This window comes from Tiliqua scincoides, chromosome 4 (assembly GCF_035046505.1).
Source record: "Tiliqua scincoides isolate rTilSci1 chromosome 4, rTilSci1.hap2, whole genome shotgun sequence".
NCBI lineage: Eukaryota > Metazoa > Chordata > Lepidosauria > Squamata > Scincidae > Tiliqua > Tiliqua scincoides.
In genome coordinates, this window is record NC_089824.1 from 163885245 (window position 1) to 163955189 (window position 69945).

Consider the following 69945-nt stretch of genomic DNA (forward strand, 5'->3'; position numbering starts at 1 on the left):
GATGCAAGTCTCCCAGTTGTCTTAACAGCAAAATCAACTTTGCTTTGTTAGGTTCTGTGATCTGTTGCAATCTGAGCTGACTATGATTCTTCTCTGCTGCACAGATGAATCTGGAACTGAGCACAGTTAACAGTTTAACTCTGGGTGCATATTGTTTGCAGGAACTGAAAATGATGAATGAGCAAAAACAGCCCCACCACCATCACCACCACAGCAGCCCATGTAGTGCAGTCTTAGAATAGCCTTTGGCTCAAGCACATTGAAAGATACAGAGAAATTCACACACTCTGATGTTACACAGTCTATCCCTCTATTATAGTTCTAGCATAAGACATACAAAAGATACACACACAAAGAGGCACACTAGTGTTTCTATGGTGAGCCATGATCATTAGATGGAAAATCTAGTCCTGGAGGAAGAATGGGGGTGGTCCTCCTCCTTGCTCACCTTGCATTAGTTAGTTGGAGAGGCTGCTCCTGAACAGGAGGGGGATCAACAAAGCCAGTGCGAGGAGGGACAGAAAAGGGTGGACTGGTGGGGGCAGGGTGGAAAGGGCGCTGGGATGGAGGAAAGTCTGCAGGGGGTGCTGTGCAACTGGATACCTGAAACACAAGGGGATTAAACAGATGACATGGAAAGAAGGCAGAGAATGTTGCAGCTATGCTAGAAAAAGGAAGACCTCAGTCTCCAAGCCATCTTCATGATGTGGATTTGTCCAGTGCCATTTCTACAACCTATTTTGCTTCCAGTCAATAACTTTAATAGCTTCTCATAGTATTAGCTCATAGTCTCTCCTTACATAAGAAGCATTCAATGAGCTGAGACCATCTCTATCATGGAGAATTATTCTGGGGCTATATAACATAGAGCATTTGATATCACAAAAACTTGTGATTTCCAAAACTTGTGATCTCCAAGTTCTCTTGCACAAGAACTATTGATAGAAATGGGGGTGCTTTCTTCACAATTCTCATTAAACCTCATTGGGGACAATTCAAGTTCCTAGTGAATTGTGCCCTGTGTCACACAGACTGAGTCATGGAGCCAGATTCTACATAGTCTCTAGGGATTTGACACTAAGCATGACATGTTGACCTAGATATTTACGTTGGTTCCTGCATTCCCAGGAAGCTAACTCACCCCTGTCTTATAGCCTGCCCCTAGGACTTCTGCACCAACAAAAAACACACACTTAAGGTAGGATATACCATGATGGTACTCCACCCAATACAGCATCACAGGTACAATCACATGCATAAATACTTAAGACTGAGATGGGTGGGCCAGGTCCCCTTCTCACTGACTACACAGCAGCAGCATCCAGAAGTGGCTGAAACCTTCCAATCTTTCCATCTCAAAGACTGGTTCTACTAACACGTTATTCTCCAAATCTGTAACCAGTTGGAGTACTGCTTGTATTACTTCTAAAATAACTCTCCTACTCAACATACAGGAAAAGGTAAGAGCTGCTACCATGACAGACACTCTGCTTTCTCAACGCTCCTTACCAACAAGGCTCAGAGCAGTTCCTCAAGAGGAGCCCACCCTCAGTCCATTCTAAGTAAAGCCAAGAGGATAAGAGAGAAGGGGGAAATGGCAGCTACATGGAGTCCTACTCACTGTGGGAGCATATTTGTACAGTGGGGCATTGCCAGGATGGATCTCAGCCATTGACTGCATGTCAGCATCTCTTGCATTCACCAATCGCAAGTAAAGCTCTGCTTTGCCAGCCTATGAGATGAAACAAGATTTGGTCTGGTTAGAATGAAAACAAAAGCAAAAATAATTGGAGAGATTGGGCTACTGTATCTTGGTTTGACCTAGGGGCTCTGAGAACCAGCCATTGTCTAGGGATGTTGGTACCGAAGGAATGAGATCTTGGAATTTATGGACATATAGTCACGACCAAATAGGTGCAATGGAAAAAGATGCAGCTCAGTATTAGCGCCAGAATTAACGGTTTACCATGAGCTGCCTGAGAACCCTATTGGGACACCCTCTTCATGGTGGAGAGGGCACAACAAGCTGGGAAAGGGGCTGCTCAGGCTTTCAGGGAGTCTGCTCTGATCCTTGTTGAAGGCTCTCACCTGGGGTACACCATTCAACTGTTCTGCAGTAAGTCCTGGCTTCATAGGAAGCACCCGGACAGGGACTTTCCAGCGCCCACTCATCACTTGATGCAGATGATCAAAGATGTTGATCTTGGTCCAGCCCCTAGGGACCAAGTTCTGAATTTCCAGTCCATAAGCATCAAAGCCTCCAGAAGCTTGAAGTTCAGTGACCAGGCTGATGGAGGTTGAAGGGAGGACTCTGAAAGGAAATTATAAACACAAGAAATATACACAAACTTTATTTTTTTTTCTCTGCAAACCCTGTTCCAGGTTCCTTTTCATATGTGCTTTATAGTATGCTGGGGAACAAACTACTATTCTTTTAATGACACTCTGCCCCAAACCAAATATGCAGCTATCCCATGGGAAAATACTCCCATGAGTCACATCTGTGAATTTGAACTCATGTGGGATTTGTGATCACACATTCATTACAATCCAGGGTTTTCTCTGTGACACAAGATGCATCGGTCCCTCCTCCCATGCTGCCAACCTCAAATGGTGTAGCCTTACTTCATAAGGAAGGTAACTATTGGTCATTATTTATAGCAGAAAAGTGGTATATTCAATTTTAAAATAAAAACAAATGAAACATGTCAGCTGGAAATGGCTATCCAAATATCAACTGCTGGGGAGGAGAGAAGAAGCATTATGGCAATAGCCACTGAAACTGACCTTGGGACCGGCTGCCTGGCTGCTAAGATGGCACAACAACCTTTTCGTCCATCCATCACATACTGTGGGGACTGGCCCATATCAGAAGAGACAATAGGAAGTGCGGTGGGCTTGCCCAACTCTTGTCCATTACGATACAGGCCAGAAACTAGGCGTATCTGATAGAATGTTAGATCCAGGCCCAAAAGGAAATCGTAGAATATCACAAAACCAGACCTGCAGAGAGAACAGAATTTGTTGCAATTGTGTAGTAGCTGGTGCTGCCACTTTCTCAGGATCCTCTAGCATCTAAAAGACCCATATTTGGCTTGTTCCAAATCAATCACTATGTACTTGAAAAGAATGGCAATCAGATGGGAAAGGCAGAACATTTCCCCTTTACAATAGCAGCTGACTGATAGAACAAATAATTTAATGTGAGGTCCACCAGTTACTCTCTCTGGAAGGAGCATCCTATGTCCCATAGGGTAAGAGAGTATAAATAATCAAGGTAACATACGCTGGATCATATGGAGCTGGTCCCAGGGCATCAGCAGGATCAAGGAAGTACTGGCTTACAGTTGTGGCAGGTGGTCCCAAGGGTTCCTATGACAGAAAGTTGGCAGGCAGTCTTCAAATTCCCAAAGATTGAAAAAATACCAACATCAATCTCAAAAAAAGTAATAGGACTTTCTGCCTCTAGGAAATCATCAGTCCCTTAACAACATAACTCCAATAATTAGCCATTAGCCCCTGAGAAGTGGCCAATGTATTTGTTACTAACAGAGCAAGAACCTTTACGTGCCTCTTTCACCAGTATGCAACCAGCCCCATAAATTGCATAGCAAACATTTTTTTCCCAGTCCTCTCAAGGCCTGTGTGAGAGAGTAGGGATTTTCATTGTGTACTTGGTTGTCTCCTAAAGCTGAACTGTCCAAGATAACTTAAATCTTGCCCCATTTTGAAACACGAGAGTAGGGCACCATATGAGATATGACCTATTCCCATAACCATGATAGCATGTGGTAGGCGCAGAAAAATCTCACATATGCTGCCTCCCTTCCTCTAGCCTGCTGGTCATGTGCATATCCTGTGGGGATATGAATGTGGGACATTTAGCTTTTGGGACAATACTGAGCATTTGCCATGGCATGCCAGAAGCTGAGCACACTGTGTGCACAGAACCAGCCAGCCACTGATTTCCAAGTTCAACAGCCAGGAGAATCTGAACATAACAGATAGGTGTTGGGCTACTTAAATGTTCTGCAATGATAGGAAAGATGCATGGAGGATTTTCCTATGTATCATAACTTTGAGCAATGACTATGACTCAGCTCTGTTCCTAAAGGCTGAAGAATGGAGCATTTACGGGAGTGGAGCCTCCAATAGAGTAGTCCAAAAGGGATACAAGACCTCAGCCTTGCACCAGTTCTTGTTAGATCAAGTTAACAACTTAGTGGTGTATTAAGTCCTATGACTTCAGTCCATCCTGCTACCCTGATTGACTACAACTAAGGGCATAATCCTAAGCCCTTATGTCACTGCTTTCCAGCACTGACATAAGGGCAATGCAGCTCTGAGGTAAGGGAACAAACATTCCCTGACTTTGAGGAGGCCTCCGTGAGTGACACCCAACTGCAGGATGTAGCACAGGTCCCATTGGTACTGCTATGTCGGTGCTGGAAAGCACTGACAAAAGGGGTTAGGATTGCACCCTAAATCTCCCATCCTTAGGAACCTCCTCATGGGCTCCAGCTTATGTTCAGAACAGGACACAGTGGCTAGCATAAGCAAAAGAATGCATGCAAACAAACCCTTAGCTGAATGGAAAGCTGAGGCATGTTGGGTTCTTCAGGCTTCCTAAGCAGAGCCAGTTATCATAGCAAGATGATGGCATGCAGGCTTGAAGGTAGGGACAGAGTTGCACTACTGCTGTTCTCTCTATGCAGGCCCTTCCTGTTTCTTTAAAATACCTACTAGAGTTAATACAGGTATGGGGAATCCAGCTAGTTGGGATGACACCTCCAAAATCTGGTATGACATCTCCAAAACTTTTATATAAGCGAATGCTATTTTTTCAGCTCCCTCTTGTGCTACCTGCATTTGCTCTCATATCTTTGGACTTACACAGATGAATTTCCTTTTGAGTTAATCCCAGAAAAAAAGAGCACTTACCATGTTGCTAGCTGGAAAGGTGGGATCAGGAAGCCCAAGGAGATGGGGAGGGGGAGGTGGGAGAGGTGGAGCTATAGGTGGTGGCATAATGGGTGATGCACCCCTCCTGGGTTGTTGAGGATTCATCCTCTCAGTGTTGTACCTCAGTTTCCTAATCTCAGCATGCAGCTGGGCCATCTCGGTCATATGAACTCTCTGTAGCTCAGCCAGCTCCTTGTCCAAAGACCCTGGTAAACAGTAAGAACAGAGAGGAGACCATTATCATGCACCATACCCAGTTACAGAGAAGGGCAAAGATAGATTACAATACAAGAAACTTGCCAATGCTAAAACTGGTGTGTGCGTGTGCGTGTGTGTGTGTGTGTGTGTAGAGATGAAACCTTACAAAGTAAAACAAGAACCAGAAATGTATTCCATTGGTGCCTCCATTTCATTCAATTACTGGCTTGGCTTTGAGAAGATAGGGTTGGGGCCCTACCATCCTCCATTTTTCTTCTGTCCCTCAGGATCTTCAACTTGAATATCTCATCTTCTAGTCGCTGATTTTCCATCTCAAGAGTCAAGAGTTCAGCATCCAAACCCTGTTTATGCGTGCTGGGGCTACCTTTGTGTTCTGCATTGACAGAAATGAGAGCCAGTCAGCAACAAGGAAGACTTGGGCAGATGGAAGAGGAGGGGAGTACAATATTTACCAGTGTTTCTGGGTTTACATAACAAGCAAAGAGTCTGGTGGCATCTTAAAGATGTACCAATATATTGTTGCATACGCTTTTATAGACAATATCCTACTTAAGATTAGAACCCACCTGTGCCCTGAACCCCGAACAGAGGTAACCTCAGAGGAGGAGGATGACACCACTGCAAACTGGTACCAAGCACAGTCCGGTATCAAGGGGAATCAATATCATCTGAGGGTTAATTCCAGACTGTCACCCTTCAGGACACCACCCTGGGAAGGCTGTAGTACAGGGAAGCTCCTTTCCCCCATATTGAACTTCCAACCCAACTCTGGATCCTCCACTGTCACCCCCAGGACCTCAGGAGCAGAGGTGACAACAGATCCATTTCAAAACCAGCTTCTCTCAGCCCTACTCAGAAGGATGGGACTAGCAATAATACCTGGTATAGATCAAAGACCTGCTGAGGCTTCAAGAAGGGGCAAGGTCCACTATAACACTGCTTACTTATAAAACTGTTGGTGCTGCAGCTCAATGAAGCCAGCTCCTTCATCAAGCTGCAACACCAACTCCTAGTGCAACACCAGCTCAACGAAGGCAGCTCCTAGTTTGGGAAGGTTAGTTCCCACCGAGCATGTCCTGCTGGACAGTGCTGTTGCTGATTCTGGCTTCCTCATGAGAATCTGCTCCTGCTCAGTGCCCATACTAGGTTGCTGGCAGTTCTGGGCCAAAGCCCTGCTTTCGGGGGCCTCATGGTGTATCCCTGATGGTCCACTGGCTGCTATCACTGCCATCAGTACTGAGGATTCAGGGGCTGGCCTGGTCTGAGGAGTATCAGCCAGTGTCCAGCCTGGTTGATTTTTCATGTCACCTGCTACTCATTCCTGGAGAATCAGTCACCTGCTCTACCGGTTAGGTGGGACATCTCAGCAGTTGGATTTCTATAGCCTTTCCTAGTTCTCCTTGGGGATGCATTGTGACATAGTCCGGTAACAGTAAGGTCATGTTGAAAAAGCATAAGTGCTGGACCTAAAGATCCAAGAGACAGCCCTGCTCTCCTTGTCTATGACATTCTATCCAACTTTAGGCAGAAGTAGGCAGAAAAGCATAGCTTACTCTTTTTTTTGCCCTTGTATTCAGGCCTTGCTCCAACTGCTTCCAGTGCTGTGGCCTCCACCTGCAGCTCATACATCTGATTGATGATGCTGTGGTCACTGCCGCCACCACTCAGATAAGCCAGATATAGAGCCCTGCAAGGAAACACGACTGTATCATCAAGCTCCAGACAGTTAGTGTTGCTACTATGTGTCCTGGCAAAGTGCTTGTGCCTTTATTAGCTGCACCATGAGAAGAAATGCAGGACGTGCAACTTTTCCTCACATAGAATTGAAATCATACGTACAAGAAGCTGTACAGTACTTGCTGAATTTCCATCTCCTCATCCAGTGAAAAGCGACTGCTTCCTATCTCAGAACCATCTCTTGCCTAAACAACCCACCCAGAGTCACAAGTGCTGTTTCCCAAAATGCACCTGAGAAGAGAGTTTCACAGGCAGCACAAAATGAAAGGTGGAGTAAGAGCGCAATCCTAACCCCTTATGTCAGTGCTTTTCAGCACTGGCATAGCAGCGCCAATGGGACATGTGCTGCATCCTGCAGTTGGGTGTCACTCACAGAGGCCTCCTCAAAGTCAGAGAATGTTTGTTCCCTTACCTCAGAGCTGCATTGCCCTTATGTCAGTGCTGGAAAGCACTGACATAAGGGGTTAAGATTGTGCCCATAGTCCCATATTAATGATCTCTGATTGCAAAAGCTATTGTCCCTTTAGGCTCACAAGCCCACTCACTGTATCTCTGAAGAAAGGGGTCCAACGGCTGCAGGAAATGGCATAGATTTGAAAGAGACCTTCTCTTCCGTCTTATTCCCAACACTGTCTGTTTTCATGTTGACAGGAGGTTCTGGTTTGCTTCTAAAAAGAAACCAAAGCAATAAGTATAGGAAAGGATATAAGGGCCACCTTATTTTCTTCACTCAGTTGGTGAAGATGCTTGCTCTTCACCCTCAATCCTAGTTTATGGATGTTTGGGTGAATCTTCTTGGTACGATTCTTGACCTCAATGGTTCATAAGAACATAAGAAGAGCCCTGCTGGATCAGACCAAAGGTCTATTCCAGCTTCCTGTATCTCACAGCGGTCCACCAAATGCCTCAGGGAGCACACAAGACAACAAGATACCTGAATCCTGTTGCAACTCCTTTGCATCTGGTATTGTGAGGTAGCCCACTTCTAAGACCAGGAGGCTGCACTTAGTCATCATGACTTGTAACCTGTGATGGCCTTTTCCTCTATAATTCTGTCCAATCACTTTTTAAAGACATCTAGGCCAGGTGCTATCGTCACATCCTGTGGCAAGGAGTTTCACAGTGTGCATCCTCGCATACTAGAAGTGCCAATGGTTGTCTTCCCTTGAAGCCTTACCTTTCTGTGGCTGCCTGTAGAAGTTCCACTTGCTCCTTCAAGGCATCCAAAGCTAGTTGGTTCTTTCTCTCTTGGCCATTCAGGTCTATAAGTAGCTGCTCAATGTGAGATGTAGCAGAATTGCCCCGTTTTAACTCTGACAGATGCCTGTGGATTTCTAGATAAATTCAAAATTGGTATCTTGCCTAAATCAGTTGATATTCCCAAATGTCCTCTGCATCGCAAACCTGGTCATAATGTAGGTGCCCCATCTCCCACTCTGCCATCCTGTATCAGAGCTCTGATCCACCTGACTGGGGAACCTATACTTTTGCTAGAGTAGTATTTTCTTATTGTCCTGTTCTCACAAACTGCAGATCAAACACCTATGCCTGGCTGTACACCTTCAGATGCAGGTGATGGTGCACATGGTGATGGCAAAATATTTCTGACACACACGGTCAGAGGCTAGGCTAGAACTCTAATCCCTGCTCATGTTATATGTGCAGACAGGGACTTGTGGAGCAGGGCAGAGTATGAAGGTGCATTGAATCATATGAATCCTCACCTGCAGTCTAAAGTGATACAGCTCAGACACAGGTTTACTTTGTCAGCTGCTGCTTCTGAGAATTAGGCCTCAGTCTCCACCTAATGCATGAGAGTTGCTGGGCTAGCTCCAAAACACAAAAAGCACAGCTGGCTATTGGTAGTACATTTGAGTAGATTCTTTCCACCTCCTTCCCTCCTGTAGTACTTGTGGAATGTTGCCCCCTATGTGCCAGTTCCTTACTCTTCTTGGTGAGGAGTGGAGGCTATTTTGCTCTCCAGTTCAGGCTGCTTAACCTGAAGTAGGAGCATCTATAGGAGGGTGAGGAGGGTGACAATCCAATTCAGGTATCATTTCCTCTTACCATTCTTTTGCTGTTCCAGATACTGGTTCCTGGCCTGGATATCAGCCAATTGGCGCTCATGTGCCTCCACCATTTGCTGCTGGCGCTGCCAGTATTCCTGCTGGTGGACAATTCTGTGGCTGTTGTCATCCTAGGGGGCAGCAAAAGACAAGAAGTTCAAGGTCGTCCTGGAACATGTGATTGAACCATTCAGTGCTAAGTTCCTCTGAAACATGGTACGTGCTTGATTATTTGGAGGCTGAAATCTCCCCAACTATACAATATGGGAGTGCTGATTATCTAACAATTTTCTCCAAACTTTGCTGAGGCTACTTCCCTGCAGCAATGAACACATGGGAGGGCTAGGAGGAAGACAGTACAATTTAATGTTGACATTATTTTATGAAGATAATCAGAGTGACTGACGAGACAGCCATTTTGAACATTCCATTTTGACAAAACAGTGGAGGATGCTAGTTGGTAACTATAGAAGGGATATCTATTTTTTGAAAGCAATATGGGGAAAGGGGTGGAGGTGAGAGAGACAATAGGTGTAATTGTGGGATTGGAAGAGAGAGAGAGAGAGAGAGAGAGAGCATGAAGAGAACAGAAAGTCAAAATACTGGAAGGAAGAGGGAACCAAGGAAAGGGGCATAGCCAAAATGGCAGGGAATGAAGATTATGTGGAGTGCTGGGCAGCAGGATTAAGAACAGACATTAGAATGGTAAGAGTGCAAGTGGAAGAAATTCCAGAAGATCATTACAATAATTAATATGGGGAACTGTAAATCCATGCTTTGATTTGTCCTTCAAGACCCAAAATCTTTTCATAGAATGGTATGCATTTTTAAAGTTCTCAAACACTCTTTTACCTCTACCTGAGAGGTCCTGAATGTTGGAAGTGTGTCCTCCAGAGACATCCTGAGTTTGTGGAACTATGAAAGAAAAAAGGGGTTCCTTTAGTAACACACACATCTGTGGCTGCTGGCTGTGGTTGCCAACTTTTTTCTGGGGAAACGTTCTCCAAATTACTGCAGAAAAGCTTCATGTTTTCCATATGTACAACCATTTTTGGGGGATAGGAGTTCCCAAGCCACGACAACCAGTTGACTTTTCTAGCATGATTACTGTTTTGTCTCTTGACTCAATCTATATTTTCAGTGTTTTCCAAGAGGCAATAAGCTGCAGTTTCAGCTGTGTTGGGAGTTGTGTCAAAGCACTCACAAGACTGATAACCCTAGAAGTCAGGTTGTGATGGCTTCATTGTATCACCACCAGCACAAAATGGTCATGCAAATTCACTCCACACATGCTAATTTATTTATTACACCATGCCATTGGAAATGCTTCTGGTAATTTCACAATTTGTTCAGAAATAATCTTAGCCAGAATCATACTAATGGAGCATTCACAACTTTTTCAGACCTTCTTAAGGATGGCTATTGCTATCAGTATAGAAAGAAAATAGACTTAACTCAGTTTTAACGTCATTATTTAAAATGTCCCACTGATCCCAGCAAAATTTAACTGCAGGGTAATCTGATCAGGCATGGGATAAATAAGTATCAGTGAGGTGAGCATCCTGGGATGAGGATTTTACCTGTGATGGAGGACTGAAATTACTGTTTATCAGCTCAATATTTGTGTGTGTAGTGACCAAAATAAGTCACCATACATGATAAAAAAGATCTCAGAGTGGTTGTTTGACTAAATGATATGGCTCATAATTGTAGTTCTAGTGACTTGCTCAATGGGACACAGGAAGTCTACGATGGAGCAAAGATCAAAATTTAATATCTAAGATTCCATACAAACTACTGTACTTGTTTTGTATCAGGTACTTGACTTGTACAAGATGATCTGTATTAAAGAAATGTGTGTGTTTTCTTCTTGACACCCAGAAGCCAAAAATATATAATATTTTTAAAAAGTTAGACCACAGTTTCATCTAGATGGCTGTGGTTTATGAGCTGAAGAGGGGTATTAGAATGCTTCCCCCTTTTTTCCCACAGTACCTCTTCTGTTAGTTTCTTCAGGACCTGGCTGTCTGAAATACTTCCTGTATGGTCCAAGCTTCTGAGGGGGTGGGCTTGTTGCTCGTGTACTCCATCTTGCCAGTGTCTTAAGTGATGTCTCTTTGCTCTTTTTTCTTGTAGTTGATGATACTATTTCACATAAACCACAAGCCAGGAGAGAAAATAAATCAATGCAGCAGAGGTAAGTGGCAGGAAACTATATTGTGACTGAGATATGAACTCAAGGAACTCAAGGAACACACTCTAAAAATGAAGTCCTTCAGGAGAGCAGCTGTGCAGTCTGCTAAACATTCCTATGCAGGTTCAGTGCCGGACTATTTAGTGCCCTAGGCAATGCCAAATGCATCTCCCCCCTCAAATTGCCAACTTTAGTTTTTTTTTAAATATTTTGAAAACGGATCTGTATAAAACAGTGCTCCTCAAATGTCGGTACTGTAACCCTCTGAAGTCTGTGCCCTAGGGTGACTGCCTAGTTGATCTAATGATAGCACTGGCCCTGCCCCATGTCTCAAAGGAACAATTTTGTGAGGGGGAATTGTGGAACCTCAGCCACTCCCACAATTACTAATATTAACTGACACTTAAGTAGACAATAGAATTACTCAGACTGGGACTACTCTGATTTAGGGCCTTCCCCAAAAATGCTTTTTAATGCAATAATTGTGTAGTTATTACTCATTGTGTCAGATCCATATGTTTTTCTCTCAAGGCTTCCCAGAACTTAAACTGCCATATAATTTATTTGTGAATGAAAAATAGGACATGTACTCTGCTCTCTCTCTTTCTCTGCCTTAACTGCAGTGGGATTACTGAGTGAAATGTAATTGTGCAAATGGACAGAAAAGGATGGTGTTGAATGGCCATAACATCACTGGTTATGAACAATACATCTGGCCCCTCTCTCATGCCCACACTATTTTAAGACTCTAACCATCTTCATTTATTTTACTTCTTTAGAGATCTCAGCATTCCCTTGCTCCACAACCACTCAAGTACAGGGTCACTCTTACAACTGTCTGAAAACACAAACAGGGAGGGCAAAGCAGCCTTTTCCCTCAGCAAAGTTTCATCATATCCCAACTTTTTGAAGGTCATGACTCATTAGCTGTTTCTGCAGTGTGATAGGTATACCTGAGTTCAGTTTTAGTATATAAATTACTAATAATAACACACAGTTATCTGTTAGTAATTACACACACGTTAGTAATAAGATACTAATTTAGTATCTTACCTCTTATTCGTTATGTGTATAAATACATGGTACTTTTCCTTCTGTGTGAGAAAGGGATATATTTCTGATGCAAGCATTCCCCTGGCTCCTACAGTGAAGTTGTAAGCATATTTACTCAGAAGTAAGCTCCACTGTGTTCCATAGGGTCGACTCCCATAAGTGCATTGAGGAATCCAGCCTTTCTTCTTCATGTACAGTAAGTGAAAGGTTGTGGGAAGGTGTGTAGAAATATTGCTTACTGTTTAAGCATTAGAGGCTGACTTCCTGTATCTATGAATGAGTCTTCTACCCTAGAACCAATGGGTTCAAACTGCAAGAGATGAGATTTGGATTAGATATCAGGAAAAAAATTCCTGATAGTAAGGGCTGTTCGGCAGTGGAACAGATGGCCGACTCCCTCAACAGAGATATTCAAGCAGAGGCTCGACAAGCACCTGTTGGAGATGCTGTAAGAGAATTTCCTGCCTAAGGCAGGGGGTTGGACTAGATGACCTATTAGGCCCCTTCCAACTCTATGATTCTGATTATTTCATCTACCAAAAAAGTCAATAAAATTGAGCGGCATTATTTTCTCTCTCCTATCTTTAGCACCTATGCTGCTAGCCTGCCACCCCCCCAGTAGGGAAGCTGTGGGCAGGGCCGGCCCCAGACCTCCTGGTGCCTGAAGTGGCATGCTGAATGCTGCCCCCTTACCTGCTGATTTGCCAGCCTCTGCTCCTCCTACTCTCCAGTGCTCCAGCACTCTCCTGCCCTCCACACTTTCTCTTCCTCTTCCTTTTCCAATCCAAGGAGCAGGAGGGGGACCAACTAAGGTAAGTAGGCAGACAGAGATGGGTGCCCCCCACTAATCTGCTACCTGATGTGATTGCTTCAGTTGGCCTCATGGATGGGCCGACCCTGGCTGTGGACAAGTATACTACTCAACTAGTTAGTCCAACAAAGACTGTTTGTTTTACCGTACTGTCCGGTGTCTCTGTTCTCTTAGGCTCCTTCCCCTGACCCGGTGCTTGTCTATTGTGGTGTCTGACATCAGCTGCAGTTGTTTCTCTTCCGATGCAGAATTTTTCCACATGTTTCTCTAGCAGCCGCCTGGAGCGGAACCCCATCTTGCAGGTGGGACAATGGAAAACCACCAGATCTGTCATCCTCAGGAACAGCTGGTGTCTAAACAGAATGCCATACACCTGGAGTGTGCTGGCCTCTTATTTCCCCTTACTGGAAAGGCTAAACTGGCATTTGGAGTTTCCAGTTGCTATGCTGGTAGCTGGGGGGCGGTGCCAGCTCACCAGAACAACAGAGCAAAATATCCTAGCAAGGCTGAGGTTGGTCACCATGGCTGTGGCTACTGTTTCTGTTTGCCGTCACCTGGACTGGGAGACAAGCAATATCGAGGGCTAGTAAGGGAGATGTTTTTGGCTGTTAAGGAAAACTGACCTGTGTGAAGAGAAGTTCTCCTCTTTGGGAGTTCTATCTCTGAAAATGGGAAGAAACCTCACAGTGATATCAGCAAATATTGAAGAGCTATTATTGAATAATAGCAGAGCAGCCTTAAAACACAACCCTGTGCATTATAAGTCCCAAATGGGGCTTACTCTCAGGAAAGTGTTTATAGGATTGCAGCTTTAGTATCTGTGAAACAGAGGCTGATCCTGTGTTCTACAACAGTACCAGCTGCAGCCTTGCTCCAAGTCACTTGTGGAGAGGAACACTGTCTGTGTGTGTCCATGTACCTACATAGGCACACAGAGAACACCAAAAAGGGTGTGTGTGTGTGTGTGTGTGTGTGTGTGTGTGTGTGTGTGTGTGTGTGTGTGTGTGTGTGTGTGTTTTCTTTGCTTGGATAAAAGAACAGTCGAAGAATGTTCACAACCACCAACACAACACTCAGCTACCTGGTTGTCAGTGTTTTGCTACTGATATCACCACAATCTTTACAGTAACAATTAATTTAAATGTTTCTTTGCTTCAGTTCTCTGATGAAGAGAAACCAAGGGGAGTCCTTGGTTTCTTCTGAGATAAAAATAATCTGAGTGACAAATCTAGGCACCACAGAGAAGAAGACAAAACGTTTTGCTTCCAGATGAGCCTGCTTCCCCTCCACCTCCTTCAGGCTCTGCAAGCCAACAGGGGCATGTATTCAGTTGCAGCTTTCTCCCCTGCTGAACTGCAGCTCCCAGGGGGCAGTTAGGAAGCGCAGCAAGTGGGGAGGGAAAAACACCTGGGAAGCCTGTTGGCTCACTTGGAAAAGCCAACCCAGGAATCTCCTCCTGTCACTTGTCCCCAGCTGGGCTCTACCCAGGAGTGTGAGTCTACAATGCTATACACACTTTCCTGGGAGTAGATCCCACTGAACATGGTGGGGCTTACTTCTGAGTAGACACAGAAGTACCGTGCATAGGACTGTGCATAGAAGTACATGCATACGACTGTAAAGTAAGGTGTCAGCCACAATCTCCCAATCCATTGCTGGAGCACGAGGCTGATTTTTATTTCCATTTGCTGCACCCATTTTGGTGCAAGGAAAAAGCATCTGCAGTTGAACCTCTACTGAATGCAGCGAAGACATCCCACGTTCCCTTAGCTGCAGTGCAGGAAGCACGTCCATTCATTCGGCGGCCGCGCGGTCCCTCCCCCCGCCCAACTAGAAGGGGCGTGGTCCAAAGCGGGAAGAGTTGGGGAGCTCATTTACATTTCCTTGTAACCATGATGCATTGCGCAGAAACACTATTTTTAAGCAAATTCTCCCTTTGTTTTCTCGCGGAGTATAAAATTTGTCGGCTTGAAATCGCTCAAAGTGTCAACACATGCACTAGGCTATTGGAAAAGCAAAACTGTACAGGCGGGTCTGGGAGTCACCATAATCTCGGCAGCGGGCGCTGATGGTCCAGTAATCCTGGCTGGGAGTAGTTTTCTCATACTCTGGTTTCTCTTCAGATCGTATAAATCTTTCGCCTTTTACTAAAGATTTCCGTGGAGAGGAACATTTATGAGTTTACAACTAATTTTTTGAGGCCTCTCTTCGGTGGGGCTACAATTCAGTGTTAAAAATAGAGTGATAGTATCTATTAATGCTTGGGATAAGTACCAAACTGCTGTGTAGTTGTGTGGTGCGGTTGATTTACCCTTGGTTTAAAGCCATGTTTTCCCAGAGCTGCACCTAAGCAACAGAGATCTAGTGTATAAACGTGTGAGCTGAGGAAAAAATGGGTGAAACGTGGGACTAACCTCCTCGTGTCTGCCCATGCCCTACAAAGACTCCCTATATGTTGTCAGAGTGCACCCCCAGGGACAGATGGGTTTTAATAAAGATGCAGTAATTTTGGAAGCTAATTTTAAAAGGTCATAAACCATTTACTGAAGATTTCAAGAGTCTGGAAGCAAAACCAAGCATCCACAGCTGCATTACCATGCTAGGAGGTAAATGGCAGTGATACCAGTATGCCCAGCTCACAATATGGAAATATCCCAAGATGCCCAGTTCACCCATAAGGCTCTTCTCTGACCAAAAGCCAGCATCTAAAAATCTCTCTCAGAGAACAAGCTAGCTGTGGTATGTTCACAAGGGTAAGACAGAAAGTCATAAACAAGGGCCATAAACAAATAAAAGGGATGCATAGAGTACCAGATCCTTTGTAACGGATATCTCTGTAAACAAATTGCTGATGCGTATCGAATTGCCCTCCTGAACATCCTGAGGATCAAGATGTTGATCTGATAACCAAGCCAAATGTTTGTGGAACTGGTGGTCTGTTATTTTTCTCATGCTTACCATGGATGTGTTTTGCTCTCTTTGTGTGCTCTTGTACCCCCCTCCCCTACCTAGACCATCCTATAAAACCAGCATCATTGTAATTGTTCACGGTCTCTCCACGTGTGTGTGTTTGTGGAAAGCCCTGTTTGCAAACGAGTAAAACGTTAGAAGTCCTTTGAATTCTCCTGTCGCCTGTTTGTTTGCCTCTCCAAAAATCCAAAGAACCGTGTGTGTGTTCATTCGGGAACAGCAGAATCCTGTTTAGCCCTGCCCAGGCTGCTATCTCACCTCCTCTGATCTCGGAAGCTAAGCAGGGTCAGGCCTGGTTAGTACTTGGATGGGAGACCGCCTGGGCATACCAGGTGCTGTAGGCTTATACCATAGTCTTTCGAGACTGAAGGTTGCCAACCATTCAGACCTCAGAAGAGAATCCTTCACATTTCCAAGGCGAGCTGAACATCTGTGGTTGCCTAAAATAGTATTTTATGCTGCTGTGTGTGGTGCTATATTTTTAAGCAAAAGTTTATTAATTGTGATTACATTGTTTAATGAGAATGCTCCAAAAATAATGATGATGATAATAATTAATTAATAAATAAATAATAAATAAATAATAAATAATAGGGTTTGAAAAAATGCAGTGGTACATTTCATTTGACTTGGATTTGCAAGATCCACCTTCAGTTTCTCACTCAGCCATGAAATTCACCTTAGGTCCATTCTTCCAGCAGCCTAACCTACTTCATAGGGTTGGTTTAAGAACTGAATAGTGATGCAGACATTATGTTGGCTACATAGAGATAGAAAGCTTAGCACAACACACCTGTTTTCTGAAAAGGACTTCTTGTTTCTTGGGGGGGGGGCAGCAACAGTGTTTTTCCAGTTGCAAAAGTGAGCATTGCTCCTATAAGACAATGAAGGAAGGATGTTTTACTCTTGTAGTGAAGTGTCTCTGTGATTGTAGTGGCTAGCATACTCAGGCACAAAAGAAATCAGCATAGGCAGGAATTCATGCTTTTTCCAAATTCAGGTGTTTGTTTTTTTAATGAAAAGTGTGGTTTTTATTTTTAGTTTTTAAACAATTTTAAAATTGTCTTGCCAATGCCAGTATCCTCCACATACTGTAGATGGAGCAGGAAACAGTAGCTGAGAATTAACAGCTCTGCAAAGTCATCCAGTGTTGTTTTATTCATGTTACAAAGGGAGGGGGGAGAGCAATGTACTGCAGGGTGACCCTGTATTGTTCTAGAGTCCCTCAGTAATTTGTGTTTTGCTTTGTTTAAAGAGTTTTGCAATTGGACTGAGGAGCTGTGAAGCTGATCTTAGTGGTAATGCAAGAGATGGTTAACATTACCTAGCAAGTAATTTTGGCCATCAGAATCTCCCACCCCACCTATGGGAGTTCTGTTTTTTTCTCCTACAAGTGGGAAAGGAACTGGGGTAAGGATTAGAAAGAAAGTGTTCATCACCCCTCCTCCAGTGTTAGTGGTCGAATCCACTTTGCAGCTCCCTCACAGAGATGAATGGGAAAAGTGTAAAAGTTCACTTCATTTCCTTTAAAACAAAAACAGAAGCTTTATTTGAACCATTGCAGTTGTTAAATAAGGGCTAGCAAGAGAAATTATTAATCTCACCCCATCTGGTTAATTTATGTAATCGGCTAGTTTGAATTTCAGGCCAACCTCCCATACAAATACCTCTCAGACTGGACAAAGGGTTAACCAATCAGACTCCCCTTCCTGTCTGTATCTAGCTCTTCAGTTACATGTGGAAGCCTTGTGCTCTTCAGCCTTGTGGAAGCCACTGCACACTACTTTTGTCCTGAGCAAAGTGTCACTTGACCATTCCAAACACACAGTCTGTAATTAGGTGATATGTGTAGTTTTAGTTTTCTCATTCCAGCGATGTGGAGAGGGGGAATTTGCTGCATGGGTAACAGTCTATCCTCCATACCCACTTTATCCAGGCCTCGCGCACTGGAACTTGGTCATGTTGTGAGAATGGGTGATGGTCGGATCCCAAAGGATCTCCTCTATGGAGAACTTGTGCAGGGAAAGCACCCTACGGGTAGACCACAGCTGCGCTACAAGGATATCTGCAAGAGGGATCTGAAAGCCTTAGGAATGAACCTCAACAGATAGGAAACCTTGGCCTCTGAGTGTTCTGCTTGGAGGCAGGCTGTGCAGCATGGCCTTTCCCAGTTTGAAGAGACACTTGGCCAACAGTCTGAGGCTAAGAGACAAAGAAGGAAGGCCCATAGCCAGGGAGACAGACCAGGGACAGACTGCACTTGCTCCCAGTGTGGAAGGGATTGTCACTCTTGAATTGGCCTTTTCAGCCACACTAGATGCTGTTCCAGAACCACCTTTCAGAGCGCGATACCATAGTCTTTCGAGACTGAAGGTTGCCAACACCTGAATAGTATTATATGTACTTTTATCATATGCTGCCTGATTTGCAGTGGTCTGCATGGTGTATCTGAAAGTCTGACAAATTAGGATTAGACAGGAAAAGAGATGAGGCAGGCATTGGAACACAGATAACAGTATTCTTGTATCCAGAGAGGCAAGCATACTCTGGGTGAGACATGAATATTACATTGTAATAGTAATAAGGAGGGTAGTTTGGGGGACTGTGTAAAAACTGTAATGGAATAAACTGGAACAAGCCATTAATAAATGAAAAGGACACAAAATGAAAGGGGCACAGCTCAGAGTGGACGCAGTAAAATGAGACAACAATATTTTAGACCTGTAACCATTCCAATAGCATGCTTTTATTAACCCTTGCCCAGCTAGAATCCATTCAGAACAGCACGGAACATGCCAGCACAGACATTTTCTAACAGTATCACACAAAACACCATAGTATACAGCAGTGTTTCTCAACTAGTGGTATGGATACCACCAGTGGTACTTGAGGTAGTATCTGGTGGTACTTGTGGGACCCTTGGACACCTGCTGCCCACCAGTGAGGCTAGTAACATGACACAACAAACTGCAGTAGGAGGCCTGGCTTGGCAGGGAGAGCTCCAAAGCATGCTTTCCTGCACTTGAAAAAGCCCTCCCGTTCACCCTAAGCCTCTTACTGGTGTTTGTTGCATCGAATCTGGCCTCCCAAGCCACAATAACTGGGGATGATGTCACTGCCAGTTACTTCCAGTGGTACTTCGAATAGGTGGGCCATGTGAGGTGGTACAGCAGAGGACAAATGCTGAGAAACACTGGTATACAGTACATTAGAGGCACATGAGAACAATGCTTTAGAAACGACCACCCTTGCAAATTTGTGTTCACTGCTTCTCAGCCAAAACCTGTTTTTAGCATATAGTTTTAAATGGCTGATCTTCAGGTACCAAGGAAAGGAAGAATCATATATAATAATATATTAGATGACAGTGATAAAATGAGACCCCAAATGACTGCAAATTCCATGTTCAGATCCAGGCAATGAATAGTTTTCAGAAAAAGGGACAGGATCACCAACTTCCAAAATGTGCAGAGCAACCAAATCACAGGGTCCACTGAACTAATTTTTTTTAAACTTTTCTCCCTTTATTAGTGAATAGTGAAAATAACAATAATGATGAAGACAATTGGAACTGATATAGTAAGTCACCCCCCCCCCAAATTCCAGATTCTGGTACCCATTCTGAGTTGTAAATAGCTTTCCGGAAAAACAGGCCAGAACACCCACATCCATTGGACTAAAGTAGGGGTGCCCAAACCTCGGCCCGGGGGCCACTTGCAGCCCTCACGGGCTCCCAATTCAGGCCACCAGGAGCCCCAGTCTGCAATGAGTCTCTGGCCCTCTGGTGACTTGCTGGAGCCCATGCTGGCCCAATGCAGCTGCTCTCAGTGTGAGGATGACTGTTAGACCTCTCATCTGAGCTGTGGGATAAGGGCTCCCTCCATTACTAGCTGTTTCACATCTGTAATGGAGCAGTGGCAGTGAAGGAAAGGCTGGCCTTGCTTTGTAAAAGGCCTTTTATAGGCCTTGAGCTACTGCAAGACCTTCATTCATTCATATAAGTTCCATCTCTAATAAATTCATTTATGTAAATTTATTCAAATTTGAAATGTAAATTAATTCTTTTTTTTTTTCTGACCTCTTACAAGTGTCATTCCATAGGGGACTGGCAGCCCAATCCTATGCATGTCTACTCAAAGTAAGTCTCATTAAAGTCAATGGGGCTTACTCTCAGGAAAGAGTGGATAGGATTGGGCTGTATGGCTGCAATCCTATCCATGCTTACCTGGGTGTAAGCCTCATTGACAATAATGGGACTTACTTCTGAGTAGACACGCCTAGGCTTCGGCTCTTAGACTGCAACCTATCCACACTTTCCTGGGAGTAAGCCCCATTGGCTATACTGGGACTTACTTCTGAGTAGACATGCTCAGGATTGGGCTCTATGACTCCTAGCATGCAGAAGAAAACAAAAGGATGATAGGGGGAGGGAGCAGGGCACACTGTGAAATGTAGTTCTGCGAGTGTGAACGCTCGCGGGCCAATCGTAGTTTCCCGGCAAGCTTTGCGGCGCGCCTCGTTCAAAAAGGCGGCGGTTAGTTCCGTGTTCTTTGCCGATACGTTCCCTGAGGAGAGAAGAGCAGCGTCTCTGCTCGCCCTCGGGAGTCAGCCATGTCCGGAGCCGTGGACACGAGCGCCTACAGGTGCCTTCACCCGGGGCTATCGATTAATATCCAGCGTAGCAACGGTAAGCGGGAGCCGGGGGAAGAAGAATCGCGATCTGCCTTGAAGTGACTTCTTTCTCTTCCCGTAGTGGGCATGTTTGGGCTCTGGAGAGGGCTTCGTGGCGTGGAGTGCGCAGGCGCAAAGGGTCTTGTTGCCTTCCCTTGTGGGGGATGGAAGTTCTTAGAACCCTGATGGTTTACATGGAAGGGGGGCTGAGCCTCTTTCTCTCTCCCCCCCCCCGTCTTCTACTGGGGATTCTGAAGGAGGGAAGCCTCAGGCCTTAGTGTGTGGAGCCTCCTTGTTGCTGGAACCCCTGCTAGCTGCTGCTTCTCCAGTCCTTCATTCAAGGGACGGGCAGTGGGGGGGGGCAGGGGGGGGGCAGGGGAGGCAAGTGCCTCCCCACTGCAGTCCTTCGAAAAGCACCAACGCTGTGTGAGGCACCCACACGGAGGCAGGTGAGGCAGAGCCTCCCCAATGGAGTCCATTGAAAAGCGCTGCTGCCCTGGGAGGCACCCATAACCCACGTGGAGGAAGGTGAGGCAGTGCCTCCACACAGGAGTCCTTTGAAAAGCACCACTGCCATGTGAGGCACGAAAGCACCCACAACCCATGTGGAGGCAGGTGAGGCAGAGCCTCCCCACGAGTCCTTTGAAAAGCACAGCTGCCATGTGATGCACCCACAACCCATGTGCACAGTGTGAAATAAAATTCTCCTGCAATTCCTTTCTCTGAAATAAAATAAAACTATTGCTCCTTATACATGTATGCATATAATTAATAGCAATGACAAAGGGAAAAGGTCTATATATATAAATATATGTATATTTGTGTGTGTGTGTGTATATATATAGAGAGAGAGAGAGAGAAAGAGAGCTTATAAGGTGGTATATATTCTTTACTCCCTCCTTTTTATCTCACAACAACCATGTGAAATAGATTAGGCTGAGAGTGCAACCTAGTGAATTATAGCTAAAGTGTAACTAACTCCAATTCTGGAGATCTTGAGCTCTCATCACTAAGCGTTTCCCATCATTTGTTGCAAAGCATTACTTGAGCACCCCCATTTTTAGTATGTATGTTGGCTTGCAGAATGTACTCTTCAAAGCAGTGTGGTACTAATGGAATCATCATATGCACACAATTAAATTTAACACTCAATGAAGTTAGCGAGAAAAGAAAGGGGGGAGAGAGAATCTTGCAGAAAGTTGTACCCCTTAGCACTATTGATCAGAAAAAGAAAGGAAGCAGATATCTATCTACAGCTATCATTAATGCTTTGTTCTTGGTTGGGGCAAAATGTCAGAGAAGAGCTTGCATCTCTGCTGGAAATACTTCTAATAAATATTTCCAATGAGTTACGGCTGTGGTTCCTGAAATTTGAGCTGTAGCTCCTTGGGGAGCTGTGGAAACTAGCCAGGGGAGTCTTGAAGTCCTTGCATAAAACCACTGCCCTATACAATGTATAGAACTGAAGTCCTAATGGGGAGCTGTGGCCAATGGCCTAGTAGGTCAAGGGAGGTGCCAATCAAAAAAGTTTGAGAACTACAGAGTTAAGGTATGTCTTCTATTGATTTTTTTCTAAAACAGCCTTATTAAACACAAATATCCTTTTATTCAGGTGCAATCCATGGTGCCACTATCAAGACTGTGAATATGGAAAAAATGAGTGTATCTGTAGAATGGACTGAAGATAACAGTATTAAAGGGAAAGAGGTGAGAACTGGAAATATGTCATTGTCGCCTGTCATTGGAGTCAAGTAACGAAGTGGGACTACACATTGCATTTACCATGGCTCAAATAAAGGCCATGACACATTGATGGAGGGTATTTAACCCTCAATTTTGAAGTGTTTAAATACTCTCTACCTCTGTGCTGTGGCCCTGTGTAGCTGCTACATGACAATAGAAGAGAAACCCAGATTGCACCTGCATGTGGTAAATGTAATGTGTAGTTTGGCTCAGAGACCTAAAGTGTAAACCATTTAAGCTGGATTCCTTCAATTTTGGGTTAAAAATCCCCCCATCAGTGCTAATGTCAGAATGATTGGGGCTCTAGGATAGAGTTCTGCTTTGGACCACCCCCCCCCAGTACTTCTTTGCTCACCCCCTGATGCCATGGGGGCACTATCACTTAACACTGACTTTAAGGGTTCAGTGGTCAGCTCAGCCAGATGCACTCTTTGATGTGTGTGGGCTGTTGGCTAGTGCCCCATCTCATCTGTCTCCTATAGTATATAACACCCTAAGAGCAAAAGGAGTCAGTTTTCAATGCGTTTAAAATCGCTAAAAGTTGGTTTGTCAAAAGTAATTTTCACCTCATTTGTTAGGTTTTTTCCTTCATCATTCGTCCTCTTAGCAGGAATTCCATCCAAACAACAAACTGGAGGACAAGTGTATGTGTCTTACTAGAATTGCTTGTCTCATCACTGAATCACTGTAGTCTGCTACTATGTTTGTACATTTTAAAACATAAAGGAGGTGTGCATCCTCAGGAACTCTTTGTGCTAAACAGTGTTGAACAAGGGCATATACTCTGGTTTGCTTGAGAACATAAGTATCTGATCTTGCTGAAATCCAGGTCCACCTAGTCCAGTGTTCTTTGCAAGAATACGTGTAGATAGTAGACACTAGGAGATCCCCTGGAAATTGACCGACTTTCTCCCAATGGATTGTGGTTGACTGCCAACCTGTGTAGGCGGTACTTAGTGTAGAGGAGGCCTTAAAAGCACTGGCTTGGGAATTTTGATAATTTAGGCTGCATACTTGCAAGCAAGTCATAATGAACTCAGTTCATTATGGAACTCAGTGGAACTTAATCTCCATGTAAACATGGCTAGATGGGCTGCATATCATACAATAAAATAACATGTATTATGAACCAACTGGATTCAGAGCTGTTCATTACTTTCTTGCAATGCAGCAAGCATGAAAAAAACTAAAGAGTACTGTTGTGTTTAAAATTAGTAATGGGCAATTTGTTTCTCGTGGTACAATTTGTGAAGTAGGAATCGAACAGTTGACCTGGAGTCAAAGTATGTACTTACTACTTACTCTGTGGGTGTCTCTGCAGTTCAAGAAAATGATTGTTAGAATGTTGCAGCATTAGCAATAGGATTATGATGTCACTCTAAAGTCAAGGAGGTGGACAGAGGGGCATCCTTTGTTCACTCTCCCTCTGAACATGTTCAAAACTGAGGGGGAGAAATTTACTGCAGAGGCTAATTGGTTCTGAATTGGATATTGAACACTTCACTTTTTGGAGTATTGGTCTTTTATTGAGTTTATTTCAGTAAGTAGTAGTTACTGAGCAAATACTTGGGGCTGTCCTACAGCAGAAATCGGGGAATGACTGGGATGTGCTAAGATTAGCTTCTAGAAGATTAAAGCATTTGTGGCAAATGGGCTTTGCTACATGCCTCCATTGGAACTATATGCAGCTTGAATGAGCTCTTTAACGAGTCTTTAATAAGCTCCTTCAATATCTGCTCAGGGGAGCAATTGGTGTACTTCTCATGCTTTAACTATCATGCCATACAAATCTTTGATTTGGACAGCTGGCTATCTATTTGAGTTAGATGCTTAGGTATATGTTATGTTTTCCACTCAGTTTTATTTTTTCCTTTGAAGATTGACTTTGATGATGTGGTAGCAATAAATCCAGAGTTGTTTACAACCCCAGTAGTTGATGGGAAAGAGAGCCTTCCTGTTCGGGAGAATGTAACCACACAGGTAGGTGATTCTGTAGTTATTTCTCCTGTTTTTGTCAGAGCACCGAAATTTCCAAACTTGAATTTTAATTCAATTTCAAATTTAAGATGTTTACTCAGAAACGCATTGCTATGTAATACTTGCCTCTTAACCTCTGAGACCTTTAATGTTTGTACTATTAATACATATTAATCCTTTGTGTCATTTACTTTAGGAAACTTTAATCTATATTCAATATACAGCCACAAGTAATAAAATCAACAGGACCTATGCGTCTAGGTTAATGTCATATGAACGTATTAAATACCAGGATTTAGAGAGGGCACTTATGTCTTGCCCATCTTGTGTCTGAACTTGCTCAATAGCTGTGGTAGATTTACTATATAGTAAATAGTTCCAGGTTATAACTGACCTCAAACCAAAACCTTTAAATTTTAATCCCACCAAAAATTCTCTAGCAACAAAACAGTCTGTGTCAAGCTAATTTCATTGGTTCCTGTTCATGATGAGGCAATAACTTTTCAGTGTACTGTGCAAGCCTAAAAATATTTCTTTAGAAGTAAATCCTATTGAGTTCAGTGGCAGCTTACTCCTTGGTAAATGTATTTAGGATTGTAATCTTCTCTGTAATAACCATAATTAAGGCTGCAATCCTAGTCCCACACTTTCCTGGGGGTAGCCCCTTTGAACACAGTGGGGCTTCTGATTAGACATGAATAGGATTTTTGCGCTTCAGCTTCAGCATTTCTGCTAACAGAGGTTTTAAAATCTTGCAGTCCACACCGATGTCAACAGGATAGCTTAATAGAAAATTCTTATATTTTAGGATTAAGATAACTTTTGCTTCTGACCTTATTATATGAATGACCTTTCTGTGTGGAATCAATGAAAATAAATCCATTTTAGGGGCTAATAATTCTTTTAAGGGGTGGAGGGAGAGAACACAATCACCTTTCATGCACCCCTGTTGTGATAAGTGCCTATGAGATACTTGGTTTTAATTTAAATAGGATTTAATTTTTCAAGGACCAAATGTCTTGATGTAGGACTCACTAATCCGTTTAATTTTTCATAGTTGCTAAGGAATTCCTTGATTTTAATTGCATGACTAGGCTTATAATTTGATTTGAAGGCTAGCAACCTGTCTAATGATTGACTTGGTATGTTTATTCTTTGCCATCCCAAGCCACCTTCTAGCTCTCTTCCCCCAATGCTCTGTATTCTAAACTCAGCACTTGTCTGTCTTGCTCCTTCCCGTTTTCTACAAAAACCTTGACCTCAGAGTCAATACAGTGGTGCCTCGCATAACGAAATTAATCCGTTCCACGAGTCCTTTCGTTATGCGAGTTTTTCATTTTGCGAAGCGCGTTTTCCCATAGGAATGCATTGAAATTTAATTAATGCGTTCCTATGGGCAAGAAAAGTCAGAACAAAGTCAAATTTGGTTTACAAAGTATTTATTAAGTGCTCTTTAAAGGCATACATACTGTACAGAGGATTTCAAAAACGGGGGGGGGGGATGCTGAGTGGGGAGCTTGAAGGCTGTAATCCTGTGCACACTTTCCTGGGAGTAAGCACAATGGGACTTACTTCTGAGGAGACACGCACAGGATTGTGCTCTAAGCTGGGGAGGACACAGCAGCTGCACTCAATTGCTTGCTTTTGCCGTGATCATGGGGGAACGTGAAGGAAATTGGTCAGTGAGAGGGTGAATGAGCGATGGGGGGATGCTGAGTGGGGAGTTTGAAGGCTGTAATCCTGTGCACACTTTCCTGGGAGCAAGCGGACATGAAGATCTGCCCCTTACTAGGGTGGATGGGATCATAAAGGGACATGAAGATCCGCCCCTTACTAGGGTGGACGGGATCATAAAGGTACATGAAGATCCGCCCCTTACTAGGGTGGACAGGATCATAAAGGGACATGAAGATCCGCCCCTTACTTGGGTGGACGGGATCATAAAGGGACATGAAGATCCCCCCCTTAAGACAAACCAGGACAATAAAAAAAAAATCGTTATGCGAAGCATAAGTCATAAAAATTCGTTATGCGAGTTAGCAAACTTCCCACACCGCTTTTGTTCTGTGGGTTTTTTGCTGCGCGGGGCATTCGTTATGCGAGGTACCACTGTACTTATGAACATTCTATGTAGTTTTAAAATGCCTCTGAAAAGGTAATAGTATCTGCTGTCATGGAACTTTTGTGAGAAGAAGAAAAAATCTAGTTCCTCTATCACTTCTATGCTTTGCAGCCAAATATTATTCAGATTCTTTAGGCCTTTCTGATTTTGTATCTCTTCCAAGGTGATGAAGGCACAATCTGTACACAGGGATGGCCCCCCTATATCTGCAGATTTCGTATCTGTGGTTTCACTTATCTGTGGGCTGGATATCCATACCCTCTCCGGAGGCAAAGGGAGCTCTGCTCTCCTCGCCTCCTAAGGGTCTTCTGAGTCTCGCAGAGGCCATGTGCATCTGCCTGCGGCCCTACCAGGCTCAGATTGACTGTAACAAGGGGAAAAAGTCACTTCCAGTATTGTTGAAAAAACTGGAAGCAAAGTTCTTTCCCTTTCCAGAAGTGAAGTTTTGAGCTGGCAGAGGCAGCAGGGGGATATGTGTGGCCTCTGTGGGGCTCAGAAGACCCTCCAGAGGGGAACAGAGCTCACCTCCAGAGGATTGGTGAGGTGTCTGTGGAGTCACATATCTGCAGGGGTTCCAGAACAGAACCCTGTGGTTACAGAAGCATGCCTGTAGATTGTAGTACCAAATCAATTTTAGTTATGCTAAGTGAAAGTTTGGATGAAATGAAATCAAAGTACAATCAAGTGTGATATCCCAGAGTAGAAGATGTTATCCTTTCATTTTGAATTCTTATCTTGCCAGACACCTATATTTCCACTTTTAATAGGCTTATAACCAGGAACAAATTGGAGATAAAATGACTTTGGTAGGCATGCATGGTTAGCCTTTAACACTGAAATCCAATTTATTTTTTTAAACATTGACTGAAATCTTCTGCCATAATCAACACTTTCCACCTGTTTATTGTATTTCCAAGTTCATAAAAGTAATTCTGATCCTTATTTGGGAACATAAATGCAATTTAATATAACACATTTCAGCTTTCTGTTTTAAGACTATACACCGCCCCTCTGTGTTCTAACTATCCATAACTGTTGAAGTAACTATGATTGAAACAGCTCTATGAATATTGTGAATTTTTGTATTGCAAATGAAAGATCTCATCAACATTCTTCTTAAACTTCAGAGACAAAATCGCAGGACAACGCTCTCAAAAATTCCTGCTCCAAAAGAAGGTAAAAACTACTAATGGCTATTAATATTGCAATTAGTTTTGTATCTAAAAAATCAGTTTCCCTGTTGCTGTTGATTTGGAGGCAATAATGCCCCAAGTCTAGAAGGTGGTAATGATTACCAAGTCTTATGGTAATCATAAGGCATGAAAGTTGAGACATCCTATGCAGTCTGCTTCCCCTGTGTATATAAGTCACATTTTTTTTAGAAATTCTATCTGGATGTTTTGGATAGTAGTATTAATATTTATACATTGCTTTTTCACAAAGTGGTATACAGAGACTCGGATAACTAAATGTCTCTCTTTCCCAAAAGGGCTCAGAATCCAAAAAGATGCAGAAGAAACACTAGCAAATTGTCACTAGAAAAGAGACCTTGCTGGTGTAAATAGGGATGGAAATAAAAATAAAAATATATAAATATATAAAAAGGAGCATCACTTGAATAAGTGCCTCTTTGCCTAGTTAGCAGGGTGGCTTAATATAAGCTTATCCTGTTTTGGCCTCTCCCCTACCCCCCAGTCAGTCTTCTGAGATAGGTGTCTTATGTGGCATCATGTGTGCTGTGTGTTATATATACTAACATAGAGGCTCATTGTTACTTGGAAGACATAGTAATGGCATTTTCAGGAGTTGGTCTGCATTCATGAGGGCTAAAAGACTCAAAAGCTTGGTTCTCTGCTTCAGAACAAATCTTTGTTTGTATGATGGGCAATGCTAATACCCCTGCTAATTGGGTAAGAGGCACTTTTTCAAGTGGGTGCTCCTTTTTTTAGCAGGGGGAGAGTAACTGGCCCACCTCACCCCAGCACTGTCTGTTCTAGTGGCTGTCTGCTAGTATTCCTTTGCATCTTTTTAGATTATGAGCCCTTTTGGGTCAGGGAGCCATTTAGTTATTTGATTTTTCTCTGTAAACCGCTTTGTGAACTTTTAGTTGAAAAGCGGTATATAAATACTGTTAATAATAATAATAAATATTATTATTATTATTATTTATTTGACCTCCACATCAGGTTAGTAAAAATCATTATCTGTTCAGTTTATAGGGTTTATAGGAAGAAAAGTATTGGAGTTGTTGGTTGCACATGAGGTGACATAACTGTCTAACAATCTCATAAAATGTTGGCATCTTGTTGCAAATGTCTCCCACCAAGTTAAAATTATAAGCAATACTCACCCCCCCCCCCCCGGTTTTGCAGGAAAGTAGGAGTCCCACTTTCAAGCAAGAATTGAATAGTGGGCAAGATTGAATTGGTAGGCTGCTAACATTATTAAAGTTCTTAGAACTGAGTGAGAGCAAGCTCTGGTTGAATAAATCTGTCAAGACCAGGACTTAAGCAAAACAAGCCCTAAGAGATTGTTCATTTCTTGCGCTGGTTTGTTTTGTCAAGATCTGAAAGTGATGGTGTATATTTGGTAACATCTCAAAGGGAAATTATATTTAGGGTCATCATTGCTCATTTAGTTTATTTTATAATTTTAGCCCAATCCTCCAGTTTAATATCATTGCATACAAACAGACTGGTTTTAGAAAGGAGCACAATAGACCACTGCTCTGTTTTTTGACAATGATAACTTAATATTCGTGATAATTCTGCAAGGTAAAAAGGTCAATCAGAATTTATTGTGGTTCAGATTGCAACAGTCCTTAGTTGAGATCCAGTATTTTAGTACAGATGTAAATAGAAATATGAGCATGGAAATTTTAAGTAACTGAAAAAAAAGTCAATTATGGGGAGGTGTTTCCTAAGTTTGGTTCCTTTTTGAGCTTGAAAGTCCGCATTCAGGTATACAAGGAGTAGCTTACTATTTGTCTCAGTTTTAAATTATAACTGCCAGTTCTCTAGATTCAATATCTGGGATGTTAATGTAGGATTTTTACTGTCTTGGCATTTCGAACTGTCCTCTTTGTACTTAGCAGGTTGCTGTTTAGTATTATCAGTTAGATGTCAGTTATGTTTCTGAATCTCAAAAGATGCTTGCCATTTTCATGTCTTATTTGTACACCCCCAGCAGATACATTCCTGTTTGTATTAACAGCTAGGGTGCCTGATGTAAACGATACGGTAAAAGTTCAGATGTGATCAATTTTGTGATCACTTTTGTTGTTGCTGCACAAAAACTGATGTGGGTTTTTGGCAAGCAAAAGTGAGTTGTCACAGGGATTTGTTGATCTCATGACTATGCCAAATGTGTTTATTGGACTGCCAGTGTGCTAAAACTGTTTTTAATTGTCTGAACAGCTGACTGAATAATAAGCGGGTGTGTGTAGGAACTGAAATATTTTGCAGGAAATATTTTCTCTTTGCTACCTGTTGAGTTACCCATTGGCATAACTTTCCCCTTTATCCTTAGGGTTGCGCTTCCAAGCTAGCAAGATGTCTGTCATAGCAGAAATGCAGAATAACCCTCTAGAAAATGAGATGGAGGTTGAATCTTCTGCTTCTATTCCAACACGAAGTCATTCTGCTCTTTCTGGTGAGTTAAGTCCAGCAAAATATTACTCTTCACCTGTATTGTGCAAGTCGCAATAGGGTAAGGCTAGCTTGCTCTTCTGGATACAAAAGATCTTGTAAATGTGCATTTTTGAAAGGGATCTTAAATGTCTGGGAGCTGGACTGTCTCTTCAATAGTGTACCTAATTATCTAGCTACAAATGTGGATTTTCAAATACTTCTCAACCATCTTCTAGCCTAGTGATTTTCAACCAGTATGCCATGGCACATTGGTGTGTGGTAAATGGTCTGTGGATGTGCTGTGGGAGTTTGGGGGAGAGTTATATATTAGTAGGGCTGTTGGGGGATGTGAGCCCCTGGCCAGCAGTGCAGTGTGTCCTGTCTGATAGTAAAAATACTGATGATGTGACTTGACAATTTTAGCACCTTCACAGTGTGCCATGAAGAGGCTGAAAATAGCTGTCCTAGTCTGTTGGTCTAGAACAGTGGTTCCCAAACTGGTGGGTTGTGACCCATCAGACTGGGAGGCACTGGCCTATGCCTCTTTAAGGGTGGGGGGAAGGTAGCAATATGATCCCCAGCAGGGGGATTTGCTTACAGGCAGGAGGGCAGGAGGTCTGGTCTAGAGGGTAGAGCCTCCTGTTGCCTGAAGATAACAGCTGAAGGTCGCCAGTTCGAGGCCACCGGCACTGTGAACGGCGAGACCTTGAAGCAGCTGACAAGCCCAGCCGAGTTTTTCCATTTGCTCTTTGGCCGCCCTTCAAGTGAGATATGAAGGATTGTCAGCTTGTGTGGGAGGAAACTGGAGGCCAGAATGTGATACCAGGTCATAAAAGGATACATCTGAAATGTTGTAGTTCTTGAAAGACAGAACCTTCTTCAATTGTAAAAATCCCTATAGGATTTAGTATAGCCTGCCTGTGTAAACCGCCTTGAAATAAAGTCTGAGGAGAAATCTGAAGACCATGAAAGGCGGTATCTAAATACCTGTATTATTATTATTATTACCTCCTACAAGCAGCACCTGCATTCGGGAGGGGGTCCTATACCACTGTAGGGCTCCCCAAGTCTCAAACTGAAAAAGTGATCCGAACCCACTTCTTGGCTTACAGTTGAAAACCAGAAGTGGGTTCTGATCACTTTTCAGTTTCTGAGGCTTGGGGAGCCCTGTAGAGGCATCTGCAGGGCTCCCTGCAACCCTCCCCCAGATGCAGGTGCTGCTTGTAGGAGGTAGGCAAAACCCCTTCTGTTTCCAACAGTGGTGTAATCTTAGGGATTATGTCACTGCCTTAGCTCTGCCCCGCACCTACTTAGGTGGCTCCCAACTCCCTTGCAGGAGTTCGGGAACCACTGGGCTAGAAGATAGTTGAAAACTATGTTTGAAAATCCAGATTTTTAGCTTTCTTTATTTGTGTCGGAAGCACCTACAGAGATGTTATTTTATACATATAAAATAACAATATACATAAAGTTAAAACTAGATATCATCCGTCCAATACGGGCCACTTCAACAGCATTCCCTCTTGCCAACATAAAATCTTCCTCTGTACATATTGAAGGGCACTGTATACACTGTAACATATGTAAGGTGGTTTGTTCTTCACATTCAGAGTGTCTTCTATGAGGAAACCTCATTTCCTCAAATTATCCTTTGATCTTCCTATCCCAGCATGCAATCTGTTTAAAGATTTCCATACAGGCAAGGGTTGTTCTTGGCCAGGCAGCAGACCAGCATATGTTTGTGCCCATATGTTTGTGCCTGCTCTGGGCCAGGATATCTTAGAGACCGCCTACTCCCGTACAATCCAGCTTGCCCTCTCAGGTCATCAGAGAAGGCCTTTCTACAAGTGCCGCCACCCAAGGAGGTCCGGGGGGCCGGCTGCAAGAAATAGGGCCTTCTCGGTAGTGGCACCAACATTATGGAACTCCCTTCCCCTTGACTTGAGAATGGCTCCCTCACTTGAGAGTTTCCGGCGAGGCCTGAAGACACTGCTGTTTACACAAGCCTTCTGATTCTTTGGCCTTTTAAACATTTTTTACACATTTTGTAGTTTTTACAGGCCTGATTCCTCTGTAACTTGCTCTTTTGCACTCTTTTTATTCTGTCTTTTAATCTGACTACTGTTTTTTAAGGTCACTGTTAATGTGTTTTTAATGTTTTTATCTGCTATTTGTCTTTGTTTTTAAATGTGTTTTTTATGTTAGCCGCCCTGGGTCCCTTTAGGGAGAAGGGCGGGATATAAATAAAGTTTATTATTATTATTATTATTATTCACTCAGCAGCTCATTACTTGCTTTCCATAATTCCAGAGCAGTCTGTGGTGACTGGTTGTGGGGGGGGGGGGGCACAGTCCAAAGGAAAGTATTCCTTGATCTCAATCAACTGCAGGAGTTGATGGCCATATAGCAGATGTGTTTCTAAGGTTGTCGCTTTAACCCACTGTTTCTGCACCACACTTCCCCCCCCCCCACAAAATTTAGGAGGGGGAAAGCCTGCTAGATAATGCACCTTTTGTACTGTGGTTGGCTTTGGTCACAGGATGTCTAATCTTGCTATTTCATTTAAAGCCACATCCATCTGTTCTGCATGTTTTGCTCTATAATAGACAGGCGGCATATTCTCCATCAAGTACCATAATGGTAATATGGAAGTTCTTAATATATGTGGTTGGGCACCCATCTTGTGTCCGTTATTTTCCTCAAAATATAATTTCTAGTGAAAACTTACTATTTGGTGTTAAAACAATGTTTCTTAAAAGCAAGTGTATGATCCAATGTTACTCTCAAATATGTGGCAGTAGTACAATATTCTAGGCTAGTTCCATTTCACCTTACCTGCAATGTTCTTGATGCCTCTTGGTTTTTTCAAATGGCAAACACAGAGTTGTGTCCTTAAACAATTTGATTTTAATTTATTATTCCTATAGTATATATTCAATAGATTCAAAGCCTTGGTCAGTCTTTCCTCAACAGCCTCAAAAGTTGCGCTCTATGTAGTGATTGCCAGATCATTAGTATATACATTAAATAGCATAGGGGCTAATACGCTGCCCTGTGGCAGTCCATTTCTTTGGATTCTCCATTGGCTGTGTTGTCTCTGAAAATCTACAAAAAAATCTATAACTTTTGTGGATTTAAAATTCTTTGTAAGATAGGTTTTCTTCAGCAGTGCAGCTTGATTAACCATATTGTAGGCTGCAGTAAGAATCACTCCTTTAATTTCTTTTTATTCAAAGCCATCCTCTCTTGTGTTAAATTAAGGATTTTAGCTACACAGGTTTTACCAGGTCTAAAACCTGCTTGTTGCGGTATAAGCAGGAGCTCTACTGTCTCTCCCAGTTGGTTCAGGTTTAAACACTCATATCTTATAGAGATGGCTAGGAAGAGAGATGAGCCTATAGCTTTTTGGATCCTCTGGTGGCTTGCCTGGTTTACATATGGCTGTCACAAGGTCCTTCCTCTGTATCTTGGGTATTTGAATGGTACTTAAACATCTATTATAAAAGCTAAGTGTCCATTCTTTTGTTTTAGGTCCAAAATGTTTAATCTGCTTGACTCGAATCTCATCAATGCCAGCTGCTTTACCAGTCTCATACCTACCTATTGCCTCTTTGAGCTCTTCCATAGTAAAGAGGCTTGTCAAATTGCTCGTCTTCTAACTATTAGTTCAGTTGCTATGGGGAAAACGTCATACTGCCCATGCAGCAGCAATTATTGCTACAAATGAAAGATCCCTAGTACCAGATCCTCTACACTGAATCTTGCACTTGAGACCCCATAATATTTGACTAGCGTCAGCAGCCAGTCAAAAGTTGGGATCACTACTAACCCTTGCTCCATCACTGGGTGGTAGAACACCATGCCTTACCTACCTATGGTGCCCAGTGCAGCTTCAGGGGCAAGTCCTTATTCTACTTGCATTCCAAATTGGCAGGGGAGCTTGAATTGGCATGCACTGAGCCTGGAAGAGGCTTAGAAAACCACAAACCAAGCAGCCCAAACCTATATGTGCTACCCAATGGCAGCATACATCCTGCAGTATTGGGTGTATTCAGGCTGGGATGAGGATCAAAGGAGATGGCAGATAAACAAGGATGACAGCTTTAACTACCAGAGTGTTTGCAAGATAAGAGTTGAGGGGGTTACAAGCTGAATTTTAGAGGGCCAGCAAGTCAAGATACTGTGCTGCCTAAATAGGGAAGTAATTTTTACACCCCCATACTTAAATTGGAGGTATTAGCAATTATTGAGGGGTCTGCCCAACCCAGCCCTTGTAACAATAGGATTGGGCTGAAAGCTTTATAAGGCACAACTCAAGGCTGTGGGATCCAAGAACTTCTACTGGAATATAAAAAGGCATTCAAAATTACAATTGTGAACCTGTGCTGTAGCATACGAGCTGACATAGCTGCTTATCTGTATATTACTTGCTGCTAATCAATTTTCCTGTCATATTAGTAGGTGTGGAATAGGCAGTTACCCTGATGAAACATAATAAAAATGGCATAAGTGTGTTGGTCTGGACTTATCCCTGTACTTCCTGGGTAAATCCTATCGTGAAGGCCCTTTTGGGCATTGATGAAGCACAACAAACATTTTGCTACTTCTGATGTTGTCTCTGTACTGCTTTTAACCAATGGCTTCCTCTCTGTATAGTTGCACGAGCTCGTTCAAGACTTGACAGATGTAACACACAACCAAATGGCAATGAAATGACAGAAGAACTTCCACAGTCTCTCAGAATTGTTACTTCTGCAAGTCAAGGTAAAAAAAAACACACAGCTTTGCCATATGATTCCTTAGATCCATGGACAAATCCCTCAACTTTTTGTAGCAGTAAACTGTCTTGTGATGTGTATGCCATGTTAATTGTAGAAGCAGTAATAAAAAATCTGGCAGTTGGACATAGTGTGAAAATCTATTTGGAGCTAAGTTCGCAAAATTGCCCAAGGTGGCTAACAATGCAGCAAAATAGCTTACAATTGAATGGTTCCCATACTGTGGGCTGTGGCCCACCAGTGGATCACGACCCAGTTCTTGGTGGGTCACAAAACTGACAAGGCAGATTAGGCTATGTACATCAACGGTTAAACAACCTGCTACTTGTGCCGGGGGGGGGGGGGGGAAGAGCACTGCTGCCCAGTCACCATTACTGGCCACTCAAGCTTCCTGTGGCTATAACATGAAACCTTTCTAGGTGGGTCTAGATGCTAAAAGGTTGGGAACCACTGGAATAGATTCTATTCAGAAAGGAAGGAGAGAAGAAAATGTAGAGATTAGCAATTACATAATGACCAGGTGGCATGGCCACTAGAGAAGATGTATTTGGAGAAGAAAAGCCAAATGGCAGGTGGCCCTAGTCAGGCCAATAGAGGAGGCCTTTCTGTCTCTTTCTGAAGAACCAGGTGGTTAATTAAAAAAAAAAAATTCCCTATCAATGGATATTTTAACTGAAGGTAATAAATGGTGGTAACCTGAATTATTGAGGTTTGCCTTGCTGGGAGACCTCTGGGTTAGAGTTATGTGCTTGTGAAATTTCTGTAGTGTTGATGGCAGTCTTGCTTTCCTTAGCACGGAGGAAATCTAACATTGTGAAAGAGATGGAAAAAATGAAAAACAAGAGAGAAGAGAAAAGAGCCCAGTTCTCTGAGATAAGAAATAAGCGAGCACAGGTAAGGTATGATCTTTAGCCACCTTTTGGAAGACAGTCTGTCTGTAATGTGAAACTGGGAGGGCAGAAGATTTGACTGATGGCAGGAAGACACATGTTTAATTCAGGCACATAAAGCACAAGGACCTGTGCAAGTAGAGAAGTAGTAGCTTGTGAGACAAATTGCAAGCTGCCTTTCCTGTGACTTGGGCTTCAATCTTATATGCACTTTTTTGGGAGTAAGCCCCATTGAACATCATGGGGTGTTCGTCTCATTAGGAACATATAGGGGACAGATGGTACCTCGCCCCAGCAGAAAGAGAATTGAAACAATGATGGTTCTCCCTCCTGTTTAGCAGATAGAATAAAAAGATCAAGCAAAACCTGTGTTTGCTGCTGCATCTCATAATTGGCACAGCAAAAATAGTGCAAAGGGAAGAAATGGCTGCCCTCTGAGGCCCAAAATGAGGAGAGGAGGAGCCGTGGTCAAGAAGAGCTCTGCTGGCAGTGACTCTAGGATACTATGTGTCCCACCAAACTCAACAGATGTAGAGAACCATGTGGGTTTTACAAAGATGCATTCAGAAACCCATGTGGGAGAATCCGAACTTGCAGATTAGGAGGGTAATGAGTGGCAAGGAGATCCTTGGATATTCCACTGCACAAAATCCATGTGAGTTTTGCATCGTAATGTGCACTTGCTCTGAAAAGTATGCAGCACCACATGGATTTCTGCATGTGTGGTTTGGGTATTCAATAAAACTTTATAGGTTTTCTTGTGGTCTTGTACAACTTTGTTGGATCATGAAGAACAAAATACTAGGCAGGACGTAAAGTGAATTTGGCCATAGTAGTAATGAAGCATTAATAATGGTAGAATACATGCAAAATGTATTTCTATTGCCCAAATGAGTATATACCTCTCCCTGCATTTCATTTCCTTGTTGATTCACATGTGGGATAAAAAACTACAGTAGTGTCCTTGGTCCTTTCTTTCGGGGCTCAAACATCTTTTGAGGCCACTACACCACAGGCTCCTTCCTGCACACATCCCATGATCCTTTGTTCAATCTTCTTGCATTTCTGGCTACCTGATTTGTATTCATAACCATCAGACATGATCAAGTGAGTTGCAGCCTGGGCCTCTTTCTGTGTGTGCCCTTTTCTGTCCCTGCTTGCTATAACAAAATAATAAGGTAAAATTTATTACTTTGTCCTACAGGGATTTGACAGCAGTTGTCCAAACTGGGAGTTTGCACGTATGGTTAAGGAATATAGAGCCACTATAAATTTCCAGCCAATATCCATGAATGACCCGGTAAGTAACTACAGTAGTAAAGAACACACATGTAATGTTCAGCATAAATTTGGTGTAGAGTAAAGCCATCCAAAACATTGCAACAGAAGTATTTGTTTTGGAAAGCAATGGGATGTTAATTTTGCATAATCTATTGATACTTAGAGTAATGTACACTCGTATAGTCAAACTAAACCGGAGAACTATAACCGGAGAACATCATTTTTCTTGTTGCTATAACCGGAGAACATTATTTCATAAAGCATATTCTAAAAGTAGGTTCTAACCCTGTCTGCCTGTTATGCTTGTGCAGATAATTTAAGGGGTGTCTGATGTATATTGACATTGGTCTGCTTAAACTTGCATAGTTTTGAGTTGCAAAATCTTAGAAGTTGTTAAGTTCTTGTTGGGCCCTTGGTCGTAGAATTTTTCATTCAGAGTCACAATCATGAATGTTCTCCAGGACAAGACTGCTTGTGACAGCTGGTGGTATTGTAACATAAGAGCAGAATCATCTGAGGCTGCATGGTTTACCACAAAAGCTCTGGTTTTGAAGACCTGATTAATTCTGCATAATTGCATCATTCTTGCTGCTTCAGCACATAACCTTGCTGCAGGGGACAGCATCACATCATACTTTCTTTCACAATTCTCCACCCCCTTCAACCTGATTAATATTGCCATAGTTACCTAGAAATGGGTTACGCCATCATGAGTTTTAGTAAAAAGGTACTGCCTGTATGGACTAGGGAATAGGGATGCCAGGAGTTCTGGTCTTGCTTTGATTTGTGTCTTTCTTTTTTCCCCCCTAAAGATTGAAGAACATAGAATTTGTGTCTGTGTGAGAAAACGACCCTTAAATAAGCAAGGTAAAGTGGCACCTGTGGGGTTGAGCAGTTAGCAAGTCATTCCAGTGCTATTTCTGTAGTTCTTGTGACTGCTGAAATTATAGCAGACTTCTGTCAATTTGTGACAAACTCAATGGCTGTAGAAAATTGTTATAAAATTAACATCTTGAGCAGTAGGGTGAGGCAGGGAGGTTACAGCTTTAAGCTTGCAGACTTCCTTAGCTAAACGTCCTGGGCTTCAGGGAAGAAGAGATACAAAGATGCTGAACTTGCAGTCCATTCCCTAGCACCCTCTGCCAGATGTCATTTGACTTCTCATTTAGTGCTTCCTTCATGCTGCTTATCCCTCTTACAATTTTGTCTCATAAAATTAGATTGTCTGCTGAGCCATTAAATTTTTGCAGCTATAATTATGCATAACTTGTGCTTCTCATGTTTAGGTTGTTATACAATTTGGAACATGTGCAGAATTTGTAGAGCCCTACTTCATGCTGAAAACTATTTTTTTCCCTCCTAAATAGAACTAGGAAAGAAGGATTGTGATATAATCACAGTTGTCAACAAGAACAGCATCCTAGTACATGAACCAAAGGTGAAGGTGGATCTGACGAAATATCTTGAAAACCAGCCTTTTCGATTTGACTTCTCATTTGATGAAAAAGCTTCCAATGAAATGGTTTATTGGTAATGCATTTCTTTCCTCCTAATGGTGTCAACTTAGTGTCCTATTGCAAGGCTTTAATGGTGAATTCACTTAGTGACAGTGCAACCCTTCAGTCATAGATGTTGAACAATGAAGGAATCACTCTTGCAGTTAAGCACCATACTTGCATGTGTTTACAACTGGCCAACCTGGGTAAGTGGTAGCTTGGGTGATAAAGGGAAAGGTGAGAGAAAAGGAGTTGCTATCTGCAGCCTACAAGCATGTCTGGTTCTCCGCTAAGGCAATGAAGTTTGCTTCTAATTTGCATCAGATTCTAGAGCTGGTGGTTTTCCAATTATGCCTGTAGTTGGTGTTGGAGGGTGGATATGGGGTGGTGATGTTCATCATTCTGGAAAGTCCCATCTGGGTCGGTCAATCAGTAATCCTTTGTGCTTGGGCAGAGTTCTCATTCAAGGAGCCCAGCTTAGTGTTTAAACAATATTGTTCAAGCACTGCTCTTCAATTTAAATGTGGTGCTTCCTGAATGCAACAGTGCCAAAAAGATTTGAACAGGTTATAGTGCCTTATGCAGCAGCTACTCCATTTTAAAAGTTTCTTGCTTTCCTTACCTGGCTGTGTGTCAGCAGCATTTATATGCCAGCACTTGTTTGTCCAGATGGTGGCTGCATTGGCATGCAGGTATTTGGCATGTACTCTGCCTGATAGGATGAGAGACTTTTACCTGTGGTATCTGCTGCCTGGAGCTCCTTCCTGGGCAAGAGCTTTTTGATGGAGCTATATTTGGGATGTGGTACATGTAAATTGACCCTGTGAATATCTACAAGAGTACTAGATATTATTTACCAAATTCCACATTTTCAAGCACACCAAACAATAGCTAGCAAACCTGCTTCAAACCATGGTTTTGGTTTCTAGTTTGTCAGCTGAATACAAAGTGTATTTGGTAATTCAGACATCATAGTTAAGCTTCCTTACCTATGACTTGGGGTAATGTTGGAGGTTTTTGACCACATAAAAAATGAGAGGAGTGCTTTACTTAAAAGTACCAAGTCCATTCTGCTATAATTAGGGTTTGGAACATTATCTTAATATCAATAAGTAGTCTTTTAGCTTCTACCTTAGCTACTGTTTCCTTCAACCCACAATGCACCCTGTGATGACGCAAATTTCTGGTACCCTGGGTTAGCATCTTGACTGGTGCTCCTTGGGAGCTGGAAGAGAATTCCACTCATATAGGCGATCCTTTTGTACATGGAAGGGGTTCTAATGCAATTGAAGATTCTCCTGTTTGGAGGGATCTTCTGAAGGTGTAAGTGCTAATTGGGATGCTCCTCTAATTCTCAACCTAGTCAATTTTATTTGACAAAAACTGTGAATTGAAAACTGAATGTTTTCCTTCGTAGGAATTTAAATTATGTAAATATAAAATATGAGCTGACTTGTCAATTTGTGTGTGCAGGTTTACTGCTAGACCACTTGTGCAGACTGTCTTTGAGGGAGGAAAGGCTACGTGTTTTGCCTATGGACAAACTGGCAGTGGAAAAACTCATGTGAGTGACTTATTTAGACTTTGATTTTCCTGAGCTGTTGTACATTAAACATTAGACACTACAAGTATGTCTAAAGGCTTTTGACCATTTTATAATGCAGAAACATTCTTATTAGTGTTTCATTCTCGTGCTCATTTGCATGTTTTATGCTTTACCAATTCTCTTACTCCATATTGAAGTTAGAGAGGAGAATTATAGTGATCAGATTCAGGCCCATTGACCACTTGGTATTCATTCTCTGTGCTGAGATTTGAGAGAAGGCTCTTGGTTTGTATGTTCCATTCCCTTTCCTTCTTCAAGGCTGTAGTTTGCAGTTTTCAGGGGAAGTCTGCTTTGTATGAGATACAAGATCTTCCTAGTCAATTGCCCAAGTGTGCCTGTAGTGAGGGAGAAGAGCATTGCAAGGTGGAGATCTGTTCCTTGTCACCCACAGGATGCAGTACTCCAGTACTGCAAGGAATGAGTAATCAGGTCAAGGAATGAGTAAATAGTCGCTCCAGCTAGGAAAATTCTCTATTTTTGAGATGCTGTTTCTTTTTTTAATCATTTCCTGTCCAAAGGTGGTAGTGATAACCAAATTGGCGATAACCAAATCTAGGCATGTATGTCCATGTTGCAAAATGTCAAGTTTTTCAGCTATGACAGAGATGTGCAAATTAAGGCCCTGATTGTCACCCCATTTATGTGTGTATTCTCAGTCTGTGTAATAACACGGCTTTTGAATGAGATCTGATGTTGAGGTTAGACTAGTAATACATGTTCTTGTTGTGGCTCAATTCTACTGCTTAAAGACATACAAGTTCTTGTCTTTGCTGATATGTGTGTTCTCTCTCTTCTAGACCATGGGAGGAGACTTCTCTGGGAAAGTGCAGAAGGCCTCCAAAGGAATATATGCATTTGCGTGTATGTATGGCCTTTATCAGAACCTCTTTTAATAAGAGTTTAGAATGTACAAGATACCTGTATCAAGCTTACCCCATCTTTTAGCTAACTTAGCAATTAATTCATACTAGTACTACCACAAGCAATGTCCATAGAAATTGATTTAAATACATAAAAGGATTTTTTCTTGTTGCTTTCCTCCCACTGCCAGCACAAGATGTCTTCCTCCTTCAGAACCAGCCACGCTACAAGGCTCAAGGTCTAGAAGTATATGTGACTTTCTTTGAAATATATAATGGAAAGGTAAGGAAATCTGTGTTCTATTTTATTATATATTCTTCTTTTCCTCCAGAGAGCTCAGGCCAGCGTACATGGTTCTGCTTCTCCCCTTCAATTCTTGCAATAACCTTCTGAAGTATATTGGACTTGGAGGTAGTAACTAGCCCAGGGTTACACAATGATATTCATGGCTGTGTAGGGATTTGAACCTGGGCCTTCCCAGTCATAGTCCAACGCTACATTGGTACTCTATTGGGAATTCTGACTGCTGGAAAGAAGTTGGTTTCTTTCTAGACAATGTAGTGATTATAGGGAATGTTGGACTAGTTCCTAAATCCCACCCCCACTCTGGGTTGGAGTAACTTGATAGTAGCTGTCAGCATTGTCACATGTGGTTCCTAGCTGTGTGTTGCTTTGGATCCTGGCCTGGTGGAACTGAGACTTGGGGATGCAGTGTTGTGGCACAGTTCAAAGTCTAATCTTGTTTTAGTGGAGGCCTTCAAAACTTAAATGGCCATAGTGATGTAGCTCCAGTTGCATTTGAAGGGTCCAGGTCTGGCCAAATCTGTGGGTTCAGAACCTATAGTTAGTTAAAATCATAGAGAGACATGACCTAAATTCCAAAATTGAGACCATAATGATTTGGTGTGATGTACCCCTACTGACTAAATGGTTATACTGAAGTCTTCAAGAGACTTGTATCGGGGACCTGCTAATGCAGTAAGCAGCTTAGTTAAATGCCACTGATTATGTTGAATTGTTAGTTGTGCATTTATTGGAAAGGTACAATAACACTCTTTAAATGTAACTTTTTGAGTACCAGCTCTTCCCTCCAGTGGTGTTCCTCTTCCTCTTTTCAAATCCAGTTATTTGACCTCCTAAACAAAAAGGCAAAGCTGCGAGTTTTGGAGGATGGCAAACAGCAGGTCCAGGTGGTTGGCCTGCAGGAAATTCAAGTGAACTGTGCTGAGGATGTTATCCGGATGATTGAGATGGGAAGTGCCTGCAGGTTGGTGCTCTCTATTGTGCTTCAGCATATTTATAAACTTATACCCCTTTATCTCCCCAATAGGCATTCAAAGCAGCTTTCTCTTCCAAGATGCAAAAGTTGGGGGATAGAACTGAGAGATCCCCTAACTTTTAGGCTTCCAGTAGTAACATCATAAGGGAAACCATGACACAGAATTGATTTAGTCAGTACTGAAGAAGAAATTCTATGCTCAGACAACCACACACAGAGCCATACCCTGTCATAATCATGCAGTATAAAAAAACAAACTTGTTTCTGCACTGAAGTGTTTTCTCCTCCTGCTATTTTGAAATTTATTATACTTCATATAAAGATACAGTCTATTCTGGTAGTTTGGGATGAATTAAATAGTTTAAAACAAATGTCTAAAAATTGAAAGGTGAGAAAAAAATTCTCCAATAAATGGCATTTTGGAGAGCATGTTTATATTCTTGCATAACCTAGCATGTTTACTTAGATATAGGTTATGAAGTAGTAAGAGCAGGCTGACATTGATCTCAAGGGAAACTTCTCAGTTTGTCTCCTTCTGAACTTTTTGTCACTTCTCTGCTAAGATTTAGGGAGCGTAAGGTTTAGGGAGTGTATTTAGGGAGCACATGCAAGAAATTCTGCAACTGATGCTATAGGAAAAATCCTGTTGCTGTGTTCCCTCCCCCCCCCCCAATTCTAAGTTGACAGGTTTTTATGCAAAGCTTGGATATGTGTTTCTGTAGCATTTTTGGATTTTAAAGATTGCCTTTTGTTGCCTGTCGCAAACATAGGGGGTTTGGGGTGCTCAGGGTTCTTGGTTTTCGAACCCTAAAGCCCTCAAGGCCCTTCTGCTCAGTAGTACCGCCACCACCCTGTATGTGCCAGTGCCTCAGTCCAGGGGCAATGAGACCCTCTAGGCTTAACTCTATTCCTTGCAGGCACTGAGCTTTCTCCAATTAAAGCTTCAGTCCTCAAGTTACTAGACCTCAATGAGCACTTATTAGCTTGCTGAACGGCTAGGCAGGATTCTGAACCTTTGTCCCCAACAGACAATGAAACAACTTAGTAAAAGAGATTGTAGGTTATTAAGTACATACGGCTACGGCGTTTGGGCGTCTTCAGCCTAGAAAAGAGACGCCTGAGGGGGGACATGATTGAGACATACAAAATTATGCAGGGGATAGACAGAGTGGACAGGGAGATGCTCTTTACACTCTCACATAACACCAGAACTAGGGGACATACACTAAAATTGAGTGTTGGGCGGGTTAGGACAGACAAAAGAAAATATTTCTTTACTCAGTGTGTGGTCGGTCTGTGGAACTCCTTGCCACAGGATGTGGTGCTGGCGTCTAGCCTAGATGCCTTTAAAAGGGGATTGGACGAGTTTCTGGAGGAAAAATCCATTACGGGGTACAAGCCATGATGTGTATGTGCAACCTCCTGATTTTAGAAATGGGTTATGTCAGAATGCCAGATGCAAGGGAGGGCACCAGGATGAGGTCTCTTGTTATCTGGTGTGCTCCCTGGGGCATTTGGTGGGCCGTGAGATACAGGAAGCTGGACTAGATGGGCCTATGGCCTGATCCAGTGGGGCTGTTCTTATGTTCTTATGTTATGTTCTTACATAAGGTTACACACTCTACAATAAGGCAGCAAATGCTAGAGGCATAAACATCTAGAAAGCATATCAGCAACAAAATAAGAAAGCAAGTGGCTATCTCTATTAATCCCTATCTCTCACCTGGGTCAGTTACTCTTGTAGATCTTTTAGCTCCAGGGCTACCTATGAGGCCAAGTGCCCATGATGGACAATGGAGCTCACACGCGTGCAGGATGTTGCACCCAAAACTCTGTCCAAGAAGGGACCACACTCCCCCTTGGGCACTCATTATTATACTTCTCATGCTAATAGTACTGAGGTGACTTCATATTTATTTTTTTATTTTTCACATTTTTATACCGCCCTTTCTCCAAAGAGCTCAGGGCGGTGTACACGGCTGCTCCCCTCCTTTTGTCTTCACAACAACCCTGTGAGGTAGGTGAGGCTGAGAGAAAGTGACTGGCCCAAGGTCACCCAGGAAGCTTTGTGGCTGAGGGGGGACTTGAACCTGGATCTTGCAGGTCTAAGTCCACCTCCCAAACCACTACACCACCCTGGCTCTCATACTTATACTTCATACTTATACTTCATACTTATTTAGACTGTCCAATCAGACCCTTAGAGGAACAGAACCTTCTCAAAGTTGGCCTGGTTGCTAACTCCTCCTAGTTCTTACCCCCTCCCAACTGGAGATCCATAGCTGCACTCCATCATGCTTGTTCAGGCACCTCTCTGTCTACTAAGGTGTTAACAAGAATTACAACCCATTGGGATGTTTATCTGTCCTTTCTGACCAGCAAAGGAGAGAACAATCCTTTTGTTGATTTACTCACATTCTTGCAGCTAGGAACTGCTAGCAACTTCTCCGTTGCACTGTCTTAGTTTGGTTCAGGCTTCTACTGCCAACCTAGGCCTAACATGCACTTATTCATGACATTGCCACAAGACTATTTCAAGAACAGGAGATTCATGGACAGGAGGGATACTTGCTAGGTATGATGATGGGAAGTGGTTTGTTCATACAAAGTACAGGCATGCCCCCTTATCTGTGGGGGTTCCGTTCTGGAACCACCCCACAGATAGCTGAAACTGCAAATATGGACAGACATCCGTCCCATGGACCCAGGGGGCAGCCACCTGCCAGAGGTGGGGGGGCTCTGCTCCCTTCACCTCTGGAGGGGGTGTGCATGGGGTGCTCTGCTATGTGCAGAGTCTCCTCCAGAGATGAGAAGACGCATGTGGGAGTGCATGTGCTGGGGGCCAGACTTGATCTGAAGATAAGTGAATCTGTGACATCCATGGATATGGGGGCCCCCTGTACAGAAGATCCAAACTTCAAGCATCTAAATTTTTTTGCAGTTGCCAAAGCTTATCTGTTTTGATTTTATATTAAGTCAAAACCCAGAACTGGAAGCACCGAATTTTGAGATACCATGATATGAGCTACAGACTGCATAATCTTTGGCTTTTTCTAGGATGAAAGTGATATTTCTATTATCTTTGTTGTAGAACATCTGGGCATACGTTTGCAAACTCCAGTTCCTCGCGTTCTCATGCTTGCCTCCAAATTATCCTGCGTAAAAAAGGAAAACTTCATGGCAAGTTCTCTTTGGTAGATTTAGCTGGGAATGAGAGGGGTGCTGATACATCCAGTGCTGATCGACAGACACGGATGGAAGCTGCAGAAATAAACAAGAGCCTGCTGGCACTAAAGGTAGAGTAATGCATAATTGGCATGGACAGCAGGAACTTGTTGCAACCCTAGGCAAGAGCAGAATGGCCAGTTAATGTTAATGGTATAATTTCAGCAGTCCATGGTTGCTGGCTGGCTGTGCTCACAAACCTACAATTGTGATTGCCTCCAAGGCAAGCCCTCACTTTCTCTCCAGCTCAGGAGGTAGAAGATGAAGCACAGGGCTTGTCTTCATGCTGTTGTGGCATTCAAAATGCCCCCACTGTGTGCAAGCAAAGTCTGCTCCTCCACCCTTGTTGGAGAGCACCAAGCCACTTGCCATGTCTAAATTGGCAAGCATCATCGTGGAAGCTTGTATAATGTCAAGCCTGCATTCCTGCCTATCTCTCTAGTGCTGTGATTGCTACCTACTCCACAGTTCAGTTTGCTTGAACAAAATCACTCTAAAGCATATATGGGGCTTTCCTACATATTGTAGTGGATGGTAGAGTGGCACATGTAGAACGACGTGAGGTATACATGCTAAGACCATTGGCTACTGCTGCCACAGGAAGAAGCACCTATGCTGACTTCCAGTCATTTTTGATTCTTTCAGAATTGCTTTTCCTTGATTGTGAAATCTTAAAAATTAGTACATTAGTATAGAATGTGAATGTTGATTGCAAATTTATTCCCAATTCTAATTCTGCTGGCATTTTAATAGAAGATTTTAAAAAAACAGACCCCACTGCATACAGTGAGTTTTTTGCACTGAACATTCCTGTGCACACCCATGCTAGAAGGACCTTAATTTAACACATTAAGCATGCCTTGTTAAGTTAAAAGCAAGGGTGGCCAACCTTTCAACTTTAGGGCAAATGGACCTTTAACAATTGTGTAGAGGAGGACAGCAGGTGCAGTCTGTCTGTGAGATGACAAGCTGTACCTGTAGAAATTCCATCTTCTACACAATTGTTAAAGGTCCAGGAGCCCTAAAGTTGAATGGTTGGCCTCTCCTGAGTTAAAGGAAAATGATTATTTTCATAGCTACCATACTTCCTTGAATATTTCAAGACTGACTGATGAAGATAATCCACCAAAAAAAAACCCCAAAATGTAATTTAGTTCACAAATTTGATGAGGAAAAAATCATTCTTGGAGGAAAATAAACCAGTTAGGGTAAAAACAAGAAAAGGAGAAATCTATGAATAAAATAAATACATAAGGAATTTATTAAAAGGTAAAATGAAAGTGTTTCAAAGGAACCAAGGAAGTGTAAAGAATTGCCAAAGAATGGGAGGAAAAGTACCATTTTTCCTTCTGTGGGTTCCTTCTGTACCCCTTTTCACTCAACTTCTTACCTCCCCATATTGAGCACAATGTACTCCTAATGAAGTCCTCTTTGTGTTCAGTGTCATTTGAAAAGTAATATCTACAGCTTGAGTCTCGTTATTCACGAGGGTTTCATTCCCAGAACTCACATGGATGGCAAAAATTGCATTAAAGCAAATCCATTTAAAGAACAATGTCCCTTTGCTAGGCGATTTAAAAACAGCCTTGCTGACCTTTATGATGTAAGATGGTGATTAGGCAGACAATTCATCCATCAATCTCTCTCCAGGCACTTAGAAAGGCTTCACTCTGAGCCAGAGACCCCTCCCTTCACCCAGAGCACATCCCTGGGAAAGAAGGCAAAAGTGATTATCTTTCATGTGCTTGGGGGAAGGAAGGGTAGCTTGCCTTGGAGTGGAGCTGTTCTAAGTGCCTGGAGAGAGACTGATTGATGGATTGTTAGCTGGCTGCTCTCTCTTGCATTAACGAGGCTATTGTTAAAGAACTTTCTCTAAAGGACCCTTCTCATCAAGTTGAGATAAAACCATGGGTGAAAAATCCGTGGATAATTAGGTTATACCTGCATGTCCAGTTCTCTTAGGGTACCTAATTTGCGAATTTGGACTATTGCATTTTCCACTGCCAGGTCTCATATCAGACGACTACCTTCTTAGTGGTCCTGTTATTCAAGAAGAAATCGCTATCTGTGTGTTCTATCCAGGCAGCCTCAATTTGTGCCAATTTCAACTTTCTTAGCTGAGAGCACCAAACCAGCCAGCTTGAGTAGGCCTGGATTTTGCCCCACATATAAGGCAAAAGGGTGCCACACACCCAGGGTCTTTCCAGGAACAGACTAATGGTTGATTAGTTTTCCAGGTTTTTGTCTGCCTTTTAAAAGGCATAGCAAGTTAGTAGATTAGGTGTTGCTGTGAGAACTTGAAGCTCCCTGGGACTTGGCTTCTCGAGTCTGTGCAGTACTTGGGTACATTATGTTGCTTTAACTGTTTTAATTTTCCAATGCAGTCCTGTCAAAGAAGTTGGTAGAAGAATATCACTAAAAGCAGTAGAGATCTTCTAGCTGTTTAGGACCCCTGTCTTGGCTAGTTAACTAGGTGAACTGTGTAACTGTTGGTCTGATCTTGTTTTTTCCTTCCCCTCCCTACTAGGAATGTATTCGTGCACTAGGTCAGAATCAACTACATACACCTTTTCGAGAAAGTAAACTCACTCAGGTGCTGAGGGATTCCTTCATAGGAACAAATTCCAGGACCTGTATGGTAAGGCCACCTCTTAACTTTTCAGTTGCAACAGAAACTCGCTAAAATTATCACATTCTCTGAATCTGCATTCCTGTCATGTGAAAATAGTTTTTGCTGGCATATCTGGGTCCAAGTCATGTCTACCAGTTTTTGGCTCTTGCAGAAATGCGGGCCTGGCCATGCCTGGTTGGGAAAGTCATGTCCCATTTTATTGGAGCCTAAATTTCATGTAAGTGTTCTGAAAATGTAGCTGCTTCACTTTTGAGTGTCTACAAAGCAGGTGGATGGTACTGCAGACAGGGTAGATGGGAATGACTACAATTACCCAAAAGTATACAAGAGGTGAATGCAGGTTGTTTTTAAAATTGTTGTTTGCTTCCAGATTGCAATGATCTCTCCAGGCATGAATTCCTGTGAATATACCCTAAATACCCTGCGATATGCTGATAGGTAAGTGATTTCTGGACTTGAATGATCACATCCATAAACTCAAGATAAATTATTTAAACTCTCACAAGGGAAACTTGTTCATAAAGTGTTTTGAGGAAAGTAGATGAAGTTACTCTAATGGTTGTTCATGTAAATTTTTTAAAGACATGAATACCCCACCTTCCCCCCCACAAGGGGAACCCAAGGCAGCTAACAGTGTCATAAATAATAAAAATAGAGGAAAGAATCACCAGGGAAAAAACCAAATATAAAAGCAGCATCAATACATCACAAGCAGCAAAATGAAATTCACCAATAAAATCATTAAAATTACATGGGCAACAGCATAAAATCAGTAATAAAACAAAGCCCAAACAATAAAAACATCTCCCAATACCCACCTACAAAGAAATGTTTTGTGGTTCGTCAAGACATCTAGGAAGGGAATTCACAATTGGGGTGCCACCTCTGAGAAGGCCCTACAGTTGGTAGACACCCATTTAGACTTCCTCAAGAATGGCACACAAACGAGCCTCCTTGGTTGATCTCAGGAGGCAAGCTGGACTATGTGCAGATGGAATTGAACCAGCCCCTTGGATTGTGCTCAAAAACAAACCAGCAGCTAGTGTAGCTGTAAGAGCAGTGGCCCGCTAGAGTCAAACTTCCAAGCTCCCATAACTACACAGGTTGCTGTATTCTGTACTGCCTCTTCTGAGCAATCTTCAAGGCCAGCCCCACACAGAGTGCCTTACAATCTGATTTTTAGGATTGCCGTTTACAAATGGCCTCAGGATGGTACATGCTTAACAGCGCAATCCTAACCTGTGCTGGAATAGGCAAGCCAACTGGTCTGCACCATATCCAGCACAGGTTAGGAGGTGGGAGCAGTGCAACTTGGCGTAAGGGGATATCTCTCCCATTGCCCCGTGATGTGTGCCAGCCACTCCTGTGGGGCTACTTGAATCTGTGCCAGTGAAATTGCTGGCATGAATCCAAGCAGCCCGGTGTAACGCTAGGTTGCCCAGGCCGGTCTCAACCCCCTCTTAGTTCTGGCACACCTTCTTCTGCTCCAAAACACCCCCCGTTCTGCTACCCTCTCCAATCCCCCATGATTGTGCCTGACAAACCCTTGGCCAGTGCAAACATACTTGATTTTGGAAACATAACCTGGATTCGCCCTCCCTGAGATGGCATGCATCTGTGCACTGACTCAGCCGATGGCACATTTGCGACATTCCTGGGCTGGGCCAGGTGTTCTTCAGGATTGATTCTATAGCTTCTAATTCAGGAAAGAAAAACCGATTGGGTTTTCTTTTTCCAAAGATGGTGTTTATCAGAATTTCTGCCCCACTAACATCTGATAATCAGAAACTGATATCTGTTGAAGCAGGTAGAGGCAGCATTTAAGCAACAACATGAAGTGGTTACTAGAACTGGTTCTAGAGCACACTTGTACTGCCTCTATCTAGACCAAGAAAGGAAAGCTCAGCCAGTTTCTCCCTCCATTAGAAGGCTTTTGTTAAACTACCAGTCCGTGTTGGTCTGCTGGTAGTAGTGCTTACAGATTGAGTCTTGTTGTTTGTGAGGGTTCTGTTCCCAGAACTCTCATGGATGGCAAAAATCACACTAAAGCAAATCTTTTTTAAAAACAATATCCTTTTACTCAGTGGTTTAAAAACAGTCTGGCTGACCTTTTATAATGCACACAGAGGCAATCTTTTCTCTCCAGCTGATTGCTTAGAAAGGCTTCACTCCAGGAGCCCAGTGCAGGGAAAAAATGGAGGAGGTGATAATGACTTGCATTCTTTCACGTGCTGGGGGGGGGGGGAAGGGAGGTGTTGCTTGCCTGGCAGTGAAGCTGTTCTAAGTGCCTGGAGAATGATTGGTGGCTTGTCTACCGGCTGCCCTCTCTCCCATTAAGGAAACTGTTAAATATTTTTTTCCTTTCATTTAAAGGGCCCTTCTCATTGTGTTTTGAGAACTGCAGGTAAAAAAGTGTGGATGATTAGGTTATACCTGTACATACATAACCAAACATGCAAAATATAGTCTTCTGTGCTGAAGCATACATGATCAAGTTTGTCACCTTGCTTTCTAAATTCTGTCTGAGGTATTGATTTGGGAGCTGCTTTAAGTCTCTGAATACCAAGCTGAGTTGCTTTGTTGAAGTAGGTTTCTATGTAAAGGCCCTCCCTTTCCTTCAGAGTGAAGGAATTGCCTCGCCATGGAAAAGCTGGAGAGGCACCGAATTGCATGGAAACTGAGAATGAAGAACTGGAGATCAGTGAAGAAGGATCAGACCACCTCCATGAGGTATGCATATGCCTGTGGGGGATCGATCTGCTTTAGGTGTAGAAACAGTGTAGAACTGCCCTGTGCTAACACTTTTCTTTGAACAGCAGCTTTCTGAAGATGAGCTATCTCCTCATCTGTCCAGTTTCCGTGAGGCTGTTACTCGGATTAGCGAGCTAGAGGAGAGGGCAATTGACGAGCTTAAGGAAGTCAGACAGGTATGTTGTCATGGTTTGTGCACCAAACTTGCTTTATTTGGCTCTGCTTTACCAAAGTTACTCGTACTACTGAAGAATTGGAATTATGCTATAAATGGCTTGCTTATGATTATAGAAAGTATAATTTCAGAATCATATTTCTAGTAGTGGCCCACAAAGTTTTGGTGCAGATGTTGGCAAAATCATTCTAGTAACTCTATATATACTGGTGTGGGTGTGCATATATGCGTATATGCGCATAATCTATATATACACAAGTATATACTTATTATCTACATAATAAATTCAAACTCTATTGCCTAACCACCCTCACTTCTGCACCCAGAAAATGAATGACTGTAACTATCTCCTGGACATGGCAGAACAACCAGAATATGACCTGGAGGCATTTGTGTACCAAGCCCAATGCTTCATACATGAAGGATCCAAAAGCTTCCTCAGTCTGAAAGGTACATGGGGGGGGGGGGGCCTGCATTTTGCAAATTTGGCACAGAAGGTGCTAGAGAAATGAAAATGCTTGATACTGCTGGAAGTCAGCCTTTCTGCTTTAGTGTGAAGGAGTACTCTGCTATGCTGTGAAGCACTGTGCTGAATATGGAAGTGATGCAGTTACTATCCAGAAGCCTTGCATTCTACATTAGACACACAGCATGGGGAGGATGGGGAGAAATTAGGAGTATTGAATGATGGGAGCATGATGAGACTGGAGAAGGTAAAATAAAGCTAGGATGGCCTAAAAAATTATGCAAAAAAGTTGAAGGGTAGAGATAAAGTAAACCTAAATCACTTTAATAGTCAGGAGCAGAAGGCAGCAAATAAGATGCAGTAATTGATTGATCTTGTGCCAAACTGAGGGGAAGGTAAGTGATGTAAAAGAACTGTGGTAGCAATATGAAGAGTGACTTACTATAAGGGCTAGAATCTTGAGCATCATGAAGGGTATTGCTGAAGATATCACTCCATTGTGTTTGCCTAAAATTGATCTGGATATGTCTTATCAGATTTATTTAAAATACTTATCACCTGTTTGTCCCATTTAAGATACCATAAAGGTAGGTTAAATATATACAGTAATTAAAAATGCTTAGAACAAAATGCATAGAAAATAAAACAAATTCAAAATATGTAGTGTCCTTAGTCGCATTATACTGGCACTACTAGGAGCCACATTAGCAAAACGCTCATGCTGGCATAACTATAGGAGCAGTAATCTGCATCCTTCAGCCACCATAAATGGTTCCCAAGAGGTACAAAGTGCTGTGTGACAAACACAATAGCTGCAGTATGTTGGGGGAAGGATCTCATCTTACATTTATCCTAGACTTGTGCTAATGTTGGCATTATCCCAACTTGCCAGTGTCAATAGCATGTAGATTCTCAATAGAATGCTTCCTTGCATGGGTACTCATGAAGTCTCTCTTGTGATAGGAATGTGGCTAGGAGTTGTCTTGGGGCTTACCTTTCTTATTAAAGCTGCTTCTTAAAATGATCTTAGTGGACACAAGTGGGAAATTCTAATGAATTCACAGGTTCTATAGAACGTGTCTGTGTGGGCAGAGAGATTACAAAGAGCACAAGTTACCCATGCCCAAAGGGTGCTGGGTTGAAAAAAATAGGATATCTAGATGCATGATGTTCTTTAAATGCCTGTTAGGTTTTCTGGATTCCTGCTGCCTTCTAGACTCTCTTCTGCCTTGATGTGATGCTAGATGAAAAGGATCCTAATTAGTGTCTCTTCTGTATCTCTTATCCAGACACTATGGAAGAGCTGATTCTTGCCATGCAGATGGAAGAGCAAGCCAGCAAGCACCTGAACAAGAGGCAGCCTCACTAGCCACTCAACTGCTAAATGAATCTTTTTCCTGTGTATTTGTCGTCATTTCTTCCTTGGTGTTACTGCATTTTGAACATTTCCATGCTTGTGTGTATGGTGTGTGCAACTTTTGATGCACGCAAGGGACAGCATTCTCCCACTATGTAGCATTTCTAGGACTGTTGCCCCTCTATTGTTTCAGTATCAAAGGCTTTGGATACTTTGGAGGATACTTTGATGTTGCTTGGTAAATGTGTATTTTTTTAATGTATATAAAATCTTGGGCTAAATATTTTGAATGTTGCCACTGAGTGCAATCCAGTAAATCTTAATTTGCTGCTTAAGCCTTTTTCTTAAAACAGAAAATAGTTGAACCTTATTAAATAAACTTCTGAATTCACTAAATTCTGTTTTGTGAGGGCACTGAAGATTTTTTAAGTCTCTTTCTAAATAGTCTGCTGTTCTTGAGGTCACTTCACTGGGAAAGCAGTAAAGAATCTCAATGCAACTATAAGTACTTGCAAATATGATGCAGTAGCTGAATATCCCTTTCTAAACAGAGGCTGTCATCAGCAGAATCCCTGTGCCAAGTATAGCAGGTTTACTGGCCCTCCAGGCTAGATAAAAGGATTGAGAGCCTTGGATTCCTCCTTCCTCACATCTTATTCCCCTTTAACCATACAAGAACATCTTTTAATGTGTTCTTGCTCTCTCCCCACCCCTGCACTTTATCTTGCTAATGCCAACTGCATATAGAGTTTCCAAAGGAAGGGCTGCCTTAAAGCCATTTCCTGCTCAATGATAGGATGAATTGGACCTCTTGTTCCCATAGTGGCTTCCTTCTTGGAATGGCTGTGCAAAAGTCCAACTGAGTTGCTTTCAATAAAAGGTTGTTTGGGAAAATTTATGTATACTTCACATGTTTGGTCTATAAGTGCACATAGTGTTCTTGTTACCTAGTAGACCACAGCCATGTTGGAAAAAGAAAAGCATGTTGTAGAGCAGGGGTGCTCACACTTTTTTGGCTCGAGAGGTACTTTGAAACCCAGCAAGGCCCGGAGATCTACCAGGGGGGAAGGAAGTGTCTGACAGACACCCCCTTTGATGTATGGAGCCCCTGCTGGACCAGGTCAGAGGAGGCCCACCAAGTCCAGCTTCCTGTGCCCCGCAGTGGCCCACCAGATGCTTCAGGAAGCACACGGGAGGCCTCTCCTCTCTCCCCACCCCACATACTGGGGGCAGCCACAGGTCCCCCCAAGAGGCACATGCCCAGCCTTGCTGCAATACGGGGGAGGAGCTCCCCACTCCCCGCCCTAACCAACTCTTTGTGGCTGTGCCCCAAGACCAGCAGGGAGAGGAAGGCGTTGCAGGTCCTCCTCAGAAGGGGCGGGGGGCTTCCCTGTTTCCATGGAGAGGGGCTGCGCATGCAGGCGGGGGAGACACTGCTACCACCGGCCCTCCTCCTGCAGCGGCGGGGGGCAGGGGGGTCGTCTCACCTGTCAGCCCCGACTGAGAGCAGCAGCGGCCGCAGCACTTACCTGTGGGCTCCTACAGGGGCGGCTGGGCCCGGCATGGCTGGGCTGGGTTGGGCCGGACGTGACTGAAAAGGAAGGGGAGGGTCACTCGGAGCCTCCCAGGGCAACCGCCATCAGAGTGACTCCATCTCAAACTCCCGCCCCTCCCCCTTCCACTACGGAGCCCCAGGAAGCACCTCAGTCCAGTGCAGCCCAGCTCCCCCTCCCGCTGCCGCCCACTTTAGCTCCTGCTCTTCCAGCATGCAGCACCACGAAACTGATGAAACTGACTAGAGTCTAGTCAGTTTCGTTGCTGCATGCCTGAAGAGCAGCTAAAGTGTCAGTTTAGGGTCAGCTAAATATGTCAGTTTCGTCTAGTCACTAGACCTGGGGTCGGCAACCTGTGTTTTCAGAGCCGCATGCGACTCTTTCAGTGGTCTGATGCGGCTCTCAAGTGGAGGCTGGAAGAGGGACGCCTTCCCCCGCGGCCGCTGCCCAGCCAGCTCAGCCCTGAGGTTGAGCTCGCTGCAGGCCGAAGGAAGGAAGGGTGCAAGGAAGAGATGCCCTGTGCGGCAGGGTCTCCGCCCCCTTGCCCAGCAGGGTGCTTGCTCACAGTGGGGGGCGGAGAACAGGTCTGGGAGAGCGCCGCCGCCCCTGCCTGCCAAGGAAGGAGCTGCTGTGGGCGAAGGCGGCACCCCGGCCCCGCACTCAGCAGCCAGCGCCCGCAGCACATCGCTGCAAGGCACCCCCCCGCCTGCCCCTGCCACCAGCAGCTCTGTCCCGAGGTTGAGCTCGCTGCAGGGCGAAGGAAGGGCGCAAGGAAGAGGGGGGTGAAGAGCAGGTCCGGGAGAGCCGCTGGTGGTGGGCGCAGGGAAGAGATGCAAGGCACCCCCCGTGCCCACCACCAGCCGCTCTCCTGGACCTGCTGTCCACCCCCTCTTCCTTGCGCCCTTCCTTCACCCTGCCAAGCACCCTGCACCCTGCTGGGCAAGGGGGCGGAGACTCTGCCGCACAGGGCAGCCGGGCATCTCTTCCTTGCGCCCTTCCTTGCGGTCCCCGCTGACTGCCTGGTGTCTTGGGCCTCCCTGGGTGCGAGGGGAGCCCTGTCCTTTTCAGTGGGGCTCACTACTCAGTGCCCACAAAGCCCCTTTTCTCCCCCTCCTCCTCCCCCCTTGGGACCTTAGGGTCACACCTGTTGGAGTTTGGTGCAACTATCCTGTGGCAAGGAGTTCCACAGACCAACCACATGCTGAGTAAAGAAATATTTTCTTTTGTCTGTCCTAACCCTCCCAACACTTAACTTTAGTGTATGTCCCCTGGTTCTGGTGTTATATGAGAGTGTAAAGAGCATCTCTAGTCTATCCACTCTGTCCATCCCCTGCATAATTTTGTATGTCTCAATCATGTCCCCCCTCAGGCGCCTCTTTTCTAGGCTGAAGAGGCCCAAACGCCGTGGCCTTTCCTCATAAGGAAGGTGCCCCAGCGCCTACAAGGGACCTACAAGAGGGGGCTACATTATAAAAATGGGACTTATAAGAGCATAAAGGTAAAAAAAAACCAACTATATATGCAGTGTTATCTTCATTTTAGATGTCAAAAGGGTTTTGTGGCTCCCGAGGTTTGGTTTTCTCTGGAAAACAGGTCCAAATGGCTCTTTGAATGTTTAAGGTTGCCGACCCCAGCACTAGACGAAACTGACATATTAACAGTTTGGAGAGACAGGGCTCCGCGATCTACTCATTTTGCCTCGCGATCTACCGGTAGATCGCGATCCACCTATTGAGCACCCCTGTTGTAGAGTAACCTGATAAACATTTTGAGTCTTATGAGACCAAATGAGCACTGTTGTACCTGGCCTGAAAAGCAGAGCAAGGAAATTCTGACTAGTACAGATAGCAAGCAGGAGAATTGTTAACTGTTAACCTAATTCACAACATGCTTGTTTCCTTCTTGCTTTCAGACTGTTGATGTGCAACAAATTAGGAACATGGACAAGTGCAAACAAGGAGCTTGTGAATGTTTTGGGGACTTGCAAGGCTGGAATAAATGCTGTAAAGCAGACACTGGCTACAATCTAAATCCATTTAAATCAATGTGTTTGATAGCGAGTGTGTGTGAGCTTCACTTGCATAGGGTCCAATTCTTGGTGTTGAGAGAAGCTAGTTAAGCTTTGGCTTCTGGTAGTGAAGCTTGGCAGATACATTTATAGCCCTTTTGTCCTAATTTGACCCACCACCCCACAGTTTGTGTGTGTTTACCAGTTGAATGTAGTGTCTAGCAGTCCTTCCTCCCCACTTCCTTCTTTCTGTGTAAACTGGGACAAGAAGCCTTTGTTGCCACTGCCCAAAGGCAGAAAACCCAGACAGAAGGACGATGCCTTGAGAGAACCTTTCTCCCAGATTAGCTCCCAAATCAAGGTCCCCTGTGAGTTTGTGCTTGATAGAAAGCAGTGAGAAGGAATTAAAGTGCTTTTCGAGTATAAAGAAATGGTGTGGCTGGTTGGAGAATCAAACTGGAGTGAGAAATTATGAGGCAAACTAATGAAATTGAGCCAGGGAACAAAGTTATCACAACAGGAAATCTAGTTATTATTATGTAAATAACTAGTAAATAAATAAATATTTATGTAAATAAATAAATAGTAAAATTATGCAAGGAATGGACAGAGTGGATAGAGAGATGCTCTTTACACTCTCACATAATACCAGAACCAGGGGACATCCACTAAAATTGAGTGTTGGGCGGGTTAGGACAGACAAAAGAAAATATTTCTTTACTCAGCGTGTGGTCAGTCTGTGGAACTCCTTGCCACAGGATGTGGTGCTGGCGTCTAGCCTAGACGCCTTTAAAAGGGGATTGGACAAGTTTCTGGAGGAAAAATCCATTACGGGGTACAAGCCATGATGTGTATGCGCAACCTCCTGATTTTAGAAATGGGTTATGTAGAATGCCAGATGCAGGGGAGGGCACCAGGATGAGGTCTCTTGTTACCTGGTGTGCTCCCTGGGGCATTTGGTGGGCCGCTGTGAGATACAGGAAGCTGGACTAGATGGGCCTATGGCCTGATCCAGTGGGGCTGTTCTTATGTTCTTATGTTCTTAAGTTGTACTCCAGACACTTTTGCTCACAGGAAGAAAGGGGTTTAATTTTCCTTTAGATATATCATGCATTGGATGGCCAGAAACAAAATGCTAGTCATTCCCCTAAGACTGTGGTGCAGGGGTAAGCAGATACACTCACTGGCATGTTCTTCTCAAGCTTTCCTCATTCCTTTTATAAAGGGATATGTACATGAGAACTCATGTTGGAATCTTGGCTACACTGGTACTTTTAATGCCATCACTGTATAGGAGTAGTGATAACCCTTCATTTTTCTAACAGACCAGTCATTTTCAACATTTTTTCATCTCATGGCACACTAACGAGGCACTAAAATTGTCAAGACGCTATCAGTTTTTTTTTTACAATTGACAAGGCCCAACATGCTGCTGGTGGGGGGCTAACATACCCATTGGCTTTACTAATATAGGACCATCCCCCAAACTTCTGTGGCATACCTGCAGACCAGCCATTGCACACTGGTTGAAAATCATTCTAATAGACTATTCTGAGAGCCAGTGGCCAGAAATAGGAACATGTTATCAGCATTGAGCAAACAGCATAATTGTATATGGCAGGAGAAACAATATTCTTCCCTGCTCTCTGTTAGATGACTCTACAAAGAATAATCTCTTGCCCTAACTGTCCCAGTATAACTCCTTTTAGCATTTATAACATTTGTGTGTAGTGATTAAGTTAGGTAAGCTTGTGCAAATGCAATATCCCTGCAGCTATTTGCAGCTCCTGGAAAAAGATGGACTTTTGCAATAAGGCACTAGCCAGGTGACTATTCTTCTGGAAGTTCTAGGGGTGATACTTTTAAAGGTTATGGTCTTCTGTAAAAGCCATTTCATATTTTATTTAATCAAGAAACACTATAACCTTAAATGGAGTGGTAAGGGAGGGACAAGAGGAAGTAAGCTGTCACTTGTGCCTTGCAAATATCAACAGTGCAACTGCAGTGCATGGCATACATTTCCAACTGTTATTCATAGCATGGACAGAAGGACCTGAAAAGGGACTAATAAGAAAGGACCAGAAAATAGAAGGAAGATAAAACCAGACAATATTTCCCAATGGTTTGGGTGGGTGGGTGGGTGGGTGTGTCATGACACTGATGACTGAGAAAGTCTGTCACAGTCTTCACCCTGGAATTCTTCAGTGTTGATTTCTGCATCTAGAGAGAACAAGCACAAAGGAATAGTAAACTCTAGTACCGTGGACAAGTCTGAAGCTAGCTAGACAGTGTTATAATGTCACATATCTGATTAAAAAGTTCTTCAGAAAGCTAATAGTGTAAACAGTGAATGTTGTGTTGTACTAGTTCAGATCCTTCTTCAGCCTTGATCACAGTGTTTTAAAATGGTATAAGAACTATAAAACACTGTCAATTATAGTTCATTTTTTCAAGTTGATCACAACTAAGTTTTATGGTCCACAGCTGTAACCCACATACCTTCTGTGCTCTCTGTTTGTGCCAGAGCTAAAAAGTATGCTGGCATGTCAACTATGTTTGCAGCCAGAATATCAGCCTGCACAGCATCCATGTTCAGGTACAGATTTGTAGCATCACTCTAGAATATGGGGGGAAAAAACACACACACTCAAAACAGCTTAATTGAAAGGGATTAAAAGACCTTCCAAAGCTGGGCCTGGAACTAGAGTATTGGTCCATCTGCATAAGACTGAGCCAAAACAGAGAAGCTATGCCAGAGCCAGATTAAAATGGCCATACCAGGACCAGAATAATGAAAGCAAAAGGTTACTTCACATATACACATGTACACGCTATCTTGTTATCCGCTGGGGTTCTGTTCCAGAAACCCTGGTGGTTAAAAAAAATTCATAGATAAAAAAGTGGAAAAATAGATTTAAAAACCCACTTCCAGGTTTCTTGCCCCTCCATTGCACCTAATAAGGTTATATCTCAACATTCACAGGGGTTTGATTCTGCGTCTTCCCGCTGATGCCATAAAATGTGTTAAATAAAAGTAATAAAACAGCTTTTCTTACTGTTATAGAGGCAATCAGCAATTAGAAATGCAAAGGACCCCTGCCTTTGCCTGGCTCAGCTGAAGTGAATGATCACTTGCATGGCTGTCTCTACAACAGTAAGAAAAGCAGTTTTTAAAAACTGATTTTAAAGGAATGCATTTTTCCCATTCTCCAGGGAGCAAGCCCATTCTGTTTCATTTGCAGTGGCCATTCGTGTTGAATCAAATCTGTGTATAAAAAATTCATGTATAACAAGGTTCAACCTGTATTACAGCATGACTGCTGAATGTGTGAACTCTTCAATGAAGAGACTTGTTGGCATAATTCTAGTTAATTCTAATAAATGTATGTACACTAGTTCATTCACACACAAATTATTGGATGCCATGTGTAACATTATGCAGGGTAGAGAAGTCATTTTTATACTAGAACCAGGAGTTATCCAATGCAACTGATGAAGGTGGGTGATTTAGAGCATGCAAGCTCCTTTTATATCTTATGCAAAGGTTATGTTCTGAGGTCAGCACATAAAGCCAAGATAGCTTATAGTCAACACTACCTTAAAGCCAAAACACACATACTGTTGATTTAGGAACTAAAATCACAGCATGAGGCACATGTGAGATGACTGAGGGAACAGCAGCTTCATTCTCCTATTTCAGGCTCTCTGGGATATATACTGAGTAAATGGGATAGCAGGCAGATTCATCTGTACTACTTAAACCAGTGTTTTCCTCTGTCTTGTCTTGGTGGCAATGCTGAGTACATATACTTGAATTTATGCATGTAACATACAACTGTACTTTTCCACTTGAAACATAATCTTTGGAACTCTGTACCATAAGATGCTATAATGACCACTAGTTTAGATGTCTTTTGAAGGGGATTTGACAACATTAAAAGGACAAGTCTTAGCGCTGACTATTAGTCACATACGTGATGCCCATGAATATCCATTTTAGGGAAGCAACAGAGAGAGAGGCATAGTTGTGGATTATCCTGAAGCAACTGTGGCCTGCTGTGAGAAACAGGATGGGCCTTGAGTCTGATTCAGCAGGGCTGTTCTTGGGAAATATACTATTAAGGGAATGTTCGGTACTGATCTCAGGAAAAATAAAACCTGCATCTGAGTCATCTAAAGATAGTGTAGCATGGAGAAAGATAACACATACCATGAATAGTTGGAACAATTTTTCTCCCATGGCCCTTTCCACTTGCTTTTCCACCACTATGAACATCTTCACAAAATACTGCAAGGAAATATTGGTCAGTCTAAAGGAAAAAGTGTAATGTTCTGTATGTCACATCTAAGGGACAGGGCTCTACATATTCACAAGTTAGATTTCCTATTCCAGGTTTCTTTAGTCCTAATTTTTCTGTCTTCAGCATGCTCTTTGCAGATTCTGCAGGAAAGATATGAGGTTTGGGACATCCTTGAACCTTCCTCAAAGCATCAGCCAACCATTTTTCCACAGATGATAGATATTTCAAGTGACTAATTAACTGCACACTGATAAACCTATAGTTCTTCAGCTGTGTACTTCTGGCTCAAATATAGAGGCAATTCCTGCTCCCTGTTATAAGGTGCATCCTTATATCCAGGACCATACATACTTGTTTGGGCACAAACAGTACCTCATTCTTCCTTCCATTCCCTGGCTATGCTTTTCTACTACATGTATAGCATTTTTTTTTTTTACATTAACCTATTCAGAATCAGTTCCCTTTTGGCTTTACCCACCAACTTTCTCTAGCCCACTGAGTCCACCAAAGCTGCAGCCTTGTACCTTCTATAGGGGGAAGGAATGGAACTCTGAAATGGCCTCAACTGTCACACCCACTTTATCTTCTACCCCCTAAGACACTTGCCTCCAGTGTGATGCTGGCCTGCCTCTGGCAGTTGGTGTGATCCTTGTTGCCCATTGCACACATAAGGCTATGTACCACTCTCAAAAAGATCAGCTCCTCAGCCACTTCCCTGGAGTCTTGAGCTAGAATTCTGTGAGGTGAGTGTTGATCAGATTATCATGCTGAGAAAAGAGAGAGGGGTGTTCTAGGCCAGTGAGATCATCTTAAGGATTTACAGTCCCAGAGAGACGCGTGACCTAAGGTAAAGGTCTTCAACAAGTAGGTCAGTCCCAGAAATGGGACTCATACTTTGTCCTCTGAGTATGCACTGTGATGCTGCTACCACCACTTTTTTTGTTTTGGGGATCAGGCCTCTATAGTTTGAATCGTAGCCAAGGCTAGGGCTCCTAGATGCAGTAAATCCCACCAGAGTTTGACATAACCCAACCATCTTCAGTGGGCACCCTTAACCTCCCATGCATCCTTGCTGCAACTTTGCCTGCTTCCTTTCACCACTTCCAAAATTGAGTGCATGCTGTTGCCATACTACTCTGTCTTCTCTTTCCAATTGGTCTGGCATGACAGAAGAGGCAGAACAACACTGTAGCAGAGCCTGCTCATTTGTTGCTGCTAGACAGAAAAAGAGAAAATGGCTGCTCACTTGCCTTGCCAGCTGTCTGGCTAGGACTTAGAAGGTTAGGGTTGAAGGTAGTTGAAGACTACTGACCTATGGAGATATTCAACAGGTGTAGTTTTTATATTTACTGCAATGTAGAATTTCTGCCTGCTGTGCAGCTTTTAAATGCATAGTCTGTCTGAAAGGAAGTGGCCAGCCCTAACACAATCTTAGAGGCAATGATTTAGGATAGCAGAATTCCAGAGATGGGTGCCTTTCCTATGTAAATATTTTTTGGAGACAACTACTCTGCACTTCTGAAGGAGGTGTACAGAAGCAGCTCATGGGTCAGATTATACCTTCAGAAGGTGGGCTAGTGTTTCTTAATCCCTATCTGGCTAGGGCACATAAACATGCATACAGAACCCTTGGCTACCCTGATATAATGCACTGCTGTTATAGTTAGAACATAGTAAGATGAGGATGGGATGACATTTGAATTTGGCTAGTGCAGCAAAAAAAATCAAGAGGGCGAGCCTAATATCCTTAGAGGATCTGTTCAGTAAACATTACTGCAAGGAAAAGGTGATTGAGTGTAATAGTAATTGCATCTAAAAGTTGTGCAGGCAAGTAAGCCCCAGAGATTGCCCTGCCTTGTAGTACCCTTGTTGTCTACAGTATTGCATCAAGAAGCAAGGGAGAAAATTATTGGAAGACAGTGTGTTGTAGGACTTGGCTGTGGGAAACCTAGGCTCAGGAGTCTGCTCAGCTATGAAGTTTATTTGATTGCTTTGGCTAAGTCTCTCCCAGCCTATCTTCCCTCACAGATTTGTTATGAGGTGAAATCACCATTCTGACTTTCTTAGAAAAAACTGTGGTGCACAAATAGATACTGTCAGCCATAGCCACCTTGGGTGCCCTTTGGGGAGAAAGGTTGGATATAAATCAAATATGAGGGCTGAACCTCTGACGTGCTAGCAAGGTTTCTTATTCACACATACAACACAGCTGCAGCAACTAGTCCTCTGTTGCCTCCCTCTAAGCTGCAGGAGAAAGAGCACTGTATAATTTGCTGTGCCGGTGCTACATAGCTCACATCTGTAGCTTAGTGGAAGCTGAACTAATCATGCTGTACCAATAGCCTTGATATACAGTTTCAGTTGCTCATCATAACCTCTTACCCAATGGCCTTGGCTGCAGCAGCTTGCTGAATATATACTGGCAAGGACTGCAGGAGGTGTGATGTGGTTGGTTCTGAATACAAGAAAAAAATCAACAATGTGGGAATTAGGGATTGCGTCTCATACCTGTACCTGAAATGTTGCCCTTTGACCTAAAACACTAAACAGAGAGATCTGAGGCAAACTTAGGACAGATCATCCTAGTATTACGTATAATATCAAGTATTATCCTAAACCAGGGGTCTCCTCAGATAATATCAAGTATTATCCTAAACCAGGGGTCCCCTCAGATAATATCAAGTATTATCCTAAACCAGGGGTCTCCAAACACCGGCCCAGGGGCCAGATGCGGCCCGCGGCAAGCCTCTATCCGACCCGCAGCCAGCCTCTTGTCTCCTGAAAGCCTCTGGCCCAGTTGGCCAAACATGACTGGAACTATGCTCTGGTTGCGTCTGGAGGGTGTTCAAGGGCCAGAGAAGTTGAATGAATGAGCCCATTCATTCATTTATTCACTCATCTAAGTTCCCTCTTGAATTTATTTAAATAAATTTTATATTTAAATTTTTTTTTCCTCAACACTGTGCCAGATATTTGATGCGACCCTCTGGCCAAAAACTTTGGAGACCCCTGTCCTAAACCATGGTTTACTAACAGAAGCCTTGTTCACCCTCCCCTTCATGCAGGAAATTTGCAGCTTCTGGTTCTGATTTAAAACAATCCTCACCATTTAAATTATGGTTTTTCTTTTCCTAAACACTCTTTGTAACTAGCCAGCCTATCAAGCCAGAGAGGGCATCTGGTCTAGTATCTTGGTTTGTTCAACCTCTTAGAACAAACCACACTACAATGGGTTTGGATACAAAATAAATTGCTATTTTAAATTTTATTATTTTAAGTGAGGAACTGAAGCAGCCACTTTCTTCTTGTCACAGAGGAAGGGTGCGTGTGTGCATGAGCCTCAGGCTCACTCTAGTACAGTGGGCCCTCCTTATCCATGGCTTTGGCACCCACAGATTTGACTCAATGTGAGGGAAGAGCCTGAGTCTAGAGGGTCTCAAGGACCTCCTGGATGCGACCAGAAGTACCTTCTGTGGGAAGCAGGGCTGGGACCCAGCAGTTATGCTGTTCACCGTCAGGAGGTGGTGCAAGTCTGAGGAGACCCATAGGGGCTGCAGTGACTTACCCGGGGGTAAGGGGAAGAGTTTCCCCTTACCTTCGGCTAAGCCACTGTGGAGCCCTATCTTGTGCTGGATACAGTGCAAGCCTCCTGCCTTGCCTGTTCCAGCGCAAGATAGGATTGTGCCCATAGACATACTTTTGAGTAAATGTACATAGGCTTATGCTATCCAATTAAGGTACTCCAAGGATAAAGAGGAACAGGGAGTGAGAGAAATACATTCTCTCCATAAGCAGACCCAATGAGGAAACTGAAAGATCTTATGATACTTTGTATTTTATTATAGAGCTTTGTAAGCCACTGTGGACATTTGCTTCGGCATGGAAAGGGCGGGAGATAAATTTCTTAAATCTTACCTTCCAGGATTCTGACGTGCATTTTGGCAGTCCCTTCCCTTGATGGTTTGAGCAATGCTACCAGTCCTTTCAGCAAGGCTTGCCGCACATCATAAGCCATCAGGTCCTTGATCAACTGAATTGCTGGTGGAAAGGAAGATACTAATTATTATTGAGTATTTATATAATGCTTTTCAACACAAATTAGTTCAAAGCAGTTTACATAGCAAAATGGATCAATAAATTATTTGGGTGCCCTGTTTTGCTGCAGAATAACAGTGGTCAGGAAACTTCCTTTTTGAACAAATTGTATAGGGCAAGCCTCAGTATTTCTTGGGAACCCTGTAGCAGAGGTCTCCCCAAGCAGGCTCTCCTATTCACTCCATTTGGTTCTAAGGCTACCAGGTACAAGGATCCAATGATCATCCTGTGTATTGCAAATGATAGGATATTTACTTTCCACCTGCTATTATGGGAGATGGAGTTAGCACCCAACTGCTAGCCTGTGTCTGAAGGACCTCAGAAAGCATCCCAGAGGTGTCGGAAAAGAACTTTTGGTTTTCTGATGCTTCTGGAAGGCTTCAGGTATGGGTCCAACACCTGCGGTAATTCAAATCCATAAGTGGGCCTCCAAAAGCAGCATGGTGGAGGAGTACACCTCACTTTTGATCCACTGTCAGTAGGTTGCCAGGGAAAAGCACAAAGGAATGCCTGGGCTTGCATGCAGAGTGCTGTGAATGCTCAAAAATGGCTTTGTTCTGTATAACTGCTATATTTGCATAAAGTCCGTGGACCAGGGCATCATTCAATGTACCCATGGTAGAAAAAAGTCTTCCTATGACTAAATCTACATGTTGCACACAGGACAGTAACATGTAAAAGTAACACACATCTCAGATAACCTCTCCTCTCAGATACAAATTGTCAGCTTCTTAAAATCATGCCTGATGTCCTTGACAGCTTGGCTTTTTGAGCCTTGGACTCAGCTCTGCTGATCAACAACATTCTGTGCTACACTGGAGGCTCCTCAGTGGAAGCTTGAGTCACCTGCTTTCTGCCCAGCTGCACTGGAAAGCCGGTGATAGGAGATCAGGGCCTATTTAAGTTTCCACCTCCTCTTTGCTTTTTCTGCTTCCTGCTTATGCTTATAAACAAAGAGCCAGTTCATGGGCACTTTTGGGGCAAGCAATGGCAAGACTCATAGCAAGGTTCAAAGGCCAGTTCTAGTCAAAATTAAATTACAAAAAAAAAAAAATACTTTCTTATAGTTAATATGTATACCTCCTAATAATCAGTCTACATATGCTCCTGAACAATCACATCTGGACTGAAACAAAGGGCAGTTTTTAAATGGTGTATCTTGTTTCTCACCAGTTGCCAATGTACTTACTGGCCTTTATTCCTACAATGTTTTTTCCAAATATTGCACAATGCTGGAACAGACATACAGTATATTATTCTCTGCATTCACCAAGGACAGCCAGAACTAAGGCGATCACACCACTACAGACCAGCGGCCTGTCTTGCCGCACTGGATACAGCAGAGGCCATTCCAGCACTGCTGCATCACAGCACAGAAAGTTAGTTAGGATTGGACTGTTTCAGAAGTTAATTGTAATAGTATTTCAATTGCCTGTATTTTACCTAATCCAGTAGTATGAAAACTGACTTAGAAGTTTGGCTGAGGGGGTAAATCTTACCTTCATATTGAACTTCCAAATGCATAGAATGGAGTACACCCAACACAGACTCCACAATGTTTGGATGTGCTTTTCCAACAATTGTCTAGTAAAGCAAAAGAACAAGAGAGATTATACCCTAGACTTGATTCTGCTAACGTTGCATCTCATCTTAGTACATACTGGAGCAGAATCAGCTTGAAAAGTACAGATCATGAACAAGAGATCCCAAAAGAAATTCTGACCACACAAACTTCCATGCTAGCATAGTCCATTAGATAACAGAGATCTGACTCTAAGGGTCCAATCCTACCCAACTTTCCAGTGCCAATGCAGACTCAATGCAACTTGAGATAACGGAACTTTTGTTCCCTTACCTGCAGGAAGTGTCCGTGATGCACTCCCACAAGATGCAGTGCCTGCCCCACTGGCACAGCTGTGTCAGCACTGAAAAGTTAGATAGGATTGGACCCTCAATTTCTTTTCAGCTGTAGATTACCCTTTGACCTTGAACAAACTGGCAATGTAGGGGCACTTCACATGCTGGGCTTTTTGGTACACACAGACCACAATATGTGAAGAAGGTAAACCTGTTTTGAAAGACTGTCAAAGATGTGTAGATGGGCAAGGAGAGACAGTTCAATGAGTTGAGGTTCCTTGCTGCATGTATGTGTCTTTTAAAATAGGTATTTGCTTCTATAATTGCTAAAGCACTTTCCCATCTGTCTCTGCTCTCAATGGTTCCCAGCTTTCCCATTATTCCTTTCCTTTCCCTGTTTTTCTTCTCCTCTTTTTTACTATTCTTTGTTCTGAGGATGGTGGAAAAGGGTTAGTGGAAAATTATTCATAAATGGAAAATGTTTAATACACTTTAAACATTAAAAAAATAGGCATTTTTCTCCTTCAATGCGTTAAGCAGACCTCAAGTCTCCAGTTGCAAAGCAGAAACAACAATAAGCTATTATAGGATTGTTGAGAGGGAAATAGATTGCCAATATCAGGCATATTAAAAGTGATATATACATCATATATTGTATATGTTTTTTCTAGTGAGGCATTGTTATAATCATTCCAACATTTGTTGTGAGGGCCATCAAGCACATGCTTTAATTTTTGAAGAAAAAAAAAAGTATTGACCTGTCCTGGATATTCAACTTTTTTCTAGACACTGAGCAGACCTTTGGGAGATGAGAGCTACATTCACAACAAATGAAGTTGCATATTATAAAAACCAGCAGGGCAGGCCAGTGAGTTTTGCATGATATATCTGCAGCTCAACATTTTTCCAAAGAGCTCAGAGCTCATTTAATCCCCACCACTCAGTGACAGGCTACCCAGTTAGATTCAGATATGAGAAGGGATGTGAACCCAAGACCAAATGCTCCAACCAAGTTGCTTGGGCTAGGGAAGATAAGAATTCATACTTGGGGATTTGGGTTCACCACCACACCCAGCTCTCTTCAGTGTTTGAATCATACTGATTTTGCCTAAAGTTCTATAGAAGGAAGAGTGTTCTCTTGTCTCCTTTCAGACATATTATCTACCCATTCCAGGTTCTACAAACTGCATGGATATTACCATATACAATTAAAAAGGCCTATATATTATGTATGAACAAGTACAAGTTGTTTTCATTAAACCAGAACAGGAGACTGACCAGAAATTTGATAACTACTGGTATGCTTAGGGTTACCAAATACAAAGGGGGACAGAGTGCCTATAATAATAATAATAATAATAATAATAATAATAATAATAATAATAATAATAATAAACTTTATTTATATCCCGCCCTTCTCCCTAAAGGGACCCAGAGCGGCTAACAACATGTAAAAAAAAACAGATTTTAAAAAACATCAAACACATAGCAGATAAAAACATTTAAAAACACATTACAGAGGCCATAAAAACAGTAGTCAGATAAAAGACAGACTAAAAGAGCAAATCACAGAGGAATCAAGCCTGTAAAACACTAAAAGATGTATAAAAATGTTAAGAAGGCCAGAAATCAGAAGACTTGTATAAACAACGGTGTTTTCAGGCCTCGCTGAAAACTCTCAAGAGAGGGAGCCATTCTCAAATCAAGAGGAAGGGAGTTCCATAATGTTGGTGCCACTACCGAGAAGGCCCTATTTCTTGCAGCCGCCCCCCGGACCTCCTTGGGTGGCGGCACTTGCAAAAAGTCCTTCTCTGATGACTTGAGAGGGCGAGCCGGATTCTACGGGAGTAGGCGGTCTCTAAGATATCCTGGCCCAGAGCAGTATAGGGCTTTAAAGGTCAAAACCAGCACCTTGAATTGGGCCCGGAAACGAATGGGCAGCCAATGTAGCCCCCAGAGAAGCGGACTGACAGAGTCAAACCGCCTGGCTCCAGTGACCACACGGGCCGCTGCATTCTATACTAATTGTAGTTTCCAAACCGTCTTCAGGGGCAGCCCCACATAGAGCGCGTTACAGTAATCTAACCTCGATGACACCGTGGCATGGATCACCGTGGCCAGGTCTGCACGATCCAAGTATGGCCACAGCTGGCGCACCAGCCGAAGCTGAGCGAAGGTCCCCCTAGCTACAGCCGCCACCTGGGAATCCAGCAGCAGCTGCGAGTCCAGGAGGACCCCCAAGCTGCGAACCTGCTCCTTCAGAAGGAGTGCAACCCCATTCAGAGCAAGCCGATAATCCAGCACCTGCATCGAGGATTTCCGAACCAGGAGAGCCTCTGTCTTATCCGGATTTAATTTCAGCTTGTTAGCCCCCATCCAGATCCTCACTGCTTCCAGATAGCGCTCCAGGCCCTCAACCGCCATCCTGGAGTCTGGAGGAAAGGAGAGATAGAGCTGGGTGTCATCAGCATATTGATGGCACCTCACTCCAAACCCCCGGATGACCTCTCCCAGCGGTTTCATGTAGATATTAAATAGCACGGGGGACAGAATTGAACCCTGCGGCACCCCGCACCTCAAAGGCCAGGGTGTCGAACAGGCATCCCCCAGCACCACCATCTGGGACCGACCCTCCAAGTAGGAGCGGAAGCACCGCAAAACAGTGTCTCCAACTCCCAACTCGGCCAATCGGCCCAGAAGGATACCATGGTCGATGGTATCGAAAGCCGCCAAGAGGTCCAGCAGGACCAACAGGGATGCACTCCCCCTGTCCAGTCCCCGGCGTAGGTCATCCACCAAGGCGACCAAGGCAGTTTCCGTCCCAAAGCCCGGCCTGAAACCAGATTGAAAAGGATCCAGATAATCCGCTTCATCCAAGACCCTTTGGAGTTGGGCCGCCACCACCCACTCAATTACCTTGCCCAGAAACGGGATGTTGGGAGACTGGCCGGTAGTTATTCAACACAGTGGAATCCAGGGAGGGCTTCTTCAGGAGGGGGCGAACCACCGCCTGCTTCAAGGCGAGCAGCAACGTCCCCTCCATCAAAGAAGAGTTAACCACCCTCCCCGTCCGCTCAGCCAGTCCCCCCCGGGCCGCTCTAATCAGCCAAGCTGGGCAAGGGTCAAACAGGCAGGCAGGCGGCCTCACACTCCAAAGGAGTTTGTCCACATCCTCAGGCT

General features: G+C 43.3%; 3 protein-coding genes and 1 non-coding gene across 5 annotated transcripts in view; 2 read left to right on the top strand and 2 right to left on the bottom strand.

Annotated features, from left to right (window-relative positions):
* Positions 1–444: 444 nt before the first annotated feature.
* On the bottom strand, positions 445–13376 carry CCDC17 (coiled-coil domain containing 17). The gene is made up of 14 exons (XM_066622762.1): positions 13188–13376; positions 10980–11129; positions 9837–9899; positions 8986–9115; positions 8096–8252; positions 7464–7586; positions 6735–6868; positions 5420–5554; positions 4942–5168; positions 3287–3372; positions 2788–3003; positions 2089–2311; positions 1622–1732; positions 445–603 (listed from the first exon to the last, which is right to left on the bottom strand). The coding sequence occupies exons 1-14, from the start codon at positions 13374–13376 to the stop codon at positions 445–447; spliced, it is 2103 nt and encodes a 700-aa protein (XP_066478859.1).
* A 1769-nt stretch (positions 13377–15145) lies between these two features.
* LOC136650628 (U5 spliceosomal RNA) lies at positions 15146–15261 on the top strand. The gene has a single exon (XR_010794451.1). It is a non-coding gene; the product is annotated as a U5 spliceosomal RNA (small nuclear RNA).
* Positions 15262–21067: 5806 nt separating this feature from the next.
* KIF2C (kinesin family member 2C) lies at positions 21068–53148 on the top strand. 2 transcript variants are annotated; one of them, XM_066623582.1, is made up of 21 exons: positions 21068–21211; positions 22296–22390; positions 24305–24406; positions 27653–27701; positions 30054–30176; positions 34811–34918; positions 35726–35826; positions 37027–37122; positions 37916–37970; positions 38471–38633; positions 40073–40163; positions 41003–41066; positions 41257–41348; positions 42191–42333; positions 45437–45641; positions 48098–48208; positions 48573–48640; positions 50824–50932; positions 51019–51129; positions 51455–51578; positions 52884–53148. In XM_066623582.1, exons 2-21 carry the CDS (start codon positions 22331–22333, stop codon positions 52961–52963), a joined length of 2055 nt encoding a protein of 684 aa, XP_066479679.1. In that variant the 5' UTR covers positions 21068–21211; positions 22296–22330; the 3' UTR covers positions 52964–53148. The 2 variants fall into 2 exon arrangements, with proteins under 2 accessions (XP_066479679.1, XP_066479680.1); XM_066623583.1 differs by having other exon boundaries at positions 51022–51129.
* A 5320-nt stretch (positions 53149–58468) lies between these two features.
* ARMH1 (armadillo like helical domain containing 1) overlaps positions 58469–69945 on the bottom strand; it is an 18501-nt gene continuing 7024 nt past the window's right edge. Inside the window, exons 5-11 of the mRNA XM_066626113.1 lie at positions 66408–66492; positions 64729–64851; positions 63196–63268; positions 61420–61549; positions 60723–60800; positions 59012–59129; positions 58469–58732 (exon numbers count right to left, since the gene is read on the bottom strand). Of these exons, the coding sequence (XP_066482210.1) occupies positions 58662–58732; positions 59012–59129; positions 60723–60800; positions 61420–61549; positions 63196–63268; positions 64729–64851; positions 66408–66492 (678 nt within the window). The 3' untranslated portion in view covers positions 58469–58661. The remainder of the gene's footprint in view (positions 58733–59011; positions 59130–60722; positions 60801–61419; positions 61550–63195; positions 63269–64728; positions 64852–66407; positions 66493–69945) is intronic.

Bases quoted from the DNA above. Each gene is read 5' to 3' on its own strand.
- KIF2C (XM_066623582.1), top strand. From the start codon at position 22,331: ATGGAAAAAATGAGTGTATCTGTAGAATGGACTGAAGATAACAGTATT. The intron at 37,971-38,470 runs GTAAAGTGGCAC...CCTCCTAAATAG, and splicing joins ACGACCCTTAAATAAGCAAG to AACTAGGAAAGAAGGATTGT. The intron at 48,641-50,823 runs GTAAGTGATTTC...CCTTTCCTTCAG, and splicing joins ACCCTGCGATATGCTGATAG to AGTGAAGGAATTGCCTCGCC.
- CCDC17 (XM_066622762.1), bottom strand. From the start codon at position 13,376: ATGACAGATCTGGTGGTTTTCCATTGTCCCACCTGCAAGATGGGGTTC. The intron at 11,130-13,187 runs GTAAAACAAACA...TATGTGAAATAG, and splicing joins CAGAGACACCGGACAGTACG to TATCATCAACTACAAGAAAA. The intron at 5,555-6,734 runs GTAAGCTATGCT...CTGTCAATGCAG, and splicing joins ATACAAGGGCAAAAAAAAGA to AACACAAAGGTAGCCCCAGC.